Consider the following 72,089-nt stretch of genomic DNA (forward strand, 5'->3'; position numbering starts at 1 on the left):
TATTATTATTTGCATATTTAACTTTCTTTAATATGGGTGGAAAATATATTATTATGTGCATTTGGAACCTAATTGCTTGACCTTCAAACCAAGATTCCTATGTTATTTTTTCATATACTTTTTTGTACTGAATTAAGATTGTGGATGCAAGGTCCACCACTTGTTCAAGCTAGATCTAAGAAAGTATATATACTGAGTCTTCAAACTAGTAAACCAAGGGGAGAGAGAAGCAGGGTCCATCACTTGTCCAAGCTCATCTCTAGACAACATAGAGAGATGTTATGTCTACTAATTGTCCAATATAGTCATGGAGAAATGATAGAAGGTTGATCCACTTGTCCAACCTATCATCTCTAGTAAAATGGGAGGTTTGGCCTTAAGATTCACCATGTAACCAACATATACTTCATTGTATTATGAAGAGTAGAAAAGAAAAGCTCCACCACTTGTCTAAGGTAGTTCCAAAATCAACATGGAGAGAAGAAAGCTTCACCATTTGTCCAAGATAGGTTCCATTAAAACATGGAAAACCTCATATATGTTGTACATGGAAGCTTTTTTCCAAGGTCCACCACTTGTCCAAGCTAGGATCCATTAAAACATGGATAGAAACAAGGCTCCACAACTCGTCCAACCTTTATAGCTGCGAAGTGTACCGGTTGTCTAAACTAGGCATGGGAAAATAATAGAAGGTCCACCACTTATCCAATATATTATCTCTAATAGCATGGGAGGTTTGGTCTCAAGATTTAGGAATTGGCTGACCTGTATTTCATTGTATTATGATGAATTTGGTTTTAAAGTCAACTACTTATCCAAGCTATAAGTTTATATCTTGAATGGTATTCCTTCCCATCACTTAGAAAACCAATGATATGTTGTACATGGAGGGTTTGTTACAAGGTCCACCACTTGTCCAAGCTAGTTTCATTGAAACATGGATGAAGACAAGCTCCACCATTTGTTAAAGCTAGACTCCATTGAAATCTAGAAAATCCATTCTATGTTGTACATGGGGTTTTTGTTTTAAGGTCCAACACTTGTCCAAGCTAAGATCCATTGAAACATGGAGTAGAGAAACACTCCACCACTTGTCCAAGCTAGGCAACATTGATAGTAGTTGGTTTATTTTGAAGATCCACCACGTGTCTAAGCTAACTCTATTGAAACATAGAGAGAAGCAAAGGTCCACCAACTGTTCAAGCTAGGCTCCATTGAAACATGGACAGAAGCAAGCTCCACCATTTCTCCAAGATAGACTCCATTGAAACATGGAGAGAATCAAAGGTCCACCATTTCTCCAAGCCAAGATCTAGTTGTCCAACCTATAAGGTTATATCTTAAATGGTAATCTTTCTAATCACTTGGAATACCCATGATATGTTTTACATGGGGGTTTTGTTCCAAGATCACCACTTGTCCAAGCTAACTCTATTGAAACATAGAGAGAAGCAAAGGTCCACCACTTGTCCAAGCTAGTCTCCATTGAAACAAGGAGAGAAGCAAGCTCCATCATTTCTCCAAGATAGGCTAGCATGGATAAGTGCACCTTGAAACCAACCTTCCTATGAGGCAATAGAGCATATGCTACATATTTTATGTATGCCCCATGCCTCAAATTAAGAAGTTATAGATTAGAAGTGGACCTTGCTTAAATGTCACATGCAATAAATTAAGGAAAAATAGCCAAGTGGATTGTATTCCTCAATGGATCCTTGCTTTCACAAGTTGTGAACCTTGAGTCACTTTTACATTAACTTGGACAAGTGGTGGACCTAGAAACCAAGCTCTCCATGTTGAGATAAGTTGTAGGTAGGACATTAGAACATAGACAACGATAATGGATGCAATATACTCCTCTCCTAATAATCCAATTGATTGAAACCATGATATTTTAGTTGTTTTCATTGTGTATTGTATGTGCATAAAGTGGAATGAGACCTTAAGAAAACTCAAATTTTTGACAAAATCTCTATATTTTATACATGATATATTGAAAGTTGTCCAACCTGGGAATTGGGATTTTCCCACTTTACCTAATATGGTCTTGAAACCATTGGATTCCTTAATGGAGTAAATTCAAAAGAATTATGATCTCTAAGCCAGTGACCGAGTTGCAGCATCCATCAAAAGGAAGGCCGCAAGGAACAAGCAGGCTTAAAAAATTCAAGCAAGAGTTGAGGCTCTGAGAAACGACAACAAAGTTTTAGGACGCCAACAGAGGCTTAATTGGGAATCACGCAAGCATTTTTCGAGGACACAGATGTCGAACTCATTAGAATTTGTGCCACCCCTTACGGTACCCAAATTGAGCTAAATAGCCCCTATGGGGGAATGACTATACAATGCCTTATTAGATACGGAGCTAAACACAATTTGTTATCCTATGGAGTTTGGTGTCATTAGGGGAAAATCCGACCCGATCCCAAGAGTAAGATGCAGTCAAGGGCATTAATAAAAAGAAAACTGCTTATTCTATGGAGTCTTCATACCCTGTGGTCTATGACAATGGAGCATAGTTGCAGAGGTTCTTTAGTCATGCCCGCGGAGCTATGGAAGGCAACGTAAACCTAGGTCGCACGTGGATGTTGGCAACAAATGCACTTATTGAATTGGGATACTGGTAGTGTCACGACGCGACCACCGACTCTTACCCCTATCATTCAAGCAAAGTCACCTACGTTGCAAACTCTAGCAAAGTTGAAGGATAGCCAACATTCACAAGCCAAGGTGGTTAACTCGTCTTTGCCAGCTACCCATGAACCTAGCACTTCAACACTTGTAGTTGCAGCAAGCAGTAATATTGTAAGTACTCAACCTGCACGACCTAAGAGTACATATCAATGGGTCCCCAAGGCCTTACTTCCAACTACCTCAACCCTCCCATCCATTCCAAGAAAAAATTTCCCCGAAAAACCAAGAGCGCGCTCTAGGAGATTCAAGACCAAATCACGATGGATTCCAAAACGACTATTAGAAGCCCAAGGCTACTATGATGGAAATGAGCAAATTTGGGTACCTAAACGTAAAATGTGTCCTTCCCTATCAACAACAAACCCATATGAGTCAAACAGTGTAACGCGAAAGCCAATGGCAGACCGTGGGAAGGGAAAGATCACAGAATGCTACACACCTAGTCCAGAGCTAGTTTGGGCTCCAAGGCAAAACCAATTTATTCCACCTAGCTCAGGAAGGGGGGAGTTCCCTGAAGCTTCTAGCTCCTCATGTAATTCATCCATAGAGGTAAAAGCTTCTACACAGCCTCCATCTATAGTAGTGGACCTCCATGAAGCTACAAAAGAATCCACACCTCCCAGTGTTTAAGAATCACCTGATGAACCACTTCAAGTTCGATCCCGGGAGAGTACCTTACCACCCTTGCAACTTGACGAGGCACCTAGGGTAATAGAAAACTACTGGCAAAAATCCTCACCTATTACCAACTGGAACAATTGGTTTCAAAGGGTGACGAGCTCATTTCAAACGGTATGATCTACCTAAGGAAGGGGGGAGTGTTTGCTGACAATCATCACTCACTCACTTCCTCTCAACCTTTCCCCCTGATCCCTTAATCTTCAATCTTAGGGAATGTATATATAAAGCCTTATACTCACAAAAACAAGATAAAAAAGTAAAAGAGCAAGAGCCATAACACAAAATCATAAAAACAAATTATGCACAAGAACACGGCCCTTGTAATATTTGCACTCTAACCATCATCTATTTGCGTGTACAGATATGGCTAGTACGCTAGAATCATCCACTCCTGCCTTGGGTGAGAGGTACCCTCGTTACTTTTCACAAATATTTCACATGGTCTTTCCAGTGCTGGCATGTGAATGGGATTTGATAGGTACGCTAGCATGTGAGAGGAATTTTGAGGAGTTAGAATGACTGATACGTCTCTTGACCACATCTGATCCATACTTAGTAGAGAGCGTTTCTCCCATTGCACAAGCCTATCCTTTTGACCAAGATGACTATAGGCGTCTAGTGACCTTCTTAGTAAACATGGGCACCTATGATGAAGAAGAAAATTTACAGGACTACACGGATGGCACATATGGTCTCATGGATGATGACTTTGTTTATCTCGACGACGAGGATAGGGGTTTAGCCTTAGGGTTTCCCCCCAACCTCTACAATATCCTATTCCCTTGACTCTCTAGGGGGAGTGAAAATAATTAGGTTAGGGTTCCTTATGTTTTTTGTTGTGTTCAATAAGTGTTGGTACCTTTTCCCACTAATGTGCCTCCTGGAGGTATTCCTTTTGTTTCCTAGTGTGTACAGGAGCGTGTTGCTATTGATAGGATTTGGACCTTCATGGAATCTTTATCTCGACTCACTCTTCAAATCAAGCGCGACCATTGACACAAACACGTGTTTCTTGTCCATTAGCATTGCCCCTTATCTTTTTTGCATCTATGATTGTCTGCTTTAATTGTGATTGGTAGCACACACATCAAGGCATACAAAATAAGCACACACATCAAAATTGAATCATTGTGAAAAGAATTTGGGGGGTCAAAGAAAAAGTAATCAGTCAGGCGATGATTTCATGAGAAATTCCTTTAATTATGGTAGCTTAACTACAAGGTCTTCTAGATATAGCCTCTAGTCAGCCCTCGAACATGAATACTTGGCTCTCGCGATTAAACAACTTAATTGACCATAGAAAATTAAGAAGCTTACCCATGGTATTAATATTCGATCTCTAGTGCCTTTCGACCGTCAAATTAGCGACCCCAGACTTGTTTAATTTTTTACCTTTACATCTGTTTATGCATTTGATTACATTGCAATTTGATGTTCATTGCTGACAAATTGTTTGAAATTCTTTTACCAATCAATTTGTCTACCTAAAACTGCATATGCTTTTTAATCACTTATGAGAATGCAGTTATTGTGCCAATGTTGTTTGATTTTGCAGTGACTGAAGAAGGCTAAGGACATTCATCTCAAATGCTCTTCCACCTCGACGAACGAGCTTCAACTCAATAGCTTCCGAGGACGGAATCTACATCAGGAAGGGGGGCATGTTAACCCTCACGGCTCACGGACACCCCATCACCTACGACAGACGTGTATTATGTATTTGGTAGAGTCAGGTACCGGGCTTGTCGGACCAATAGGAAAAGGGTAAGAGTGATCGCCTATGAGAGGCGCACTCTAACTGGGACATTCAAGGGATTAGTTGGCTAAGCATGGGCGCCCAAGTGTGAATGGGGTGAGCTCATATAAAAGCCAACTAAACCTAAAATTCAGGTATTCTCTCATTTGTGCAATAGAAGAGTGCTCTTGCTCCATCTCCATCTCCGTCTTCTTCTTCTTCACCTCCTTGTGTGTGTGTGTATGTGAGAGAGAGAGAGAGAGAGAGAGGGAGAGTGTGTGTGCGATCGAGCATTACAAAGGCACGACGGCGGCGAAGCGGTTGAGCGCAACACGACTGCAGCTTCTTCTTCATCACGGTGAGGAATCCACCACGAAGGCGAGCGTAGAGCGGTGAGTGACACACCCTTTGCTCTCTTGAGCTTGCTAGTTTAGGCTTGTTGTGTGCTTGGATCCATTTGTGTCTCGCACACGGTGTATCGGCAAGTCCCTTGCTTCGACAGTGCGGCAAGGAGCGCACACTATCACCATAGCCTCTCCCCAAAACTCTTGAGGTAAATTTGCCATAAATAGCATGGAACTGACCCTCTCTTGAATAGTCATATTCATGCACTCAACAACTCCATTTTGAACAGGTGTGTATGACATAGTAAACTACCTTCTAATGCCTCGCTTGCTACAAAAGTCCTTAAAGTCAATGGAGACATACTCTCCCCCGTCTTGCCTGACTAGTCCTCGATCATAGCAAGGAACTTCTAGAAGACACCAAAGACATCATCTTTCCTCTTCAATAGGTAGACCCACACCTTTTGAGTAGAGTCATCTATGAATGTTAGGAAATATGATGCCCCCCCTAGAGACTTATGCGGCATAGACCCACATAGATTGCTATGAACCAACTCTAGAGTATTTTCTAACTTCCTATCCAATGGCAAATTGGTAAGCCTAGTTTGTTTCTCAAATATGCAATCCTCACATAAACTAAATTTAAAATAGTTTAACACATGGATATAGTCAAAATACTATAATTGTTCCATTCCCTTCCGTCTCATATGACCAAGCCGGCTATGCCACAACTCAATAGAAGGTAGCTCGGCTACATAGAATTCTTTTTCACTGAAGATACATACAAGGAATACAATGAGCCATACTTTTGACCTTTTAGCATGAGTTACCTTTCTGATAATCTAGGAATCATTGCCAAACATTGTAGTGCATCCAAGATCATAAAGCTGTCATGTTGAAACCAAGCTCTTAGTTAGCTTTGGCACATGTCTAACACCTCACATCATGAATTCAATACCATTACGTATACACAAATTTGCATCTCCAATGCCACATATCTCAAGCTAATGAGAATCACCCAGCTTAACTAAACCATGTGTAGAAGCATAACTGGAGAACCATTCCTTGTGAGGAGTAACATGAAAACTGGCACCTGAGTCAATAACTGGAGAACCATTCCTTGTGATGAGTAACATGAAAAATCACACCTGAATCAATAATCCAATTTTGCGCATAGCATTTAGCAAGAGCTAACAACGCCTCTAGACTCAAATCAGAAGTGAAGACTAGTACATCACAACTTCGGCACATCAAGAACAACATCAACATGTGGAGACTCGACGACATTGAGCTCCTCGATCTTCACACTTCTCTTAGGAGGTGCAAAAATTACAACAATGGCTTTGCCCTTATCTTTTTGCAACAAAAAAAAAAAACATTTTTCATGTGTCCTTTCTTGTGACAATGGTAGCATTCAATGTTCCTTGTGTCACGTCCACAACTCTTTCTACCACCATTCTTGCGATCCTGAGAACGTGGCTGCAACTATGAACTCTTTGTCTTTGATTGTTCTTCTGGCTACTTCCACTTGCCATATACACATCACCATGCCCACTAGTGTCAAGAGACTGACATTGAATCTCTTCCATGAGTAAAGTGCTAGTAACATCATTAAAAACAAGCTTTCCCTAAGGAGCGGAGTTACTAATGGTAGTGTTAAATGGATCCCATGATGTGGCAATGAACATAATAAGAAAATGGATTTCATTTCATCAGTGAATTTTAGCGCCTTTGATGTAAGCTGCATAAACAAGCTATTGAACGCATTTAAGTGCAAACACTGCTACCTTCTTTCATATTCAAACCTTGTCCATAATTGTAAAGAAAATGGACTCACCAAAGTGCATGTGAATGGTCGCTATAGCATGAGCATCAAGCTCCTCCCATTGATCATTAGCGCAAACACCCTCTTTATGCTCTTTGAATGGCATTGCAAGGCCCTTATTGACCAAAGACATCAAGCATGTGCTTGCATCAAATTTTTTGGGTAAAATACTCTTTTTTCTCAGAAGTTCTAGCCATGATTGACAAGAGTAAATGCAAGAGAGAGAGTCTAGGAATGTATGGAAAACATTTTGTGAAAATTTTGGTGGGGTCTCCTTTGCACAGAGATCAAATCTCAACTACAAACTTAGTAAAATCACTGTAAGGCCAATGCAAAAGAGTGCTATAGGCAAACTAGAGGAATCACAAGAAAAATTGGGTAGTCTCCTCTGTACAAAGATGAAAATCTCAAGCAAAAGTCAAGACAAAATCAACACATAAAATATCAAGAGTGCTCTTTGGGCATATACTACTCAAAGAAGTGTCAAACGACTACCAACTTGGCATCAAAGCACCTATACCAGTCTATACATATCCTATGGTGAGGCCACAAAATGGGGATCTTTAGCAACCTAACCCACCTTACATCGGGTAACCCGGCCCCAAGGTCAGCTTCAAAAAACCTCATGCAACGACCTTCACAAAAGGTTATGCAGACACAACTAGCCACAGTCTCAGAAAGGGCTCTTCCGAACCGAGTCTTAGAAACGGTTGGGAATGCCAAAATAAGACAAAATCGGCTCCACAATGACGTACCATGGTAGTATCCGCAACATAATGTACATCCAAAACATGAAATTGTCATTGAAAAATTGCACGACACTGCTCAAACATGCGCTAATGAGTATGCAAGAAAAAGCACAGAACTAGCTCCCTGCGGGGAGTAAAACGCTCTCTACAGAGCACAAGCCCTCTCAAGTGCTAGTCACACATAAATCATATGCATTCAAAACTCCCACTACAACTATAATGGCTGCCATTGCCAAAGATGCTCGTAGATCTGCTGTGCTGAGAGAACTTGTGACTATCCCAGTGCATGTGAAATTCTGTCTGCTGACAGATGTCTCTAAGAAGCTGTCATTGAGAAATCGTTAATAGCTACGTATAAGCAATACCACATGGAACATACGTCAATGCCAAGAACGCATATGGCAATCCAAAATTTCTCTTAGAAATGCATAAAACTGCTGCTAATGGCAATTCATAACATGTCTCCCTATGTCACTCTCTATAATGCTAGAGAGCATGTGAAAACCTGCCGATGCTGGGTGTAGCCCCTCTATGGAAGAGGCACCTCACCCATGCACAACATCGATGTTAGAGGAGACTTGTGTTGATGCCAGCTTCCATCGCCGGAAGAAAGTGTCTTGTGTGCTCAAATGAGCCGAAATCGGTGAAGCCAAAAAATGGACTCTGTGCGTGTGTGTGTGTATGTATCCGATACCGAGAGGAGAAGTCATGGAATGCCGAGGAGAACTTGTCGATGCCAAGAGTGTGTGTGTCCTCTAGGCCTTTAATGTTGAAGTTGAGATGACGCTATCCCTCTCTATTTCTCTCTCTCTCTATACCCTCTCTCCTCTCTTACTCAACTTGAATGCACAATCTACCATGAGAATACGGCTTTTGTGTTTTTTGTTTTAGACACAGCTGCACTCCAAACCAACTGATGAGTTCCTCTATAAAGTTGTAGAGCTCAAAGAGATCTCCATTTCGATAATTTTTTGTTTTTGAATCCGAGTCCTGTAGCTCAAGTTATGAGCAAAACAGTAACCTGTTGTCAATCTGGCCCCTAAAGTGAGCAACCTGCTTCTCTATCTCTTTGAGCCCATAGAAAGCTTAATCTCTCACTTCTTTGTGGCTTGTGGAGTTCAGCCCCTTGCCACCTTGATGGATGAGCCGACTCTAATACCACTTGAAGAGTGCGGAGTGCGAGGGAGAAGAAGAGTAGACACAACATGTTGGTGGAGCTCTCAATGAGGATTGGAATGCTTCTTTACTCCTTATTGTTCTATATGACCAAAAGAATAGATAAGGTTAGTACAGTCAATGTGATGTGTGTCCGGCTAATTGGCCTGAACCCTAACATTCGTAGCCTAGAAGATTAATCTCTTTGGAAGAGCACAAAGAAAAAGATGAAGCAGAAGATAGCAACAACCTTTTACTCTCTTACGACTACGATTGTGACGACATTCTCTAGCTTTTGTTTTTGCCTTTACCTCTAAGTTTTTTTTTGGAGATAGCTTGGATTAGCTTGGTCTTGGTATTTAAACATGTGTACGAGGGTGATGTGTAGTGTCTCTTGGATTAGAGATGTTTGGTCTCTTGGATTGGAGATGTTCTGTCATAATTGTCATATTTCATAGTCTAAACCCTTAGGGGAGGGTTGTTAGGTTTATGGACTTTAACCTATGCTTGTGTGTAACACCTCTTCTCTATTGGATGCTTAGGTGGCATAGAATCATGTAAAAGACACATAAAAGGTGTAGGTACCCATGAGGGGCATTTCTAGAGGGTGTGGACTCACCTAAACTTAGTTAATAGGTCCCTAACTAGCTTAAAAGAGCACTCACGAGCTGACAAGTGGATCTGGGTTGATTTAAAGCTCCATATCATGCCACATGAGATGCCTACACTAACTATATACAATGAGACTCTTTGTACTCACTTTGTAGCAATTTAATCAATCAAGTTTGTGTCCACACAACTCTACTCCATTCTCTAGTGTGTGATTGAGTGTTGATTATTATGCCCATGTATGAATGGTTCTCTAATTTATCCTCCCTAAACTCTACTTTGTTTTTTTCTTTTGGTAAGAGGCTAAGCGAAACACTTGGATTTTTTAGAGGCCAATTACAAGCAAACCCTTTTCAATTTTAAGCATATTTACTCTTGCGGGGGTTTTACAACCACACCCCAACCCCTTTTTCACCTCAATTAAATAACGAGTTGGAAACCTCCAATGAGTATGTATATTGATTTAGGCCCATCAAAGACGTTTTAAACACACCCTTGATAAAATCATCGGGGATTTTTCTTTTTTTGTTTCAAGATAAGGTGAACTTCTTCGTAAGACTGTTTTGACATTCTTCCAAAATCATTGAACAAGGTCACCATCTCTAACATCCCAATCAACATGAGGACTAATTGATACTTTACCTTTCGTGAGAGATCAACAACCCACAATTATTGAACAATGTAGGTTGTCCACTTCAATTTGCTACTAGTAGTAGTTTGGAATGACTTCACCCTTATCATTTTACTTGGTTGTCTTATTTTTGTTAAATTCTCACAAAAAATTGTGCTATCCATTTTGACATTTCTAGCATGTTTATTGTATTATTTCTTTTCCTTACTTTTTCAAGAACGTCCAGACATACTGGCAGATAAATAAAGAAATCATGTTTCTTTATCGATGCTGCCCGAATATCCCCCTTCCACGTCTTCTCACCCTCCCGCATTTTCTGCTTGATGCCGCCCTCCCTTGCCTTGCTCATCCGCGGCGCCTTGCGTCCATCCCCCCTCTACCTCCCCTTGCACCCATCCTCTCTCTACCCCATGCCTGCAAGAAACCTGTCTGCAGCGCACATGCCATAGCAAACACAACCTGCATTACCTGATTGCATCTTGGAGCCCCTCTCTCCCTTCGTTCAACGAGAGAGAGAGAGAGAGAGAGAGAGAGAGAGAGAGAGAGAGAGAGAGAGCCTACACTACCCCACCCCACCCTACCCTCCACGCTCCACCTACTGGTATCCCTGCAAGTAGCTTGAGCAAGAGGACTAACGAGCAGACTATATATAGAAGGGGGAGAGGTCGGCAAGCCACCGCCCACTGCCTGAGAGAGAGAGAGCAAGCGGGAGCTCGAGAGAGAGAGCCACGTGCCAAAATGCTCCCGCTCTTTGCTAGCCGCCATTTGCTACCCCCTACCGTTGTCCTTAATCCCCTTTCAATTTCACCAAAGCATCGCCTGCACATTCGCCTTCCGCACCACTTTTTCTAAAATCGTCCACCCATACTAGATTCACATATGAAGGCAGAATTCTGGGTCCAGGCTGTCAACCATGTATTTTCATATAAAACCCATGATTTGAAAACCCAACCTATTGCCCTTGAGCTTGGGTACGCCTCCGTGTGAGCATATTCTAATTAGGTTAGGACTACAAATTTGAGGAAAAAATTAAGGAAGCGGGTCCAAAGGGTTGACGACCATGGACGCTCTCTCATCACCTCCACCCACACCTCCATTCCTGGATTCCGGCGACAATGAACAGTACGAGCGGGATCAGCAGCAGCTACAGCACCATCTCAAGCGAGTCGATTCGTCTCTGAATGCTCTCTCTCTGGGCTTCCTGGCCGCAGCCCTTCTTGTTTCCGCCTTTCTAGTTGTCGCCCTCCTCGAGAGGTTTCTTCATCGCCGCCTGCAACCTGCAACTTCTTTTCCTGCAGCTGCTCTTGACACCCCCTCCGCCATCGAAGTATCGCAGCCTCTTCCTTTTACTCAGAACACGAACGCTCTTCTTACTGTACGTTCTCAATTCATGTGCATACTGCTAGCAACGGTGCATCCCTCTTTTTCCGAAAGAGATCGAGTTGCCTTTTTGTTAAAAATTCTTGGGTTTTGCCCTCTTTTTCCGAAAGAGATCACGCACACACACAGACACACACTTTTGATTCCTGCTATGATCTTGCGGGAACTATGAAGGCCGTCACTGAACAAAAAAAAATAGCTGGTTGTAGGTTCTTCAACATCTCCCTCTAGGCAGGAGTACACGTGCTAGCGCCAAGTTTCTTCTTGAGGATATGGAACTCCCCTGATTTGAGGGGTTAAGTGAAGTAATCTGTAATTTTTTGATGGGTGAAGGAGTAAACAAGAGTCACCCATCCTTCGAGAACCTCCTCCCTGATGAAATGATAGTGGATAGAATATGCATGAAGAGCCGGAGTGGATTGCCTTTTGCTTGACCCTCTTCCAAGTGAGTATCATTAACCAGTTACAGACCTTGTGTCTTTCCTAATAAGCCTCTGGATATGCAAATAGGTTATAAACATAGATATTTGAGAAGACTACTTTGGGCAAGTGATGAAAGATTATATCGATGGATGGACCGCGAATGCTGAAAAAACTTTAACATTGAACTTTAAAACAGGTGAAGGTAGAGAGAGAAGATGGAGCAGGATGTTCTTGCCCAGGAGAATGGGTGGCTGTGATTTGCTGTTGTTAGGGTGCAGGTTTTCAGCCCGATGTATAAAGCTTGATCTTTGTGAACCCAAATGTCTGACCTTCAAATCTTTTTGTCTAGCGGATGGAGAGAGGAGAGAGACAATGGCATGAGAGAGACGAGAGACAGATGGACAGAAGGCTGGTGAGCCCATAAAACTTCAGTTGGAAAACTCTACGGATGATACAAGACAAAGGACAGTCAGCCCCCTAGGCCACATTTATAGTGAGCCAGGGTAAGGTCGGGCAAATATTTTTGTCAAATACCATGACCAAAACCCAAATCTTAAAAATGAAAAGTGACCAAAATAGACTTGAAATAGTCAAAGTGCAGGTGCAAACCCTTAGTGTGCTTGAGATTCCTATCCTATAGGTGTACATCTACCACCCTGTCAGTTGACTTGCTGGTTACAGTGGTATCTAAGTATGGGTTTATTCTTCTTCTACCGAGAGTCCAAACAATATTTAACAGCCACCGACCATGGACATAGCACAAACGATTTGAGAAAGAATACGGATGAGGAGTCGGCACAAGAAGGGGATGGTGACAAGGACAACCTTGTAGAGGAGCCAAAGGCACAATCAGGTCCAACGGATGCTTAGGACAAAGCAAGGAAATAAGAAGTCGGATTTCTCGTGGAACACTTACTCACTTACTTATAGGGTCCACGGTATGCAAACACATGAAGGCTCAACCAACGAATACAGTTTTTTGGCAGTGGAAAGGATTGGTAAACCCCGAGTCAAAGACCAAGATGAACGTAAAAGCATTGAAGGCTTTCAACGACAAGAAGGGATTTAACTAAGCTAGCCAGAGGTAGTTACAAAAGGAGATTCATTCTCATGTGCAACAATAGATGATGCATAGTCAACACATAGAGTTACATCGTCTGTTTGGTGGTGGCTCCATTATCTCCCAATAGCAAATTAGGGAGTGAGGGCTATTTTGTGGCTGTGTACCCGATTGTATTTATGCCTTGAGGTAGATGTGCCGTTTGGGTGGTATGAGCCATGCATGTGTCCACCCGATAGGTTGGTATGAGGTAGGACCCTTGTCCCTAGGTTTCTGGGCCCAGAGTTTGTATACTGTAGTTTTTCTATCACGTGCACATTTAACCCTATGTGCATGTGGACAAGCTATAAGTTCTATTTCTAGGGTTTAGGAAAACCTAGGAAGTGTTATGGCACCCTTGTAAACGTGTACGCACGACATGCATGTCTAGGCGCTTTAGAGTAGTTGCATACCATCTAATTACACATGAGCATAGCCTATGTTGTTAGAGTTTTGGCATCTCAAGTGAACTGCCCAATGTGATCCCATTATTTCTTTTGGCTTTTAGGTATTTATTTTACTTATTTCTCAAAGTTTGGGTAGGGCAATTTATTGAGGTTGCTATATAAGCAACCCCTTGCCTCCATTGTATACACATTCAATTATTCATTGCCAAGGTTGATTGGTTCATCTCCTCGTCGTCCAGATCTTTAAGGTCTCTTGGGATAGTTTCCTACGACGTTAAAACTCTCTTCTTCTCTCTCTCTCTCTCTCTCTCTCTCTCTCTCTCTCTCTCTCTCTCTCTCTCTCTCTCTCTCTCTCTCTCTCTCTCTCTCGTGCTCACTCTCCTTGGTCTCTACGCTTTTGCATCGTCGACTTTGACATGGTATCAGAGCCTTGGTAGAGGCTGAGCTGCATAGCAAAGAAGAGCGGCTTGGAGAAGAAGATCCGAACCCCCTCGTCGCCGGCATTCCAAATCCCACCCTTGTTGCTTCCACAAACGTTGCCCAACTGTGCACTGCAGCGTTCTGAAACGCTCCCTGCTGAGAGCACTATTGGCCCCCCCAACCCGACTGCGTGCTCGCAAGAGAATCTCTCACCGCCGGCGCCCTTGACCGCGTCTCCCCCCTACGAACACCCAGCGTTTTGGAACGCTGTGGGCTGTAGGTGACGACACCTCATTTAACCCCCCTTCCCTTTTTTGGAGCCAACGTTTTAAAACGCTGTGGGTTGTGAGTCGGCCCCTTGCTTTGGTGACCCGGAGCCCAAGAGAGGGGCATTGGAGCAAACACTTTTGAAGCGGCTTGGGAGCTTTTCGAAGCTCAAAATTTTGGGCAAAGCTCTGTGGATCGGCGTGGGAGACAAAGAGGAGGACAGGATCAGCTTGGGACCGACTTGGTTCTATTTTCAGCTTGGTTTGTGCAACCACGCTTCCGATAAAGCAAAGGCATGTTTGAGTCGCAACATCCAGGAGTGTGAGAAGGTTTCTTGTCACAAACTGATGACATGGCATGTCCATATGTGTACCCAACTTATAGGGCACCTACCGACAAGGCCCTAGGGACACTCGGACAATCAAAGACTGGCACTGCAGGCTGTAGAAATTTTCGCAAAATGCGTTGAAGGTGCTGACGTGGCTGGCTGTACGGATCTCCGCAAAACGCATTGCTGTGGTAGGCTGTACGGATTTCCGCTTTGTGCGCTGGCTCCTTTTGGGGAGGCCTAATGCTTTTGAGTTAAAAGGCGTTTCATGTACTGCTTTTCACCAGTCCAAGGGGCTCTCTCTGGCTCACTTTGTGCTGACGAGCCGGTGAGTAGAGGTGACCCAAGGGTGACTATACTTAGCTCAATTATTAATACAAAAAGAAATACCGAAAGGGGCGCCAGTCTTTGGGGCCAATCTCTCTGGCCCCATAATGCTTTTCATATGTGGGACAACCTCCAATTTAGCCTATTGTTGAGGACCTCGTGAGGTTGAGGAAATAGAAGAAATACTCCAACTGGAGTAGATCATTCATCATTAGGAGCAGCCACTAAAGTCTGGAAAGATTGCACGGAAGTATTTGGCAAACTTTAAGAACTATTTTACTCTACACGCTCAATGGATGACCGAGCAGGAATGAGCATCTTATCTTGATATTTTGGAAGGATATCTGCAAGCACTACAATTGAGCACAACTGTAGTGCTTCTAAACAGTTGAGCACAACTGTTTAGAAGCTAGAGGGATGTTGCTAATTGGCCTTTTTTTAATTTTCTGAGTAATTTCTATTCAACGAAATTAGGATATTTAAATGTGTACACTTCAGCTGTTAAAGTTAGGAGCTGTAGATCTACTAGAATTGATAAAGCCATCAGGAACAGACAACTTTGATGTGTCATATGATGGGTGACATCAAGCATCGTGAAGGAGTTGTTCCATAAGTTTGGTGGAAGAGACTGAGGAAAATGGAATTACCCATGTGTCACATGATTGGGTGACAGGAGCATCGGATAGGAAATATTCCATTGATCTAGGAGGAAATGCGAACTGGGTAAAGGATTACGTGTAAAGACGCAGGCACAACAATAGTTGATGGCCACCAAGGGGAAGATTGGGGCTGATTTGTGCTCCCGATGTGAGGAATGAAGGGCTGAAAACTGGCTGCAAAAATGCAGCCGATCTGTCGCATAAAGCAGGAGTGAAAACGTAGATGATGATGGAGCCGATGATGGACAACGATGGGAGCACTCTATGGGGTGAGGGAATGGCCGAGAAGAGGCTCAATGGGCTGCCGAGGTTCAGGCTACAACAGGGAAGATGGCGTTCGCAGATCCACACGATCTCCAGAGGGGAAGAGGGCTGAAAATTGAATAGCTGGGCTGATGTGCTACTCCGGGCTGGTGGCTCGCGAATAGAAGCAAAAACGCCAGGCTGCTGTTTTGCAAAACTGTAGGCTGATCTTTTGGCGCTGGCTGATATATTGCAAAAGGTAGGACGATGAGCTTCTTTAATAGGGAATGTGAGGTGCTAGGTTGGGTGTGATAAAGTAGGGAAAATGTGTGCACATGGGAGTCTTCTGGCAATAACTCGACATTTTGTGATCCATGTAATGAACGGATTGGACCGATACGTTTCTCTAACCTAGACCTACATGCTCATCATGTCAGATGCCCATCGAAGTGTAATAAAATCTGCCAAAACGCTTGTAGTAACCATTTATGCAAGAGGGTTCCAAAACTGGAAAACCTAATCTAATGGGCTTGTTCGGACATGCAAGCCTTGCAAACAGTCTCACAAAATTGCCAGTACTAATCCTCCTAGGATTCTACACACTCCTATCTAGAGATAGGTAGAGAATTGGCTCTAGAAGTTGATGAAGCATGTCATGTGGCATACAGAGCCATGTGCACGTGACACTAGTACTATAGAGTGCTTATTTCTTATGTATTCACTTCGTAACACTTTGAAAATATATATGTAACAAACACTAAAGAGAGACTAGAGAGAATGAAGATGGGCAACCCTTCCAGAAGGAAAATTTATTTCTAAGCCCGATTATGGAAAGCTTGCCAAGACCATTGCGGAGGCAACCATTGCTACACGAACGACCAATGATCCAATTCCCGAGAAGATCATGTTCAATAAGTATGACGGTAAGATGGATGCTATGCAGCTATTGTCATTTACTCTTGGTTACATCAATTTACATCCTATTTTGCGGTTGTGAAAAAGTCTGAAAATAACAAGGTTCTCTTGGCTTCCATGCATCTCATGGGTGATGCCATCACCTGGAAGGATGAGTGGATGGAGAAGCAGGAGGCAGCCCACATGGCTGCCCATTCCGAGTCTCTCCTCGTTTCCCCTTTCGAGCTTAGTTGTCACGTGCACATCTAACTCTATGTGTACGTGGACAAGCTACTTCATGACATGGGTTCAGTTCAGTTAGATTAGGAAGTAATCTGGCACTTTTGTGAGTCTGTTCACAGACCGTGCATGTCCAGACACTTAGAGTAGATGCATATCCTCTGGTTGCACACAGAATGATCATCAGATTACAGTCAGAACTCATCAGTAGCATTTTTACAGCGCATAGACCTATTTTCCCTATTTTTGACAATTTTCACTTATTATTTTTAAGTGACTATTGTTGGGAACTAGGTAGGGCAAATTTACCAAGCATGTATATAAGAAACCTAGCGATAGCACTTTCTGGCAGAAGAGGCAGTAGGAACGCTCTGTTCAACAAGCAACTTCTCAGCAAGACCCCCATCAGCAAACCTAGCGTTTTTGCTACAGTAGAAGCCTAGCGTTTTCCCCTACAACAGTTTGGCGTTTTTGCACAGCAGGTCAGCCTCGGAGCAGCAAGACAACAGATCAGCCCTAGCGTTAGCAGATCTCCACCGCAAGACAGTTTTCAGCCCTAGCGTCTTTGCATCAACATAGCGTTTTGCAGATTCACCGCAACAGAACACCAAGAAGCATCAGCGTTTTCAGTTTTCAGCAGTCAGACATCGCAGAAGAAGTCCCAGACCTCGCAGATCTCACCTTCCCACCGCAAATCCTCGCCGCACGGTCAGATCCCGCATAGTTTGCAGATTCAGCCCGAAAAACGCAGATTTCAGCATCTGCGTTTTCAGCGCGTCGTTGTCGCATCGTCGCCATCGAGATCATCACCGACATAGAGTCAGAATTCAGCAGATAAAGATTTGCAGATTTCAGCCATTAGCATTTTCAGATTTCAGCCCGCTGTCTCGTCGTCGTCCTCATCGTCAGCAAGTCCAAAGCATTGTAGAGATTTGTGCAATCAATAGTAGACCGCTCTTGCCATAGAGTGGGGCCTTCGGAGGAGGGTTTTGACAACATTCTGGCGTCGTATTCTTCTCTCTCTATCTCTCAGTTTCAACACCTTCATTCACAGTGTTTACCACTTTGTTTGTGATCATTTGTACTCTCTCACTAAAGGAACAGAAGGCTCTCCCTTCCGTAAGTAAAAAGAACCCTTGAGCACAGTTCGGAGTACTCATCTTGAGCAAAGTTCAACATTCACTTCCGTTGCACCTTACATTGGTATCAGAGCTTTGGGAGTGTTCTGTATCACTAAGGAAAGAACCACAAGAATTTTTTTTGCTTGTTGCGGTCGCACGTAACCCAAGTCCTCTTAGGTGTATCGATTCCTAATCGTGTTTTTGAAGAGTGACAGGAAACCCAAGAAAGATGGGCTTGTCTAGTCTCCCCTTGTTTCTCTTTTCACTCATTGAGAGCGGACCGTGCCCTTAGCGGCCGGCCAATCGACGTGAGGTGGGAAAAAGAAACCTTGGTGTGAGCGCAAGGCCGTCATGGGGTGCGTCCGCGGAAAAGAGAGAGCCTCGGATGAAGAGAAGATCCTTCTCTAACACATATTGCAAGCTAAAGAAGACCCTCAAGAACCTCAAGACCTCAAGAACCTCAAGAACTCAAGACCCCAAGAACCACAAGAACCCAAGTTCCTCGTGAACTTAAGAACCCAAGACTTCAGTGTATGGTCATTACCCGAAGCGGAATGGATACTTCGCATGGAGGTGATGAGCATGGCAGTGACGAAGAAGAATTCTCCCCACCAAGAGGTTTTTCTGACCCTCCCCCTTCCCCATCTATGCCACGGATTGTACCAAATCCTATGGAGACTTTGGTCAAGTCGATGATGGACATGATGGCACAACAACAAGAAGCGAATCGCGTTGTGATGGCACAACCACAAGAAGCGAATCGCGTTGCCATGGAGCGTGAACGCCAAAACAGATAGGAAACCTTGGACCGCGAAGCGCGCTTTGTGGCTTGAGGAATGAAAAGAAAGAAAAGCACAAAGAAAGGAGGCGGCCGAAGAAAGACGAGCAGCCTCGGAGGCCGAGCGTGAGGCACAGAGAGAACTACGCATACAAGAGTTGGTCCGACAGGTTCTCACCTCAAAGTCCGAGCCGGCCAAAGATGTTGGTGGTTCATCGAGTGGCACAAGCCGAGATTCGGACTCCAACAACCCCGTCACAGAGAAGATCCAGTTCAGTAAGTATGATGGTAATCTACCAAGAAAAGATCTGATGAGATCTATTGCCTTTTGAAGTCCAAAAAACTCCTCAAATGCTTGGCTTGCTGTGTCAAAGGACTTATGGAGGTGACTACAGGAGCGCACCCGATGTGCTATGACGTAAGGGTGGTAGCGGCTTTTGATTGTAGGCAACAACTATTGGTGCGGGGTAGTGGGATATGGACTGAACAATAGTTACGACTCACCTGGTAGGGGTCCCTTTCTTAGTCCTGGGTATGGACTGAATAGTAGTCACCCTCCAAGGGTCACTTTTGAGTAGCAGAGGCTGTTGGAGGGCTGATTTGCAAAAATGCTAGGGTTCAGTTACAGATTGGGGCCGAAGGACATTAGATAGGGGTCGCGTTTGATGAGGGCAATGTGGCAATGCTGCAAATTTTACTTGGGATTGGTAGCTACAGGGGTCGCTTGGAATGAGGAGGAACAGATTTGCGACTGCCCTTGAAGAATCAACTATCCGACGAGAGTTTTTGTGACGAAGTGCCTTTGATCGTAGCTGTGAAAACAAAAACGTAGATTTGACATGATTTCTTGCAACAAAATTCCACAAAACACGATTCCCATGAAGAGGGTTGCAAGAAAAGGTGAGATTCTATGAAGACGGCTGCAAAAAATGTCCCTCAAAATTGATGGCTGATGCAAAAACGCAACAAACTGAAACAAGTTTTTGTGATGAAATGTCTCGTCGAGGCCTCTCAAAGTGTGTTGTAGGGTCTCCAAGCAATCCTTAGCCTTCTTGCTGTGATACCATGAAGGAACGAAGAGAGGAGAGTAGGTGCGATGTAGAATGTCGAGACCGTTGTAACAAACTTGGACACCCAAAGTCAAGATTCTACCTCGACATAGCAGAGATTCACTTTAATGTTGGGTCAAAGGCCTAAATAACCCCGTTTTGTATATTTTTATACTTTGTCCAGGTTCAATGTACACATTTTTTTAAAGTTACTTATAATAAAAGTGGGAAAACCCAAAACTCACTATTGAGTTTTCCCCAAAAACGTGAGCTCTCTGTCTCTCTCTCTCTCTCTCTCTCTCTCTCTCTCTCTCTCTCTCTCTCTGCTTCAATCCCTAGCGCTTCCTCTCTGCTACACTCCGCCTCCTGCTTCTTGTCCCAATCTTGCACTAGATCGCGACGCGCACCTACCGGTACCCTCTGCTTCGCGCTTTCAACTGTATCAGAGCCCTAGGGTTTCACAAGGACCTGCACATGTGGCTGGACAGCAAGCAAAAGGTGTTTTCTTGCGACAATCTCCACTTCTATCACGAACCCCCTTGCTTCCGGGGTCACCGAGGATACCTAGAGTGCCAAAGCAGCCCAAAACAGGCTGTTTTTAGGTCAAAAACAGGTTATTACAGCAAAGTACAGGTTCTCTCATGATGTATTAAGTTGTGGGAACACTTGTACTTGGTCCCTACTACCCTAAATCAACCAAATTTACTGAAAAACAGGTTCTAAAACAGGTTTTTACAGCAAATTACAGATTTACGCAGGTTTATGCAAATGTACATTTGATGTATTTGGATTGGGGAAAGTATTAAATGCTGTAATTCCTGAGCATTAAGCAAGTTTTGGATGCAAAATGTCCTTTTCGAGTCAATTTTTTTTTCCGAGAAAAAGATCCTTTTATTAGTTAATGAAAATTGCCCATAGGGCTACAACCAGCTCTGCAAGAGAGGGCGACAACAAGCATGATGGGGAGACTCTCCCAATGAAAAAACAACATATATACAATGAGGCTAAATCAAGAGATGGGAGGAGGGAAGAGCCACACAGGTGGACGGTAGTGCCATTTGAGCACACCTTGGACTATGGTGTAGAAAGGCCCAGGGCACCAGAGTCGAAGGAAAGCCTCGTGGCACTCCCGCATGCGGTCGGAGCTGCCTTGTAGTCCCTCAAGCTGTCCTCTGAGAGTATGGATGCTCTAGCCAAAAGTCACGAACAGTCTCTGCTGGTGGCACAAGGCGAGCCTCAAAGATGCGGAAACAGCGGGCCCGCCAGATGAACCAAAGTGTCAGGCCACTGATGAGCTCCCAACACTCCTCTCTCTCACTGCACCACTCCTGTGGAGTAAGCTCTGTAGCAGGCTGGAGTGTAGGTCGCCCTCCCTGCATCACTATCATCCTGCTGGTGGAAGATAGCTTAAACTGAAGTGTCGGGCCCGTGAGGGTGGACCAAGCCACTGTCCCCCAAGTGTACTGTCGAGCCGTGGAGAGAGCAGGCATCAGCCGAAGAACTCGTAGCCACACCTGCTGGGCCGATGGACAGTCCCAAAGACAGTGACGCTGACTCTCCACCAAATGGTCACAAGCTGCACATGCGGCCGAGAGACCACTATGCGCTAGCCAACTCCCTACTGCTGTAGCTTTGTGTGCGACCAGCCACTGAAACAAGGTGACTCGCCTCGGCTGTCTGGAGTCCCACAACCTCTCCCAAAAGGCTGCCAAGAACTCGACTGTGAGACCCTCCTCCTGCCAACGACGTGCTGCAGCGGGGCGGGCCTCTCTCTGTGCTGCTAATATATGACGTCCCAGTCGAACAGTGTACTGAAAGAACGGGACTCCTGGGTGGTGTGCAGAAGAGAAGGGTTCCCTCCATAGCCACTCACCAGAATCCCACTGTACTCGTGCCCGTGGACAACACTCCCAAGCCCACAGCCTCCAGTGTCCAGTCTCAAGAGCTGCTGGGTGTGGGTCTATGATGCAAGTTCTCCCACAGATGCCCACTACTCGGATCCTCTGAAAACAACACTCTGCTACCTGCGGGGCCTCTACTGCAACTCGCTGTAGTCGTCCCCCACCTTGAAGCTCGAAGAACAGGGCTGGGATAGTCTCTGAGCAGGCCCTGACTGAGATGAGAACCTCCAGTCGTGTGAAGGCTCCCATCCACCGGGGTCGAGAGGCGTGAGCCACTCAGCTGGAACTGACTCTGAGATGTCCTGACACATGCTCTGCACCCCTCTCATGCCCTGTAAGCTGGAGCCCCTGCACCTCCTCTAACAGACCTGTGAACTCTAGCCAGTCACCTAGAGAGCGCGCTGGACGTGCTGCCATGGGACCCCAGGAAACATGAGGCCGACTACCAACCAAGTGGCCTCTCTGAGTGCTAACCATGGGGTTCCAAACAAGGGGCTGCTGTAGGCGCTCCTCCGTGCACGTCAGCTGTCTTTGCTCCAGGCCACGCCGTAAGAGCTCCCAAGATCGAAGCAAACTCACAGCGGAGCGGTCCTCCAGTCTCCTGCTTAAACCAACTCTGCGCATCTTTGTAAAGATCCATCTGGTCGAAGGTTGCCAAGGGCCTCCTGACTGAGGCACCTTGGCACGAAGCCGCTGTAGCAAGAACTCCTTCCAGGGCTCCTCACCTGGAAGAAGTCCTCTGACGATGAACTTCCCAAGGAAGGCTGGGTCTATGATCCCCAATCCTCCCTGAGATGTAGCCTGACTGTGAGCCTGTCTGGACAAGGCTGACACCCCTCTGATCCAAGCATCTGAGAAGCCCATCCTGCGTAGAGTGCCTCTAGAAAGTCCCAGTCAACTCTGTCGTATGCCTTCTCAAAATCGAGAAGAAGAATCACGAGGTCCTCACTACGGAGCCGTGCCAGGGCAGAAGCCTCCCAAAAAGTTAAGATGTTGTCAAGGATACTGCGTTCCTTGACAAAACCTGTCTGGGTCCCATGTATAAGGCTCTCTAAAAGTGGCTGAATCCTCAAACTCAAAGCCTTGGCAAGAATTTTGTAGGTTGAGTTGAGGATGATGATGGGGCGCCACTGTCGAATCTCATCCAAGGAGCCACCCTCCTTGGGAATTAGGTAGATCAGGCCCTCACTCATGCTGTCAGGCATCACTCCTGTGTGCAAAATGTATTGAAAAGCACTACAGAGATCTGGGCCAAGCAGGTCCCAGTAGTCCAAGAAAAAGTTGGGAGTCAGTCCATCCTCACCTGGACAGCTACCACGGGGGAGGGCCCTAAGAGCCGTGTGCAGCTCTTCAAGCTAAGTGGCATCTCTAGCCTCTGACGCATCTCCTCAGTCACAAGACAAGGCATCTGTGTCCAAACCTGCTCCTTGCATGCATCCTGCCGCTCTGACTGGGGCTCTGCAGACAGCAACTCACGGTAGAAGTCAGTAGCAACTGCACGCATATCCTCGGGCTCACAAGCAATTGACTCGTCGGGCCTCCTCAACTGACTGACCTTGGCATGCGAGTGTCGAGGTCCCACTGTCTCAAAGAAAGCACCGATCACTCTGTCGCCCACCTGAGTCCACTGAGATGCCTGTCGGTGGAAAGCAAACTCATGTCGCCTCTCCTCTGTGCTAGCAAGCTCCTGTCGAGCCTGCTGTAACTGCTCCTCTAACCAAGGACTGTCTGGATGCTGCTCCTGCATCCTCTGCAATGAAGCAATGCCCCGTCTGAGACGCTGCTCCGCCTCTCTCGCTGCAGCCCGGCGAGCTAGAGACTCCTGAAGAAAAAAATGGCTAATCTGAGCTAGGCCTGAGGCCGCTCTGTCAGCAGGAGAATCCTGTAAAGAGAGCCTCTACCCTCTCTCTGAGTGTTGAGTCCAACAAGACCCTCTCTGGGATGCGAAGCATCGTGCTTCCACTCCTCTGCATGTCTGCCGCTGTGAGGATCATTGGTGCATGGTCCGAGAAGGAGGTCCCTGCCAGGATGCCCACTGACTCTCCCAAGTCACTGAAGTGGTCACTAGTGTAGAATCGATCTATCCGCGATAGATTCACTCCTCCCACTCTGCGGTCCAATCGAGAGAAGGCAAGACTGTCTGGGGGCCTCACAAAATCAGAGTGCTGCCATGTATCCGAGACCCTCAGAGTCATACAAAACCTCTCCCAAGCTGCCAACTCGACTCCATGCACAGTAGCATGGCTGCCACCAATCCTGTCAGAAGGGTCCTCCAACATGTTGAAGTCCCCTCCTATGTACCAATGATTTGCCTACGGCAAAGACTCAACAATCTGTGACCAGAGCACTCGCCACATTGGACGCATAGATGTTCAGGAAACCCACTAGGCCACCCTGAACCTACATAGTAATCCACTGAGCCCTGCCTGGCACAATAATCCCTCTGCCCACAATGGCCTGCTGCAATGAGTCCGCAATAGTCATACATACCCTACCCTGGATACCTCCAGGTCCAAAAGCAGCTACCAAAAAGTATTATATCGTCCACGCAAAAGCTGACCACATTGCCGAATGCGGCTCTCACACAGATGGTGCTCCTGAAGCATAAGGAGATCAATCTCTCCTCCCACAAGTTAACGCTGAAGCTCCTGACGCAATCGGCCCCGCTGACGCTAAAAGTGGGGCCCACCTAGTCCCTGCACATTCCATGAGACGATCCTCATGGGGAGCGAGAGAGAACAGATGCTGCCGCAGCAGCTAGACGGGCTATCTTCGAGGCTGGCTTGGATGGGGAGTAATCCGCATCTAAGCGTCCTCTAGATAGGCGTGACTGCAATGAGTGCCTAGCCCAAGCCCAAGCAGAGCGAGCCGTGCGTAAAGCAACCTCCTCTGTCCAGGAGTCCTCATGAATGTATACATAGCATGACAAACATTGTGTATCAGCAAAGAAGTAAACCACAATGTGCCTACATCCTGCTGAGTCTGTGGGTGTCACCGCAAACTTGGCCAATGGCCACAAAGTCTGTAGCATGTTTGTAACTCCTAGCTCTCCCATGTGGTGAGAGAACTCTAGGACTTGTGTATGCAACCATCCCAACACTGAGTCGAGAGTCCACTCTGTCTGGGCCCTGTCGCAAAGGGGGAAGGAGAAGCTGGGGTGGGGGTTGGAGCAGGGACCTCCTTCTGCTCAAGAGAACCAAAGCGGTTCCCCGTGGGAACCCACTGCTGCTGAGTAGGCGCCTGAGGGCCACTTTGAGTGCCAGGCTGACGCTGTGGCCTCTGTCGTCGTCTACCACGGGCCTGCTGCCATCCCTCCTCCGCTGGAGCCCCAGGCTCGGAGGGTGGCTCTGCATGTGTGCGCTGTGTCTCTGTCTGTGGCTGCGGGCCAGCCCTGGCAGGCTGGGACTGAGGCTGTGGTGTAGGTCGAGGCCTCCTCCGTGGACAGGCCTTCGCTAGATGGCCCATCTGTCGACAAATGAAGCACTGGTTTGGGAGGCCCGAATACTCCACACTCTGTCTTAACCAACCCCCACTCACCCGAGGGAAAAGACTCCTCGGCTGCTAGGAGATCTCTTGGCAGCGCCTTTGCCACGAGTCGCTTGGCGAGAGAGGGACAACCTTTCTTGCGACGCCCTCTTCTGGTGCAGACGTCTCCCTTTGCAGCAGTTCCTCGTGGTCTAACGAGCTTCGACATTCTTCGTCGTTGGGATTTCTTTGCCTACGACTTTACATGGTTTCTCGACAACCCCTCACCAGACCTTGAGGCAGCCTGTTTCAGAGTTGATGTATTGTTCCTTGCAGCTAGGGGATAGAGCCCTTGGACTCGGCGGCTGGCTTCTCTTTTCCCCTATGCGGCAGGGACCAGGCTGAGTGGACTATAGACTCAGTGTTGGAGTGGCTACAGACACAGGCCCTAGAGTTCTCTCATCACATGGGAGACCTAGGGGTTACAGACTTGCTTCAGACTCTGTGGCCACTGGCCAAGTTTGTTGTGACACCTCCAGACGCAGCAGGATGTAGACACATTGTGGTTCACTTTTTTGCTGACACGCAGAGCCCACCATGCTATGTACACATACATGAGAATTCCTGGATAGAGGAGGTTGCTTTACGCACGGCTCGGTCTACTTGGGCTTGGGCTAGACACTCTTTGGAGTCACGCCTATCTCGACGACGCTCGGATGCGGATTACTCCCTATCCAAGCCTGCCTCGAAGATATCACGGTTAGCTGCTGCGGCAGCACCAGTTTTCTCTCGCTCCCCATGAGGATCGTCTCATGGAACATACAGGGATTAGGTGGGCCTCAGTTTCAATGTCAGAGGGGCCGACTGCGTTAGGAGCTGCAACGATGCCTTGTTGGAGAGAGATTGATCTTCTTATGCTATAGGAGCATCATCTGCATGAGAGCCGCATTAGACATTGTGGTCAGCTTTTGCGTGGACGGTATGAGACTTTTTGGTCAGCTGCATTTGGACCTGGAGGCATCCAGGGCGGGGTATGTATGACTATTGCGGATTCTTTGCAGTGGGTCATTATGGACAGAGGGATTATTGTGCTAGGCAGGGCTCAGTGGATCACTATGCAGGTTCAGGGTTGTCTCATGGGCTTCCTGAACATCTATGCGCCCAATGTGGCGAATGCACGTGTAGAGTTTTGGTCTCAGATTGTTGAGTCTCTACCGCAGGTAGAGTAATGGTGCATAGGGGGTGACTTCAACATGTTGGAGGACCCCTCTGACAGGATTGGTGGCAGCCATATTATTGTGCATGGAGTTGAGCTGGCAGCTTGGGAGAGGTTTTGTATGACTTTGCGGGTTTCAGATGTGTGGCAGCATTCTAGCTTTGTGAGGCCCCCAGACAGCCTGGCCTTCTCTCATTCGGATCACAGAGTGGGAGGCGTGAGAGGGTCTTGTTGGACTCTGCGCTCAGAGAGTGAGTGGAGGCTCTTTGGACAGAGAGCTTAGACATGCAGGATTCTCCTGCTGACAGAGTGGCCTTAGGACTTGCTCAGCTTAGTCGATTCTTTCTTCAGGAGTCTTCAGCTCCCCTGGCTGCAACGAGAGAGGAGGAGCAGCGTCTTCGACGGGGCGTTGCTTCCTTGCAGAGGATGCAAGAGCAGCATCCAGACAGTCCTTGGTTGGAGGAGCAGTTACAGCAGGCTCGCCAGGAGCTCGGCAGCACAAAGGAGAGGCGCCATGAGTTTGCTTTCCATCGACAGGCATCTTAGTGGACCCAGGTGGGTGACAGAGTGACAGGCGCTTTCTTTGAGGCAGTGGGACCCCGGCATACGCATGCCAAGGTCAGTCAGTTGAGGAGGCCCGACGGGTCAGTTGCTACTGACTTCTACCGTGATCTACTGTCTTCAGAGCCTCAGTCAGAGTGTCAGGATGCATGCAGAGAGCAGGTGTGGGCACAGATGCCTTGCCTTGTAACTGAGGAGATGCGCCAGAGGCTTGAGCTTCCTCTTCAGCTAGAGGAGCTACACACAGCTCCTAGAGCACTCCCCCGTGGTAGCTGTCCAAGTGAGGATGTCATGACTCTCAGCTTTTTCTTGGAGTACTGGGACTTGCTTGGCACAAATCTCTGCAGTGCTTTTCAGTTCATCCTGCACACAGTGTCACAAAATGGTGACGTGGCAAACCCTAACACACACACACCCTCCCTTGGCATGGGACAGTCCTTGGCGGGAAAAAAAGATGACGTGGATGTAGGCTGTACGGATCCCACAGACTGTAGAGAGCATGACACATGGCAGCCCATACGGAATTCCACGTTTTACGGCGGCAGAGTTGGCGGCAACTTTTTGTTGCTTTTCTACGCATTGCAAGAGAGAGAGAGAGAGAGAGAGAGAGAGAGAGAGAGAGAGAGAGAGAGAGAGAGAGAGAGAGAGCCAGTTTTTGCTTTATTTTCTATTGGCTCAAGAGAGCTTGTGAGAGAAAGAGCCTTTGCTTTATTTTTAGGCTTTTGATTTTCAGCTTTTGGGGCTTTGCTTATGGCATCCATTGTACTCTTTAGATAAGCAGGCAGGGTCTCACAACTCAGAGCATCTGGACGCAGAGTTTGAGTGTGAGCACCTGCCCGCACTCTTGTACTTTGAACACAGATTAATACAAAAAGAAATACCGAAAGGAGCGCCAGTCTTTGGGGCCAATTTCTCTAGGCATGGAACTCCGTCGGGGGCCAATGTTGAATCAATTGTGAATTGTGAACTGTTTGAAGTGATTATTTGTGGTGTCGTGGTGGATTCTTGACTTAGAGTGTCCAAGTCTGTTATAGTGGTATCAGAGCACGGCCGATTTCTCTTTTACAGGAAATCCGATCCCCAAATTTTTTCCTGCGGCACCTATGGCTTCACGAAAAGATCAGTCCTCTGCATCCGGAGATGCGGGAAGGGATCACAACGAAGATTCACGCGAGGAGTATGGCCCGCCTCGGCCTACCCAGGCGGAGTGTTAAGAGATGGAGCGCCGACAATTGATCGGCAATGCAACAAAGATGATGCTTAATTTTGCCAAGGACCCGAAATTGGCTAAATATATGAGCAAGACTTCTTTTGAAGAAGTGCACAGGCAGTGGCAGAAAACCACAAAACCACCCCGAAAACCCGCTCTCAAGAAACGTCCTACTCCCAAGAAGTATACAGAGAAAGAATTAGAAGAGGTGGTTGATGCACGAATTGCTCAGCTTTTTGACGTGCAGAACAAAGCCAAAAAACACGACAAAAAGCAGAAGAAAGGCACTGACTTTCTGGGTTATTTGGGTCGTTAGTCGACATTTGAAAAGGCAAAGAAATAGAAGAAGCATGTTTGATTTGAAGGAGTACCCAGTTCTTCTTCTTCTTCTTCTTCTACTGATAGTTCTTCTAGCTCATCCGACTTGAGCGAAGAAGACAAAAAGGCAAAAAGCGAAGCATAAAGCAACGCTTCCGAAGGGGCAAGAAAAAGGCAAAGAAGTCTAAATCTCGCCCCGTGAGTGACAGTTCTACAGAGGACTCGTCTACAGACAGTTCGGACTCTGATGACAACAACTTTTATGCAAAGAAGAAGAATTTTACAAAGCCAACTAGTATGACTTTTTGGAAGACAAAAGCAAGAAAGTCCAAGAGTTTAAGGAAGGTGGACAGTCAATTAAATGTGACACATTTTCTGGATATAGAGATGCTTCGAAGGCTTTGTCTTTTGTACAGCAGTTTGACATCGCTTTCGCGGGAGGGCGCTACTCAGAGCGCTCTAAGATTCGGAGAGCTGCCTCTTACTTTAAGGGGAATGCTTGAACTTGGTGGTCCACACTTCTATTAAGCAAGACTGCGCGAGTTAAATGGCTGAAATTCAAGAGGCTTTTTATTTCTTCTTGGCTGACTCGAGAGTATGAACGCAATATACGAACTGCTTGGAACCATCTTCAGATGACCAAGAAGGATACAGTGGACGCTTATTGCAAGAGATTCTAGAGCTACCCGCCTCTTCATTCAAGAAGATCTCATTCAAGGAACAGATTGAGCGGTTTACCTTGGGTCTTCCTACAGAGATCCGAGATCACTGCTTGGACAAAAGTCAGCTTCTATTCAGGAGTTAATGAGTCATGCGAAACGGGGTTTTGCCATTCGGTTTGACCTACCTCACAGATGAGATCATGACGCAAAGAGCCGAACAGACTTCGACAAATGAAAGTAGAAAGAGGAAGAGCAACCCAGAAAAGAAAGATGCATGACCTAAGCTCACTCCTCGGGAGAGAGCTCGCTACATCAGGTAAGGGAAGTGCTTTGGATGCGGGGAAATTGGACATATCTCCGCGAAGTGCCCTAAAAAGGCACAGAAAGAACAGAACGACAAGGACGACGAAAGGCTTGAGAGTTCAAGAGCAGCTAAGGAACGTGGAAGAAAAGGCAAGATGAAAACAGGACTGGTTCCCGATTACGTGGGGACCGATCCGAGCACGGTGGACGAGAGTACAGAACTTTGCTGAGCTTGGGGCAAAGTGAAAGACCAAGAAGCCCTGATCTTCTTCGATGGAGGAGCCAAGGCCAACTTCATTTCACCGGAATCGGCGGCGCAGCTCAAGATCACTCCCGATTGGATGGAACCACTTGCGGAGGCAGTTCTAGCGGCACCCGGCAGGGACGTAGCCATTACACCTGTCATTGGCAAACTTTGGTTGCATTGTCAGGGGTATTTGGGGCATGAGGACTTTTACATACTGCCTTTGGAAGGTTGTGATGTCCTCTTGGGAATTCCTTGGTACCACAAGAACAACGCCGTGGTCGACTATCGGGCGAGGAAGCGACATTGACAATAGAGAAGGGTAGAACCATTGTACTTGATATTAAACTTAAGGGCGAGTCTGTCTCTATTGTATCGGCTTCGGCCATTTCAAAGTTAATGAAATCCACTCTGTTTGTTTACTTGATCTTTTTGAAAGAGTTAAGTGATGAAGATAGGACAAATATGTCTGAACTTGATAAAAAACACCAAGATTTTCTCCACTCTCATGCCGATTGCTTCTTAGAGGACCTGCCAGGCGAGTTACCACCTGCTCGTCCTGAAGATCATACTATTGATCTGAAACCTGGAAGCACACCACCGAACCGGCCACCTTACCGTGTGAGCCGAGCGCCCAGAACGAAGAGATTATGAACCAAGTGAAGACCTCTTGGAAAAGGGTCTTGTCCAGCCTAGTACTTCACCGTATTGCTCTCCAGTGTTGTTGGTTTTGAAGAAAGATGGATCTTGGAGACTGTGCATCGATTATAGAGCTCTAAACAAAATCACCATCAAGAACAGATTTCGGATTCCTAGGATCGATGATATACGATGATATACTCGACAGATTACAAGGATTGTCATGTTTTAGTAGGATTGATTTGAAGAGTGGATATTATCAGATCCGAATCGCGCCGAGAGACGTCTACAAGACAGCCCTTCGGATGACTTTTGGGTTATTTGAGTTTTTGGTGATGCCTTTTGGCCTAACCAATGCTCCTGCGACATTTAACCAGATGATGGACAGGATTTTTCGAGAGTACAGGCTATTTGTTGGCACTTTCTTTGACGATATCATTGTTTTCTCCAAGGATGAGGCAGAACATAGAGATCATCTGCTTCAAGTCTTTCAGGCATTACGAGATCACAAGTTAGTGATTAATGCGAAGAAAAGTGAATTTTTCCTACCAGAGATACACTTTTTGGGACACATTGTGTCAGCACAACAGGAGTGCAGATGGATCCGGCCAAGATAGAGACTATCCGTGATTGGCCCGATTTGAAGAATGTCCATGAAGTTAGAAGCTTCTTGGGATTGTGTTCGTACTACAGGCGGTTCATTCGAAAGTTTGCAGAGGTTGCTTCCCCTTTGCATATCTTGACACAAAAAGGAGTCCCCTTCTCGTAGTCTGGGTGCGGTCTTAATGCAAGAAGGCCATGTCATTGCTTACGAGAGCCGATTGTGATCGTAGTCTGGGTGCGGTCTTAATGCAAGAAGGCCATGTCATTGCTTATGAGAGACGATTGTTCTCAAGGCCAGAATTGACAGCACAGATTTATGAAAGAGAGCTTTTGGTGGTTATCCATGCTCTTACTCAGTGGCAGCATTACCTACTTGAAGCGGATTTTACTGTCTTTACAGACCATCAGAGTTTACGCTACTTCTTGTCACAGAAGCAGCTATCGGAAAAGCAAATACGGTGGGCGAACATCTTGTCACAGTCTCACTTCCAGATTGTCCATGTTCAGGGATAGAAGAATTTGATGGCAGATGCTTTGTCTCGGAAGCTGTTGGCTCTAGCTATTTCCGCGATACATCATAGGGGCTTCGAGGATATGGTCGATCAGTATGCCACGGATACAGATTTTGCAGACGTTTTCACACGGATATGGGACGGGGAGACAATAGCGGGATATTCCATTCGGGATGGCTACTTGATGAGGAAAACCATGTTGTGCGTTACACAACCGTTGGGGGAAAAGGTTATGACCGAATGCCACTGTCCGCCTTTTACGGGTCACCGCGGCATTGCTACCACCATGAAAGGGGTAGAGAGATACTTCTTTTGGCCGAGACTCAAGAAGGATGTGGACGAGTTTGTGCGCGGGTGCTTGGTATGCTAGAAGGTCAAGTTTGACAGGCATAAAGCACAGAGATTGTTACAGCCTTTGCCCATACCCACCTGCCCCTTGGAAAGTATTGCAATGGATTTCATTTTTTATCTCCCGAGAACACAGAGTGGTCACGATGGTATCTGGACTGTTATTGACAGATTTAGCAAGCAGGCTCATTTCATTACAGTAAAGAAACAGTCAAGCCGGATCACTTTGCGAGACTGTTTGTGGCCTAGATTTTCAGATTACATGGCATGCCTGAGACGATTGTCTCCGACAGGGACCCAGATTTACGAGTTTGTTTTGGAAGGCAATTTGGGAGAGCATTGGCACGTGGTTGCAGTTCTCGTCATCTTTCCACCCGCAGACTGACAGGCAATCTGAGATTGCTAATTCAATGGTTTTAGATTTATTGAAGTCTTACATCTCGGATCAGAAGACTCAATGGGAAAAGTATCTACCTTTGGTGGAATTTGTCTACAATAACATGATACACTCTTTTACGAGGAAGGGACCATTTGAGACTGTTGAAGGTGCTGCGAAGGTTCCACCCTTCCTAAGCATGAAAGATAAGATTTTTGAAGCTGATAAGTGCATGCACGACTTGGACACGGCTTTTGCCAAGGTCCGCGAGGCTTTGCAGAAATCTCAGGAAAGACAGAAAAAGGCAGCGGATCGCCATCGTCGCGATTTGAAATTGAAGGAGGATGATTGGGTGCTCTTACGTTCTGAGAAGGCACGCCTGAGAAAGAAGAAGGGAAAGGAGAGGCTTTTTCCAAAGCTTAGTATGCGATACTACGGACGTTTCCAGATCTCTGAAAAGATCAATGATGTCTCCTTCTGACTGAAACTACCTGACACTTGGAGGATTCACAATGCATTTCATGTGAGTCTCTTGAAACCTTTTAAAGGTGATGTGCCCGAAGATGGGGAGCCTGATGAGCAACCCGAAGCGGAAGAAAACGAGGAGATCCTTCTTCCCGAACAGATTTTGGCACATAAGGACACAAAGAACAAGCGTAAAGTATGAAGGCGGTTCTTGGTTAAATTCAAGAACTATCCTGCATTGGATGCGAAGTGGATGGAGGAGGAGGACCTAGCAGATACTCCTCAGATTGTGAACCTTTACCTTGAAGCTTTTGGTTTAGCATAGTCTACTCCAAATGGAACCCAGAATTCAGCTTGGCCGGAGATTTGGTGCAATGGGTTGCACAAGAGGAGAGTTACTCCGCTCCTTTGTCAATAGATGCCTTGAGAATACTAGAGTCACTGATGTCTCTTTGAGCTTCAGGGATATTGAGAGCTGATAGTATTCTGCTGTATGACTTTATGAAATGGAATTCCTGAATATGAAACTGATTTATTCTTGACTTGTTTTTAAGTGCAGGAACTGATAGACGAAATGACTGCAGTATTTTGGTATGAATGATCTCGAATAGACATGGTTGCAATAGGGGTTAGTCAATCGGGCATCTATGAGCTCCTGAGTGGATCTAGATGCGACTGCTAACTACATTGCCGATAAATCCTGGTCTAAGATCTGAATGAATGTTGAATGTGATTTGTCATGTGAAGTCCTATGATGTCTAGTGATGTCCAGTGATGTCGTCTGATGTGACTGTCGATTGGTGCATATGCTAGATGTGTGTTCCTAGTGCGTCGGTACTAACAGTCAGTGTCTGCTAAGACAGTTTATGGCTTCTGTCTGTTTTGCAGGCGTAATCGAGGGCGATTACAATGCTTTCAAGAGGGGGGTATGCCACAAAATGGTGACGTGGCAAACCCTAACACACACACACCCTCCCTTGGCATGGGACAGTCCCTGGTGGGCAGAAAAGATGACGTGGCTGCTGCAGGCTGTACGAATCCCACAAACTGCGGAGAGCATGACACGTGGCAGTCCGTACGGAATTCCGCGTTTTATGACGCTTTTTGCGGCAGAGCTGGCGGCAAGTTTTTATTGCTTTTCTACGCAATTGCAAAAGAGAGAGAGAGAGAGAGAGAGAGAGAGAGAGAGAGAGAGAGAGAGAGAGAGCTTTTGCTTTATTTTCTATTGGCTCAAGAGAGCTTGTGAGAGAAAGAGCCTTTGCTTTATTTTTAGGCTTTTGATTTTCAGCTTTTGGGGCTCTGCTTTTGGCATCCCTTGTACTCTTTAAATAAGCAGGCAGGGTCTCACAACTCAGAGAATCTGGACGCAGAGTCCGAGTGTGAGCGCCTGCCCGCACTCTTGTACTTTGAACACAGATTAATACAAAAAGAAAGACCGAAAGGGGTGCCAGTCTTTGGTGCCAATTTCTCTAGGCACAGAACTCCGCCGGCGGGCCAGTGTCGAATCAATTGTGAACTGTGAACTGCTTGAAGTGATTATTTGTGGTGTCGTGGTGGATTCTTGACTTGGAGTGTCCAAGTCTGTTACACACAGGAGAGATGCCTGACAGCATGAGTGAGGGCCTGATTTACCTCATTCCCAAGGAGGGTGGCTCCTTGGATGAGATTCGACAGTGGCGCTCCATCACCATCCTCAACTCAGCCTACAAAATTCTTGCCAAGGCTCTAAATTTGAGGATTCAGCCACTTCTAGAGAGCATTATACATGGGACACAGACATGTTTTGTCAAAGAGCATAGTATCCTTGACAACATCTTTACTTTTTGGGAGGCTTCTACCCTCACGCGGCTCTGTGGTGAGGACCTGGTGATTCTTCTTCTCGATTTTGAGAAGGCCTACGACAGAGTTGATTGGGACTTTTTGGAGGGCACTCTACGTGGGACGGGCTTCTCAGATGCTTGGATCAGAGGGGTGTTAGCTTTGTACAGACGGGCACACAGTCAGGTACTTTTGTCAGGAGGTAGAGGGGATCGTTTCATGCTCACACGTTCGGTCGCCCTCTTTCCCCCTTCCTCTTTCTGTTCTATGCTGAGGCAATGAGCAGGTTTTTGGTTTCACAGCAGGTTGGTTTACGTGGTTTAGTGCTCCCTATTTGGGGAGATGAGCTATTGGATGCTGAGTTTGCAGACGACTCAGCCTTGTACTTGGATGGCTGGGAGGCCAACCTTCATAGGTGTGAGCAGGCTCTTGAGACTTTTTGTTGTGCATAAGGCGCATTGATCAACTAGAGAAAGACAGTGGCTTTCTCGGTTGGTAGTGCTCCTATGCCTGATTAGATGCTAGGTGAGGGTTTCAGGTGGATTCCCCCAGGGACTACAATTCGGTACTTGGGCTGTCAGGTTGGTTTGGACTTGTCTCTCGAGCAGCAGATTGCTCCCCTCCTCCTGTCTATCAGGAGGAAGTTGTTACATTGGAGCTCCGCACGACTTTCTCTGGCAGACAGAGTTATAGTGGCCAACCAGGTGTTGTTGGCTACTATGTGGTACATCACTTCTTGTTGGATCTTTTCGAGTTCTTGTATCAGCCAGGTAAAGAGGCTAATCTGGAACTTCCTTGGTCCAGGTGTGACACTCAGATAGCCCGGGCCAAAGTGGCATGGCAGGTCATCATTCTTCCTTGTTCTCAGGGAGGATTGGGGATCATAGACCCAGCACAGTAGAGCAGAGCCCTTCTTGGGAAGTTTATCGTCAGAGGACTTTTTCCAAGAGAGGAGCCCTGGAAGAAGTTCTTGCTTTAGCGGCTTAGTGCTAGGGTGCCTCAGGCTGGAGGCCTCTGGCGACCCTCGACTAGATGGATTTTCACAGAGATGCGCAGAGTTGGCTTGAGCAGGAGATTGGAGGACCGCTTCGCTGTGAGTCTGCTCCGATCTTGGGAGCAACTGCGGAGAGGCCTGGAGTAGCGTCAACGTACTTGCACGGAGGAGCGCCTGATACAGCCTCTTGTTTGGAACCCCATGGTTAGCACTCAGAGAGGCCACTTGGTTGATAGTCAGCCTCATGTTTCCTGGGGTCCCATGGCAGAGGGTCCAACACGCACTTTAGGTGACTGGCTACATTTTTCAGGCTTGTAGAGGAGCTTCAGGGCATTCAGCTCTACAGGGCATGAGAGGGGTGCAGAGCATGTGTCAGGACATCTCAAAGGCAGTACCAGCTGAGTGGCTCACACCTCTCGAGTCAGCAGCGCCCAGATGGATGGGGGCCTTCACGCGACTGGAGGTTCTCATCTTAGTTAGGGCTTGCTCAGAGACTATACCCTCCTTGTTTTTCGAGCTACAGGGTGAGGGATGCTTACATCGAGTTACAGTAGAGGCCCCACAGGTGGCAGAGTGCTGTTTTCAGAGGATCCGAGTGGTGGGCATCTGTGGGACTACTTGTGTCATAGATCCCGACCCAGTAACTATTGAGACTGGCCACTGGAGACTGTGGGCTTGGGAGAGCTGTCCACTGGCACGAGTACAGTGGGATCCTAGACAGTGGCTCTGGAGGGACCTTTCTCCTCAACAGACCATCTAGGTGTCCCTTTCTTTCAGTACACTCTTCGACTGGGACATCACATACTGGCAACGCAGAGAGAGGCGCGTCCTGCTACAGCACCTCATTGGCAGGAGGAGGGTCTCACAACTGAGTTCTTAGCAGCTTTTTGGGAGAGGTGGGACTCGAGGCAGTCGAGGCGAGTCACTTTGTTCCAGTGGTTGGTTGCACACCGAGCTACAGCAATTGGGAGCTGGCGTGTACATAGTGGTCTCTCGGCCGCATGTGCAGCTTGTGACCCTCTTGTGGAGAGTCAGCATCGCTGTCTTTGGGACTGTCCTTTGGCACAGCAGGTGTGGCTTCGTGTTCTTTGGCTGATGCCAGCTCTTTCTACAGCTCGGCAGTAGACTTGGGGGGGCAGCAGCTTGGTCCACTCTCACGGGCCCGGCACTTCAGTTTGAGCTATCCTCCACCAGCAGGATGATAGTGATGCAGGGGGGTCGACCTACACTCCAGCCTGCTACAGAGCTTACTCCACAGGAGTGGTGCAGTGAGAGAGAGGAGTGCTGGGAGCTCATCAGCGGTCTGACACTCTGGTTCATTCGGCGGGCCCTCTGCTTCCGCATCTTCGAGGCTCGCCCTGTACCACCAACAGAGACTGTTCGGGATCTTTGGCTAGAGTAATCCATACTCTCAGAGGACAGTTCGAGAGACTCCAGGGCAGCTCCAATCGCATGCGGGAGCGCAGAGAGGCTTTCCTTTGACTCTGGCCTTTTTTCACCACGGTCCAGGGTGTGCTCAGATGGCACTACCGTCCACCTATGTGGCTTTTCCCTCCTCCCATCTCTTGATTTAGCCTCATTAAACATATGTTGTTTTTTTCATTGGGAGAGTCTCCCCATCATGATTGTTGTAGCCCTCTTTTGTAGAGGTGGTTGTAGCCCTATGGGCAGTTTCATTAACTAATAGAAGGATCTTTTTCTCATTAAAAAAAAAGATCCACCTCAAAAAAAAATATGCTACATCAGCTAAAAAGCTAATAAACAGGCAAACTCGGCAAAAATGTGTATGCAAGGCCATTGTGGCCATGCAACCAAGAATGCCACCTTCTAGTGATGACATATCTCCAACAATGCTAAATATCTTACTCGAATAGAATTCAAGAAATTTTGCTGTTTATGAGCTCCTTTGATGTGTGTGTGTGTGTGTGTGTTTTTTTTTTTGCTTTTGTGCATTCCTTTAATGCTTTTTTGCTGTGGTAGTTATTCATGAAATTAAAACTGGAAAAGGTTTTTTTTGGCTACATCAGGCTTCATGTCTAACATAGTTCATTTACAGGACAAGTTATGTTTATCAGGGGTATCGGTTCTTATGCCAGGACAAGATATTCCTACTTTTATTGCCAGGCCAGCTCCTTTTATCCCACATCAAGCAATCGACGGCATTGAGAGAGCAGATTCCACTGGAACATGACATATCACCACAAGAGTGCTAGTAGACTCCAGGATCGACAATAATATGACCTTGTTCAGCTTTGTGTTTGTTTGCTTTACAAAGCTTGGAAGGGAACAATACTGAAGGTCTTTTCTTCATCAAGCAAGGTTTGAGATAAGGATTGATATTGATAGCAACACATCAAAGATGATATTCTACAATTCATGTTGTGGGTGTGCTGTCACAAGCTGTTCTACGACAGTAAAGCTCCATTTGTATAACAGTTTTGTAATTAGTACCATCATGGTTGTATAGTTTTGGTCCAAAATTGGGCTTTGTTATGACCTTATGCAAGTATGACTTGTACTCTTGACTGTGAAGGTGGTGGGGTCATGGGTACTTGCCATCAATGCGCATGATTTTTATTTTTGCTTTTGTTCAAAAATATTAATTGCTTTTTTGGGAAATGGCCAGTTGAGCCCTTTTCAACCTCTTTATAGGGTAAAGGGGCCAATAAAAAACCAGGGCCCAATAATGAGACACACTTTGGGTACGCCAAAAGACCAAATTTGAACCATTTTCAAACCTTTAAAAAGTTACTTTTATAGCATGGGTTAAAAAAAGTAGCGGGGTTAGATTTGTCTCGTTATGGGAGCTTGTCCTGTCCATTATAAGTTCGCCATGCATGATTGCAGCTGGCCCACGACCTCCTTTGCACACGATCTCCTTATGAATGTAGCTGGCAATATCCCTTCTTCCATCACCTCATGGAGCCTTCTCATTATCACCCACCACCTGCACATAAATGACCATTTTCAGCAAATGAAATTTCCTAGGAACACAGAACTACAAAGTGCGAGCAATATTATAGCCAAACGTTTTATGTTTACAATCACAATATTGTGATGATCAAAAGGTCCCATGCCTAGAATCACTGAACCAGTATGCTTGCCAAAAGCTCTCATGTTTAGAATCACCCAAGTAGTTTGCTGATCAATAGTTCCCATGCTCAGAATCCCACTTCAACTTGAGCTACTAATATGATTTAACACTTTTTAAGCCTTCTACACAGAGAGCTTGTTATTACTACTACACAGTGAGCCTCTTGTTATTCATGCAAGTTTCAAGTTCAAAGCCACGCAGTATTGGTAAGCAGCATTCTTCCAAAGTCACACACAAGACAATGCAAACCAGATCGATATGACCAAGTGATCCATGCGAATGCAAATCTTGTTTGATCAACAGACATCCACAGCTTGAAGGTCTCTTGTGCACTTCACTCTTGCTACATAAGAATGGTGGTAGGGTTTGTTGTTGTGGAAAAGTGCATGTTCTATCCATATTTATGTGCAAAGTTCCTCACAAGAGAGAAAATTTTCTGTGAAGGGGTATTCTCGGCTTTTGGAAAATATACGAGACTAACAACATCTTACAGATCAATAAAGTAAGTTCATATCATCTGTTTTTAATTCAGTCATGATTTCGTATGATACTTATGAGTTAATTTTTATCACAAACTCTTTTATGAGAATTAATATTAAACTTTTCCTCGTCTGACATCCAGTCATAATCAGAAATGGCAAAGAGAAAACTAGCGACTGCAACCACACCACCAAATTCAAAGGCAGTCATCTGCATGAATCCAATCTCATACAAAATTCCAGCATCACATCTCCACTAAGCAGATGTAAGAAGAGAGTGAGATTCACATCTGCGAGGGGGAGCAGTGTCAACATTCAAGCTCCAACAAGGGTAAATTGCCAAAAATCGAGGAGAGGTCATGGTGACATTTTAACTCCAACAAAGAAACATGGAAGCAGCCAAAACATACCTCTCTCCTCTACAAGCAAAAATCTCAATAGGCAAATTTCAACCTCAAGCAAAAAGCAACCTCTCCTCAAGCAAGCAAAGCCAAACTTTCCCAAAAGAGCATCATCAACTATCTACACAGCAGGCATTTTAGACAGGTTACGTCACTTGCCCCTTGAAGGGGAAGAACCATTAGAGACTCCTCAAAAGAACAAAAAACGAACAGTTCTGACATGGACAGAGCAAGATATGGCAAAAGCATTGCAAGCACGCGAGGAAGGACTTCCTTTACAAAAATGTGCCTTGCAATTTGGAATAAGCAGACCTGCCATTACTAATCGGAGGAAGGAAGGACTCAGAAGAAGAAGAAAGGTCCACCCACACAGTTAAGTTTAGAGGAAGAAGATGCTCTCTTGCAATGGATTTTAAAAAAATGTGAATCAGGTAATGGCGTTTCTATCCTTGATGTTAAATTAAAGGTTGCATAAATATGTCAAACAAGGCATACAATATTCTCCAATGGTATCCCGGGGAAAAGTTGGTGGGAAGGATTTCGAATGAGACATCCTAACCTGGTTTCAGAGTATCCGAAGGATTGGACCAGTCCGGAGCTAGCAGGTTTAGGCCAGAAAATGTCAAGACTCTTCACATAAATCTTCAAAAGCTGTATGGACAGCATAGCTACCCACTTGATAATATATGGAATGCAGATGAAACAGGTTTTCAAGGGTCCCGGGACAAAGGCATGAAAGTACTTGCAAAAAAAGGAGCAAAAGCGGTCTATGGTGTCACATGCGATTCTCGCGAGTGACCGTGTTGTGTTGTGTTAATGCCGCCGGCCAAGCCATTCCCTCTTATTACATCTTCAAAGGAAGCCGCATCACTAGCAATTACATACAACATTGCGAAGCAGGGCAGCAATGGCCATGCAAAAAAAGGCTTGGATGACGGGAACTTTTCCAAGCATGGTTGGAGCATTTTGATACTTTTATAACTCAAACAATGGGAAAGACCAACAAACATCTTCTCATACTTGATGGGCATGGGAGTCACGTTTCTCTAGACGTGGTAGCAAAGGCTCATGAAGCTAGTATAGACATAATCACCTTACCAGCTCATACTTCACATAAGCTTCAACCTCTAGATGTTAGTGTTTTTAAGTCCCGAAGGTGCAATTTCGGAAGGAAAGAGATATTTGGCAACAAAAAGCTTCTTCTAGGCAAGCAACAAAAGTAGAACTCGCTTCTATAGTGGCCAAGGCAATACAATACTCCTTCACAAAATCTAACATCAAGGCTGGATTTCGTGCAACTGGCATATGGCCTTTGGATTCATCAGCAGTTCACTTCGAAGGAATGCCTAACAATCATATCAGAGACCCTGTTTTGCAGCAATAGAGATGGAGAATGTATCCTCATACAGCAGTGAGATCCCATCTCAAGTGCCAAGCACACCATTGCATGTAGACATGGAAGACGAAGCAGTTCTTGCATTGAGTAATAGGGCTGCTCAATTTAATGAAGAAACTTCGAGGGAAAATGGAGTAAATGAAGAGATAGAGCAAGCAATGACATTCACACAACAAATGGAAGAGGAAGATCTCTTTCAACTTTCAAGGTATGCAAAATAACATCTTGTATACCAGTAATGATGATCATGCATTCACTGTCGATGTGATGGCAAGGGAAATTAATGTAGACCTTCCTTTGCACTATAATATTGCAAACACACCAAGGGCATGTGGTCAATCAAGGCAACAGTTCACAGATGAGAATGAAAATCCCATTCTTCCCAATCAGCCAGAAAAGGAAAAACAAATCGTTGACATTTTGTGAATACCATCAACAGAGGTTTGTGTAAGACAAGTTAATCGCGAGGCCTTTGTCGACTACACCAACAGTCTAATTCTTACATCCACTCAGTATATAGAGAGTATGAGAGCTAAAACAACGAAGAAGGAAGAGATTTCCAAGGCAAAGCGGCTAGAGAAGGAGAAGAAAAGAGCACAAACTATAGTAGAAAAAGAGATATTAAAGCAAAGGCTAGCAAAGCAATCGCGGAAAACTTGGGAGGTTGAGCAAAAAGCCTTTGAAGCCAGATTGCACTCAGTTTTATGGGAGGGTGGAACTACACAAGGCCTTTACTTAAGGTCATTGCATGTATATCACACCTATCATGCTCTGGCACGTAGGCAAAGATTGGACAAATTGCACCAACAACGACAAAGTCTGTAATCCCTTTGAGGCAGCATAATACTTTTTTGATGTTAGAAGTTTCTTGTTGCTCACTAGCCATGAAGAACACTCTATGTATGTATCACGATTATGCTTTCCTTTATGCTGTAACGGGTGCATTATCTTACTTTGGTCATTCATATCTAATTCAACTCATCCTTAATTTTGTGTATTGATACTCAACTTACATCATGGATTACATGGAAACATTGCAAGTTTTAACACCCGCCACCTCTCTATGTTCAAAGATTCGCTTCACCTTTCACAATGATTCACCTTAAATTTCGTTGAGCAATTTAAGTTACAATCATTCCGCAATGTTCAGCGGGCTCTCCCACCTTGCATTTCAATATGCTTCCTTCACAACATACACTTAACATGTGGTTCCATTTCCACACAGGGAGAGTATTCCACTGATCACTCAGCACATTGCATGTGCAAAACTTTCTATGTAACTAATGTCAACCCAATTTATGCTAAAAACAATAGGATACAGACATACCAAATCTGACAACAAAACCAACATTTATGAGCGAGGACAAGGTCCTCACCTTGTTTGTACCAGGCCTTATCCAAGATGTGGCTCCAGGTCGCAGCGTTTCCGGCGCTCACAAGGACGAGAAGCAGGGACGGACGAGGGGGGTGGGGTGAGAGTGAGAAGGGTGGGACCATCTTTAGGTGTGCCTGCAGTGAGCATTGCCCTGGGAGGAGGATGCGGGATGCCGTCGAGCTGGAAGGGGACTCGGGCGATGATGCCTGGCAATAGTAGAGGAGGCGAGCAGCATAGTGAATGCATGGCGACAGTAGGCTAGAGGCGAGCGGCCTTGCACGACATGCACGTCATAACTTGAGCCCGGTGTGGCCTACTCAATAGGAGTGTGAGGTAGTTGGAGTTAGAGAAAATGATCCACGTGTTGCCACAAGAGTGGCTCTATAATCAAGCATCATGGGGTCATGATTCATAACTCCTATGCGTTGCAAAGATTACCTACCACACCAAGATTGAACCGACCACGGACAACTGGCACGGAACCGGAGGCCTCCTTTCCACTCCCATTTTCCATACAAAGAAATGTTTGTTTTTCATAATCAACTCACCTCCTTTAACTGGCGCTTCTGTCCAATACTCTAAACACCAAAAAAAATCTCAATTTAGACCCTTAGACCACACTGCCGCCTTAAGTGGTCTTAACTTGGCCCCTTTACCTTGGAGACAATAGATCAAAGATCTCCGTTTTCAGTATGTGTGCCTGATTTTGAAAAATTCACGAAAATCAAGAATCAAACGGAGGTGCGGTTATTTTTAGCCAGTGGAGGCATGTACCTACGGTCGATATTCGTGCGAGTCTCCAGAAGCATACGTCTCTTCGTCTCTCTCTCTCTCTCTCTCTCTCTCTCTCACACACACACACACACACACACACACACACACACACAGCTTCTGTAGAGGTGGTGCGCAATTGGAGGCTCATCGAGATGGGGCCGGGTGAAATACATGCCACTCGTCGTTTGGTGACTGCCCTCGTTTGGGGGTACAAAGGAGGGGGCGAAGGAGACTGAGGCTCTGCCGTTTGCAGACGAGGAGGAGCACAAGGGCGAACTGAGCAGAGCGATGAGGAGGCAAGGGGCAGCATGCAATTTTTTATGTAGCTGATGAAGTAGGCAAGGAGAGTAGGTCTGCCTGCACGAGTTTTTGAAACGCAGCGCGAGAGCAAGGGAGGAGGCAGCTGCTACAGGCGGAGGCGATTCTCTCTCTCTCTCTCTCTCTCTCTCTCTCTCTGTGCGATCGGATGTTGATGCCCGTATCAGGGCAAGAAGCCAGGAGGGGTGATGGAGGGGAGGCGTGCAGAGAGATTTTGTAGAGGAGGGGATGACCTGGACACGAGCAGATGCTTCCGACCCAGCGTGTGAGAAGGACTTGTGCTCGTGAGGTTTGCAGAGAGGAGAGCGGAGGGATGGCCAACAGGTGTGTGAGCAGATGGCGGGGAGGAGATACGTTTTTTTTTGTGGGGGGGTTGGGGGGGGGGGGGGGGGGAGCAGTATGTCTGAATATGGCAGGAATATCCGGAGGGGATCTAGAAACTTGTCGAATTTCCTTTTATGAGAGCCGGCTAGCCTGGCGAGGCGATGGTTGAGGAGGTAGATGCGCGCAAGGAGGGCGACAGGCAGGGGACGCTCAGAGTTTGACGGTCTCTCGAAGCTTGTTCAAGGTGGTGGCTTGGCAGTGCAAGGCAGTGGGCAGCTCTCGGAGGCTTTTAAGCCCAGAGTAAGTACGTCTTCACCGCAGAATCTCTTGAGATTTCAAGGAAAACAAAAGGCTAAACTAAATGAAGAGGAAAGAGGGATGGGGACGACGATCCCGCCTCAGCTTGGATGCCACCTGCCAGACACCCTTCTCCCTTGCATAGAGCGAGAGAGCAAGAGAGAGACCTCTCTTCACCTCTTTGCAAAGAAAAAGAACGAGAGAAGGGGAGAGAGAGAGAGAGAGATCTTAATATAGCATTAAGATAAGCTTAAAATAGCTTTGAAAAGGTGCACCAAGATTGGACAGGTTCCACGCTCTTACCATTGCTTGCTTGCCAACAAAGAAAGGAGGCAAATCACTTCAATGATACAACCACCTAGAGTTTCATGGAAGGAATGGTCACGTCTTGTAGCACCAAACAAGAGTTAGAGGTGAGAGAAGGTGGGCTTGATGAGGTCGACCTCACCCTCTTTAAGGGCCTCTGTGTATCATCACCATCCTCCACCTTGACGTCTTGCAACTCTATAGTTCAATGGCGCTTTGAAGATGGCAATGATTAAAGAGCCACCCTCATTTTCTTTGTTCTCATGAACAATAAAACAAACCATGGGGTCTTAATTGGTCTTGACTACTAGAAGGATCTAGGTGGGGGTCAATAACGAGCAAAAGTTGTCAAAACATTGTGGCACTAGGCGGAAGAAAACGCTACTCAGTTCTTAAGGGCCTTCCACATTGCGTGTCAAAACACTATAGCGCAATGACCACCCCACCTCCAACATTTCAACCACCGCACCTCTAACATTTCAAGATGCTTCTTTGCAATCACCTCCCCCACCTACTACATTCCAAAATGCTTCGTAAAAAAATTGGCAATTGGAGGAGTCCTTAGAAAGCACTCTAAAACACTGCTCAATGATGCTACCAATGGAGCTTGCCCCTATCGATTGCATTCCAAAATGCTATGGGAAAACTCATCGATGGAACCATTTTCTCCTAGACTTTCAAAATGCCACAAAAAGGACTGCCAATCCTCTAAGAGTTCTCGAGAGCTCCTCTTCTTTTCCTCTTCACCGCATGTAGCTCCTACCATGATCAACGAATGATTTGCTTTGATACCATGTCAAAGGTGACAATGTGGAAGCGTCAAGTTAGGGAGAGAGAGAGAGAGAGAGAGAGAGTTAGTTTCTTATAGCCAACCAACATAGCAATGAATTAGACGATTGTAAAATGGGGGTGGAGGTGTGCTTATATACTGCATGGAGTCCTTACATAACCCCTAAGAAATTTCTCTACCCAAAATCATGTAAAATAAATAAAATAAATAAAATAAATACCTAAAATACATAACAAATCATGGGACCACATTGGGGATTCACTTTAGATGCATAAACTTTAATAGCTACGTAGAGATAGAAACATGTAGAAGACATTAAAGAAGGAAGCTAAAGAATTAGATGATTTGAGAAAAAAGAATGGAATATGATCGGCTCAAAAGAGCCACACACAGTGAGGCTCTACAATCTTGGACTTCCTTTGTGGACATAGACCAACTAACCTTTAATAAGGCTTGCAAAGACCTAGAGGAATCAAGGTAGCCATGGCAATTTGTAAGAGCATCATTTGAACCTTTGACTGTGGCGATGATTCTTTATTACAGAAGTGATAGCAGAAGTAGATACAATAGGGACTGACTCTCCTTTAAGCTTTACATCCAAGATGTGAGCTTTGCCCCTATGCTGTATAGTGATCTTTTTGTTGTAGGCATCCAAGACTCCATGCACTCAGAACATCCACAGAATCCCCAACAAGGCGTCACATCCTTCCAACGGCATGATGTAGAACTCTTTTGTGTCCACATATGACTAGATATGCAGACGTAGCTTTCCAATGATGGGAGTAACACACTCTGAGTGGCCAGGACATGCCAACCCTGCCTTTGCTGTGTACCCCATCTCTTCAGCTCTGATGCCCAACTTCATAGCTAACTCTGGTGAGATAAAGTTGGCTTTGGCACCTGGATCAAAGAGAATGAGTGCCGTCTGAACCCTAACTTTACCCCATGCCCTGCATAACTCACTGGCATTTGTGTTGGGCCTGTCACCCACCATGTCTGGCACTAAAATTGCCGTGGGTTTAGGCTTCTTGCCTTTATGGTCTTCTTTATCCTCTAAGTCAGCTGGGCTTTTTCTTTGTGGACAATTGGTAGCAAAGTGACCAGGCTGCTCGCATACAAAGCATTTGTTCTCAACCATTAGGACCTTCTTTTCCTCGAGCGACTTGCACACAAAAGGCTTTCTTTTCTGTTTCTTTGCCTGCGCTCCAGAAGTCCCGAATGAATCCTTGTCTTTGGTGGCCTTTTCTGACCCCTGTGACGCATCAGGAGCCGTTTTCACAAAGGGCTTCTTCGCTGAATTTTTCTTTTGCTGTCATTGCTCGGAAACCCACTGTCCTCTCCTTTCAACAAGGAAAAACCAGTGTTCGCAACTTCCATAAGCTGAGTGAGGGTAGCCACTCTGTTCTTTGTACAGTAATCGTGAATCCCTTTAGGCAGCCCACAATAGTACTTCTCTATCTGCTCTGTCAATGGCACTGAGAGTAACGCTTTACAAAACCTTCTTAACACTAAAGGTTTGACTTCCTTAAACTTCCAAATAAAGAGGCCCTCCTAGACCCCATTCTCTTCCTAATGCTAAAGAGTGGTTCTTACAAGCTATAAGAGACGTGCTTAGGCTGTATTCATCAATACCAAAATTTGCAATGCAATTGGTTATATCAGGTTTTTAAGGTTGCTTATTTTCCTAATTCATAATGCACCCAATGTGAGCAAGCACGGTCTGACTTTTGAGCCAAACATTCTATCTGTGGAAGAACGCATAATGCAGCGATTCTTTTCAAGAGACCAATTCTTCCCAAGCCAATACTTTCCTATAGTCAAAGAAATGGCTCACACAAGATTCTTCCAATATTTTGGTAATGCATTCTTGGTCACAAATCCTTAAGGTATGATCAAGAAGCTTGGGGATTTTTATTGTCATTTGTTTATGTTCACAAAACCCCACATTAGGCAGTCATACCATTTTTTAACCGCAACTGGTCGAACTAGTATGACCCCCAACTCTTTAAGGCCTATTATGATAAGCAACTCATTTTGAGGGTTCCAAAGTTGGGAGATCTAGTCACATCAACAACTTGAGAGCATTGTGAACACCAAGGAGCTCCATAGCTTTCATATCCTCCCAAGAGCTTTATTCTAGGTGTATCTCTTGACTCCCACATGCTCTCTTATGATGGTGATTGAGCTTTATGCAATAAAACCAATTAGTTCCCCTTCTTTTCATTATGCAATGTGTTTTTGAAGTAGCTAATCAATGATTCTTGCTAATCTTTTGTGCTTACTCAATGTGTGGTGTCATTTGAAGCTCCATTTTGCTAATTTGTTTGTGCATACTAGTTGGTGTAGCATAGAGAGGGGCATAGTACGTTACATTACATCATATGAATGAATATTATGTTATGTTCTAAGCAATAGATATTAAGCAAAGGATGGAGTCTAAGAGGGCTTCTTAAGTTGCCATGAGATTATGAAGGTGATTCAACTTTTGAAAAATAGTGGGTGTGTAAGAGACATGTGTAAAGAGTCGTCAAAGGATGCACTTTTTCTCCCAAAAAAGAAGGTGAACAATTTTACAATTTTCGGCCTTCCATATCTTCCACATGCAATCTTTGAGTTGAGTGGAGGTTACAAATCTAGAATTTACATGCGAAGCTCCTTCCATAAATATGTTACATGATATAGTTTTTCCTTTCAAATTTCAAATTTCAATATGGAGGGAAATTTTGAATCCAAACTAGCTAGCCATTTTTGCCTATTTGAATTCAAATGTTTCCTTTGATTACTTTGATAATACTAAAGGTTTGACTCGCAAGAGCTCCTAAACCCATTCTCTTCCTAATGAGTGGATTAGTTGAGCATGCAACGCACGCTAACTTTGTCATTTTTTGGATTAATATTTTAGTTGGTTAGTGGCAAACACTATACTATGGTGGTTGCACACTTCTGACCCTTTGGGATCGCAGCCTCTTCCTAAACACATTTATGGAGGATAAAATCAAAATTTCGTGATAATAGCATATTGAATTTTTTCCAAAGCCCTCTACTACTTTTCCTTAAATATACATGGAAAGGATGTGGTCGGGGTCAAAACCAAACGATAACGGTGTGTTGAAGCTTGTTTAAATGCTATAGCACTTGCTTGTGATCCTTTGGTCAACGTTACGTTAAGCATATGTGATGATCGGATAAGGCTAGAATCAGGGGATAACATCATACCAAAGTTTGTTGAAGCCATATTAACTTGGTTTTGAACCTCAAAGCGGACTATAAGCTTGGATTTGACCCTCAAAATTTCAGCCTTGCTTAAATTATAGATGAAGAGGATGGGTTTAGAGACATGTAGTAATGGCATTTTGAATTGCCAAAGCCTTACATCACCTAGTTCTGGTCCTCTAGGTTTGCAATCTTGCCTTAAAAAGAGCTCAAAATTGAGGCACCTACTTGTATCTTTAAAAATAAACATAAATAATTGGAGCCACACGGTTTGATTCTCTTAAAAAATAAGGTTCAAGGTGTTGCAACAGTAGGCTTTGATATGAAAAGAAAAGGTTACGTACAATCACTGGCTTTGTGTGTGCTAATGTTGAGTCTATGTATCGACAAATGAAATTTTGAAGTATAAACTCATTAGGAAGATGCTTACATACCTTTTGATTGTCACTATGCTAACTGAAGTTTTGCCTACTAAAGTCTTTGTAATAGTAACTCAAAGATGGGGATCAAGGTGACAATTGTGCAGGCAGTTCCTAAAAAATGTGCAGTCAAAATGGATAGAGAAGGTATAAAAGAGAAAATAAATGAGTTAAATAGGATGTGTCCAAAAAGTTCCCACCTAAAAGAATAAATGTTGAAGAGTTGTCCCATCTCCAACATGCACACTAGTGTTTAGGGAAAACAGTTTTTTTTTTTTGCAAAACTCACAATTGTGAGTAGATTATATAGACAATGCGAAACAATTCCAAGTTCTTGCAATGCTCAAACCGAGCCATGACAGCTTCCATGGGTCCTCATTACATCAACTAAAAGGGGATCCACCCCATGGCGAGAAATCAACCCACTCTTTCATCAGAGTCAGTCATAATGGCACTAACAACCTTGCTCCACTCATTAGAGACAATCTGTTTCCCGAAGGCAATGATTGCCTCCCTACTTTCTTGAACTATCTTCGTGAACTTAGCTATTTCCAATGTGGTCTCGAATATTCGACCGTTCCTTGCCTTCCAAACGTTTCAGAAATAGTAGTATCTGAAGGCTAAATAAGGGAGCAAAAGGAATTTATAACCTTAATTTGGCTTGAAAAGAGGAGGAGCACATACTCCCACCTTTGCATCTTGCTCTTCACCTTCTCCATCACCCACATGAAAATTTGGTTTTGAGTTACCTCAACTCCCAATGGGGCTTCCAAGTGCCTAAATATGCTCCTTTTTGTTACAATCTTCATTGTCCACATTGAAGGGTGGAATAAGTCGTTCTTAGATAGAGAGATCAACCTTGACTTTTCAATGTTGCACTTTGACCCCGATGCTAGAGAATATGTTCCTTTCTGATGACCTGCAAACATGCTTTGAGAAAGATCAGTGAGTTATCCACAAAGAGCTTAGCCAGGAGTTGGTCTTTGTTAGGTAGAAATAATCCTTGAAACTCCCCTTTGGCTGCACTGCTTTCAAGTAATGTAACCAAAGAGTGGGATCCAATCGCAAACATTAGAGGGGCAAGAGGGAAACCCTCCTTAATAGATCTTTTTACCTTAAAGGCCCCTACAATCCTTGTCAGCACACAAAGTGCTGACAAGCCGACACATCCGGGGCCCAAAGCCTAGAGACTTCATGAAATCTTCAATGAACGACCATGTAATTTTGTCATAGGCCTTATCTAAATCCAATTGCAGCAGAACACTCTCTTGCTTAGTGACAAATGCATATTCAATATTGACCATTGTTGCCAAAATGTTGGCATATATTGACCTTCCCTTTATGAATCCATGTTGGTGAGGAGTGAGGACTTTGTCCAAACGAGGGGAGAGTCAGAGGGCTATAGACTTGGCAGTGATTTTATAGGCAACTGACATCATCGTTATGGAGCGCCAATGCTTCAGATGGGAGTAACATACCTATTTAGGAATGGGCTTGATGAGTCCTCTTTTAATGCTTAAGTCTAGCACCCCATCTAGCAAGGCTTGATTGGCCATTCGCATGATCGGGTACCTCAGATCATCCCAAAATTCTTTGAAGAATTCAACAACTAATCCATCCCATCCAGGGGGTCGTTCTTTGCTCAGGGCTTGCAACCCTAGCGAGAATTCGTCCTCAGTGAGCTGCTTCTCCAACCGGTTGGCTTCAGAGAGGGAGATCGTTCTTTTGACACTCCCTAGTAAAGTCGATCTGGCACCTTCCACCTCCTGGGAGCGATCGTCGAGCTGGCCTATGATCTGGCGAAATTGGTTGAACATAAGCTGAGACATTTCATCCAGATCCTTAACCTCCTTTCCATCTCCATCGGTGAGTGAGTGAACCAGACCCCTATTTCTTTTGACTAGCCATTACATAATTCTTTTCAATGGATTTTTGAAGAAGTAAATAAATAAATTTGAGCTTTTTTACACATTTTCCACACTATTTTTTCTAGTTGGTACATTCAGACCCTCACATGCAGTAGTGACATGCAGTCACTACTCTCTAAGTTCCTTGTCTAGTAATAAAGAATAAGATTTATTTAGTGCTATCAGTGTAAAATGATCCCTTGTGTGTGTGTGTGTGTGTGTGTGTGTGTGTGTGTGTGTGTGTGTGTGTGTGTGTGTGTGTGAGAGAGAGAGAGAGAGAGAGAGAGAGAGAGAGAGAGAGAGAGAGAGAGAGAGAGAGAGAGAGAGAGAGAGACAAATGACTATTTTATATAGGCTAATTTGCTCTATAAAGGCACGTTGCCAAAGCTATACCAGGCATGATAGAAGCCATCTAGATCGATAGTCAAACACTGTTCATTTTGCATTAGGAAAATGGTCGATCAAAATCAAGAGAGATCACTTTAAGAATGATAACAAAATTCGATCATAACTATTTTCCATTTAAGGATCGTATTAACAAGGACGATAAATTACAAAATTTGATCATAATCATTCACCAGTTGAGTGTCATATTAAAAAAGATAGTACATTAAATTTTTTCATAGTTGTGAAAAAAAATCTTACAAAAATATTAGCTTAAAATTGAAGGCTTTTCTCTAGATAAGGTTGGCCTACCAAGTCTTGCTAGCCTATCATCAAAGGCTACCTTTTGTGTGTGTGTGTATAGGCTCAATCCTACTCTTATGGAGAACCACACTAGCCACTCATTGTACTACTCATGTTCAGCATCTAAGCCAATGTATGTTGTATTCTTTTTTGTTTTTACTCCATGAAGTCATTCTAACATGGTATCATAGTCTTGTACAAACATTAAGCACCAATTAGTATTATTATTATCCACCTAGCTTGGTCATTAGTATCTATCTTCTATTTAGGAATTATGTTTTTGGATTCTATGTAATTAAAAAAATTCTCTCTAAGATTTAGGCTTTCCATTTTACCATTATCATGGAGATCTTCCTTGATGTGGGCTAGCATATCTTCTTATTAAGATCAATTATAAGGCCAATTTCCTCCCCCTACAAAAGCATTTTCTCTATCTTGTTGCTTTTGTCAATTGGTAGGCTCTTAGGTATTATTTCATGCTTGAATCCAATCTCATCAAAGAGGGGTTGAATTGAGCACTATTGAGCTACCGACTGAATCAATAGTAGGTAAATAATGTATGATCACACCTTGATCATCATCTTCCACAAATCTTCAACCTACTACACACCACACCCATCATAAGCTACCAATGACTCATTTCTCTCTTGCTTCGGGTGCTACAAGCAACACTACATCAAGTCACTCTGCAAAATTTGGCTCTTTCATGTTGTTTACAACCAGTTCACCTCCAAAAGACCACACACACACACACACACAAACACACACATACACACACACAAGACCACACACACACACACACACACACACACACACACACACACACACACACACACACACACACACACACACACACACACACACACACACACACACACACATGCTACATCAACACTACCAATTTCCAATTGTGCATGCTGAGCTGTTTATCCTATAAATGAACATCATCAAAACCATCTCAGACTAGATGGAGGAAATATGATGGAGATTGTGATGGACATTGAGAATTAAGAAACATAATGTGGATCATGCCAGAATGAAGTACTTGGTATTGTTCGACTCTTTTCTCACCTTCTTGGATCAGAAGGTATTTGGTGCACTGGATGGGACTTGTCGGTGGGTCCAACAGGAGGCTGTGCATGTATCTTTATTGTTTATGGTGGATTCAACATACTATCATCTTTAAACTTCTACTAATTTTTTAGGATCAGGTCCTAGTGAAGCATAAGGATAAACTTGAAGGATAAGTGGATCTATCTCTCCATTCATGTATTGCATATAGGGCACATTGGCAACCACAATGGAGGATGATGAGAGAAGAGGGAGCTGGGTTGATTAGGGGTGAAGGGGGTAATGGGGCATGGTTTAGCTTTGCCATCACAAAGAAGGCCTTATACAAATTTACACTTCAAATCCCATCCTCCTCTTGCTAAAAGAATTTTGCAGTACACACTTCATTGATTGCATAACAATAGTACACATAAAACAATACAAAGAGCACACACTTCATTGTTTGCATAACAATATTACACATAAAGAAATATAAAGAGTACCTTGTCTGTCATATTGAGTTATCTCCTTAGAGGTTTCTCTTACCAACAAGTCAGCTCCAATGCCCTATGTCCACATAAACAAATTGCACTTTCAACATGTCACAAAAAAACCTAAAATTTCAAGGCTCATGGGTCATGTGCATGGAGCTTTGTGAATTTGCTTTAAAGTATGTATCCTTTGTGCATTGCACATTGTGCCTCCATTCTTCGCTCCTCCCCTTCTTTTTCTCTTCATTTGTGCACTGCACTTTTTTGCCTTGATTTATACAACGTGCACTCTCTCCTTTGAAATTTCCTTGTTATATACTCTCTGATGATGTCCCTAGCACTGAGAGCCTACCACTTCAGCCAATTTGATTGGATGAGAATATTATTTTCCAAAAATAAGTTTTTTTTTAATCGCCTATAAAGACCATATTAGGTAAAGTGGGAAAATCCCAATTCCCAAGTTGGACAACTTTCAATATATCATGTACAAAATATAGAGATTTTGTCAAAAAATTGAGTTTTCTTAAGGTCTCATTCCACTTTATGCACATACAATACACAATGAAAACAACTAAAGTACCATGGTTTCAATCAATTGGATTATTAGGAGACGAGTATATTGCATCCATTATCGTTGTCTATGTCCTACTGTCCTACCTACAACTTATCTCAACATGGAGATCTTGGTTTCTAGGTCCACCACTTGTCCAAGTTAATGTAAAAGTGACTCAAGGTTCACAACTTGTGAAAGCAAGGATCCATTGAGGAATACAATCCACTTGGCTATTTTTCCTTAATTTATTGCATGTGACATTCAAGCAAGGTCCACTTCTAATCTATAACTTCTTAATTTGAGGCATGGGGCATACATAAAATATGTAGCATATGATCTATTGCTTCATAGGAAGGTTGGTTTCAAGGTGCACTTATCCATGCTAGCCTATCTTGGAGAAATGATGGAGCTTGCTTCTCTCCTTGTTTCAATGGAGACTAGCTTGGACAAGTGGTGGACCTTTGCTTCTCTCTATGTTTCAATAGAGTTAGCTTGGACAAGTGGTGATCTTGGAACAAAACCCCCATGTAAAACATATCATGGGTATTCCAAGTGATTAGAAAGATTACCATTTAAGATATAACCTTATAGGTTGGACAAATGGAGCTTGGCTTGGAGAAATGGTGGACCTTTGATTCTCTCCATGTTTCAATGGAGCCTATCTTGGATAAATGGTGGAGCTTGCTTCTGTCCATGTTTCGATGGAGCCTAGCTTGAACAGTTGGTGGACCTTTGCTTCTCTCTATGTTTCAATAGAGTTAGCTTAGACACGTGGTGGATCTTCAAACTAAGCCAACTACTATCAATGTTTCCTAGCTTAGACAAGTGGTGGAGTGTTTCTCTACTCCATGTTTCAATGGATCTTAGCTTGGACAAGTGTTGGACCTTAAAACAAAAACCCCATGTACAACATAGAATGGATTTTCTAGATTTCAATGGAGTCTAGATTTAACAAATGGTGGAGCTTGTCTTCATCCATGTTTCAATGAAACTAGCTTGGACAAGTGGTGGACCTTGTAACAAACCCCCCCATGTACAACATATCATTGGTTTTCTAAGTGATGGGAAGGAATACCATTCAAAATATAAACTTATAGCTTGAATAAGTAGTTGACTTTAAAACCAAATTCATCATAATACAATGAAATACAGGTTAGCCAATTCCTAAATCTTGAGACCAAACCTCCCATGCTATTAGAGATAATATATTGGATAAGTGGTGGACCTTCTATTATTTTCCCATGCCTAGTTTAGACTACCGGTACACTTTGCAGCTATAAAGGTTGGACGAGTTGTGGAGCCTTGTTTCTATCCATGTTTTAATGGATCCTAGCTTGGACAAGTGGTGGACATTGGAAAAAAGCTTCCATGTACAACATATATGAGGTTTTCCATGTTTTAATGGAACCTATCTTGGACAAATGGTGAATCTTGCTTCTCTCCATGTTGATTTTGGAACTACCTTAGACAAGTGGTGGAGCTTTGCTTTTCTACTCTTCATAATACAATGAAGTATACGTTGGTTACATGGTGAATCTTAAGGCCAAACCTCCCATTTTACTAGAGATGATAGGTTGGACAAGTGGATCAACCTTCTATCATTTCTCCATGACTATATTGGACAATTAGTAGATCTAACATCTCTCTATGTTGTCTAGAGATAAGCTTGGACAAGTGATGGACCCTGCTTCTCTCTTCCCTTGGTTTACTAGTTTGAAGACTCAGTATATATACTTTCATAGATCTAGCTTGAACAAGTGGTGGACCTTGTATCCACAATCTTAATTCATTACAAAAAAGTATATGAAAAAATAACATAGGAATCTTGGTTTGAAGGTCAAGCAATTAGGTTCCAAATGCACATAATAATATATTTTCCACCCATAATAAAAGAAAGTTAAATATGTTATTACCAAATTGACAAAGGCAACGTCCAAGAATTCTAGCTTTGCATCTTGTCAGATCTAAATCTTCATCAAGGCGACATGCATGTATACATCAACTTTCAAGCCATTCAAGAATACATGCACTTAGATTCCATAGTTTTGTTTTCAAAGTCTTTTAGGTTCTAAAACTCTTTCACGTAAAGTATGTAATGACAAAATTCTTGAAGAAAACATTTGTGCCCAAGAAAAAGATCCCTCTCACATATTTAAAGTCCATGAATTCTCTGATCCATACTTACAAGTTTTATTTTGACATCAAACATCAATTCTCTCATAGTTACAAATAAATGCAACCTCTATATGAATTGACAAAAAATGAATTTCTTTTACTATATGACCCAACATAGGCCCCAATCAAATAAAAAATGAGTCTCCAAAAATTTGGGTGCACTCTAGCAATACATCAGAGTCCCCTTACAATAGGATGCACTCCAATAGTACATTGAAGTCCCCTTAGAGTAGGGTGCACTCCATTCAAGTGTTCATAAAATTGACACACCTTTGTTTTTTTATAAAAAAGACTATATCAAATTATACAAATGTTGAAAGATACACACTAGAATAAAAAAAGCATCTTATGGCCATATTTATTCAATTCTTTCGTGTTGATAAGTACACACCAAGGACATAATTTGTCTCAGAATCACTATACTGATTTACAATTGTGTTGTATGTATAGACTCTCTTATCTCTTGCATACAACCATCCTACCAACCATGGAATTATGGTTCTCTGCAAGAAGTTTTGAAGTTGCTCGGAAGTTTGCCTCCACATCTTTGGAAATATAAGATATGTCCCTGGCATGTTCCACATCACCCTATATGGAGTGTCATAAAAAATTAAGGTATTGTTTGCATCCAAATCCTCAAATATCTTCCAAATATCACTCAGATTTTTGTGATAAACCCTTGTAAATCCTAACATGATATTTGGATTTTGGCAATTTTTGTTACTCATAAACACCTTGAACTTGGTATACTGCTTAGGAAAACACTTTTGTGTGATGCGTTGCACCCTTGTTAAGTTATAGCAACTCCATATCCATAGGTCAAAGTATTCAGCACAAAAATCCAAAAAACTTTGTGCGTCTGGTCGCACCACATGATAAACTTCATCTTTGTCCTCCACAAGTCGCATGTGTTGAGCCCAAGATGGCATAGAATCTCCATGTTTCATTTCAATTGTCTTGAGAAGTAACCCCTCTAGATCCAAGATAAGCACTCTTTTGATGTCCTTGAAAGAAAGTGGTAGGTGATAAGGAGGTGATTCATTCCTTGGACAAGGTCTTGGAGGAGGTTGGATGGGTAATTCAATAGTTTTCTTCAATTTATGCCAGCATATAGCCAATCCATTTTTCTGTAATGGTTCTGAAATTAAAGAACAAGAACACTTAATGCAAACACAACAATAGACATGAGTTTTACATTGTCTACCCTAAGGTTTTATTAGATACCAAAATCCATCTATGATCTACTCATTAATAGAAAGAAAGTCAAATTAAAATCCTGACTCTTTTTTATGTTACACTCTCTCTTAGTCTCAATACCATGGAGGTCAACTAGACTTAAGTCAACTAATAACTACTACTTGTTGTTAAAGGTATGCTTGAAGTGCATAAGGCTTTACCAATGCTCTAGTGTAGAATGGGTATTTAGGTCTCAAGGTCTACCACTTATCCAAGCAAAGATCCATTTAGATATAGAAACCCAATTTTTCTTAATATAATGATATAGAGTGGACAAGTGGTGAATCCTGAGACCAAACCACTCATGCTACTAGGGATAATAGGTTGGACAAGTGGTGGACCTTGAATGTAAACCCCCCATGTACAAAGTATCAGGGGTTTTGGGTATTTCAATCGACTCTAGCATCTTCGAGACATGGTGGAGCTTACTTCTCTCCATGTTTCAATGGAGTCTATCTTGGATAAATGGTGGAGCATCATTCTCTCCATGTTTCAATGGAGCCTAGCTTGGACAAGTGGTGGACGTTTGTTTCTCTCTATGTTTGAACAGATTTAGCTTGGACAAGTGGTGGACCTTGGAACAAAATCCCCATGTAAAACATATCATGGACATTACAAGTGGTGAGAAAAAATACCATTCAATATATAACCTTATAGGTTGGACAAGTGGTGGACCTTAACACCCAATTATTATTAATATAATGACATAGAGTGGACAAGTGGTGAATCTTGCGACCAAACCTACTAGGAAAAGTAGGTTGGACAAGTGGTGGACCTTGAATGCAAACCCCCCATGTACAAAATATCACTCATGCTACTAGGAATAATTTGGTATTAAGGTCCATGTTTCAATGGAGCCTAGCTTGGAAAAGTGGTGGATCTTTGTTTCTCTCTATGTTTCAATAGAATTAGCTTGGACAAGTGGTGAACCTTGGAACAAAACCCCCATGTAAAGCATGTCATGGGCATTACAAGTGGTGAGAAAAAATACCATTCAAGGTATAATAGGCTGGACAAGTGGTGGACCTTAGCACCCAATTCCTCTTATTATAATGACATAGAGTGGAAAAGTGGTGAATTGTGAGACCAAACCTACTAGGGATAATAGGGTGGACAAATGGTTGACCTTGAATGTAAATCGCCCATGTACAAAATATCATGGGTTTTGCATATTTCAATGGAGCCTAGCATATAGGAGACATGGTGGAACTTACTTATGTCCATGTTTTAATGGAGCCTATCTAGGAGAAATGGTGGAGGTTCCTTCTCTCCATGTTTCAATGGAGCCTATCTTGGACAAGTCGTGGACCTTTGTTTCTCTCTATGTTTAAATATGGTTAGCTTGGACAAGTGGTGGATCTTGGAATGAAACTCCCATGTAAAACATATCATGGGCATTTCAAGTGGCGAGAAAGGATACCATTTAAGATATAACCTTATAGGTTGGACAAGTGGTGGACCTTAACACAATATAATGACATAGAGTGTACAAGTGGTGAATCTTAAACCAAACCACTCATGCTACTAGGGATAATAGGTTAAACAAGTGGTGGGCCTTGAAATAAAACCCCCTAGAGTGTTTCAATGGAGCCTAGCTTGGAAACATGGTAAAGCTTGCTTCTCTCCATGTTTCAATGCAGCCTATCTTGGATAAATGGTGGAGCATCATTCTCTCCATGTTTCAATGGAGCCTAGCTTGGACAAGTGGTGGACCTTTATTTCTCTCTATGTTTGAATAGAGTTATCTTGGAAAAGTGGTGGACTTGGAACAAAACCCCCATGTAAAACATATCATGGGCATTACAAGTGGTGAGAAAAAATACCATTTAATATATAACCTTATAGGTTGGACAAGTGGTGGACCTTAACACCCAATTATTCTTAATATAATGACATAGAGTGGATAAGTGGTGAACTTGGGACCAAACCTACTAGGGAAATAGGTTCGACAAGTGGTGGACCTTGAATGTAAACCCCCCATGTACAAAATATCACTCATGCTACTAGAAATAATTTGGTATTAAGGTCCATGTTTCAATGCAGCCTAGCTTGGAAAAGTGGTGGACCTTTGTTTCTCTCTATGTTTCAATAGATTTAGCTTGGACAAGTGGTGGACCTTGGAACAAAACCCCCATGTAAATCATGTCATGGGCATTACAAGTGGTGAGAAAAAATACCATTCAAGCTATAACATTATAGGTTGGACAAGTGGTGGACCTTAACACCCAATTCCTCTTAATATAATGACATAGAGTGGACAAGTGGTGAATCATGAGACCAAACCTACTAGGGATAATAGGTTGGACAAGTGGTGAACCTTGAATGTAAACCCCCCATGTACAAAATATTATGGGTATTGGGTATTTCAATGGAGCCTAGCAACTTGGAGACATGGTGGAGCTTATTTCTCTCCATGTTTCAATGGAGCCTATCTAGGAGAAACAGTGGAGGTTCCTTCTCTCCATGTTTCAATGAGCCTAGCTTGGACAAGTGGTGGACCTTTCTTTCTCTATATGTTTTAATAGAGTTAGCTTGGACAAGTGGTGGACCTTGGAATGAAACCCCCATGTAAAACATATCATGGGCATTTCAAGTGTGAGAAAGGATACCATTTAAAATATAACCTTATAGGTTGGACAAGTGGTGGACCTTAACACATAGTTCTTCTTAATATAATGACATAGAGTGTACAAGTGGTGAATCTTGAGACCAAACCACTCGTGCTACTAGGGATAATAGGTTGGACAAGTGGTGGACCTTGAATGTAAACCCCTCATGTACAAAATTATGGGTTTAGGGTATTTCAATGGAGCCTAGCTTGGAGACATGGTGGAGATTGCTTCTCTCAATTGTTCAATGGAACCTATCTTGGAGAAATGGTGGATCATCCTTCTCTCCATGTTTCAATGGAGCCTACCTTGGACAAGTGGTGGACCTTTGCTTCTCTCTATGTTTCAATAGAGTTAGCTTGGACAAGTGGTGGGTCTTGGAACAAAACCCCTTTGTAAAACATAGCATGGACATTACAAGTGATAAGGAAAAATATCATTCAAGATATAACCTTACAGGTTGGAAAAGTGGTGATGGACCTTGACAAGTGGTGAAGGATACCATTTAAGATATACCCTTATAGGTTGGACAAGTGGTGGACCTTAACACCCAGTTATTCTTAATATAATGACATAGAGTGGATAAGTGGTGAATCTTAAGACCAAACCACTCATGCTACTAGGTATAATACGTTAGAGAAGTGGTAGACCTTGAATGTAAACACCCCATGTACAAAATATCATGGTTTTAGGGTGTTTCAATGGAGCCTAGAATCTTGGAGACATGGTAGATCTTGATTCTTTCCATGTTTGAATGGCACCTATCTTGGAAAAATGATGGAGGTTACTTCTCTCCATGCTTCAATGGAGCCTAGCTTTGACAAGTGGTGAACCTTTGCTTCTCTCTATGTTTGAATAGAGTTAGCTTGGACAAGTGGTGGACCTTGGAATGAAACCCCCATGTAAAACATATCATGGGAATTTCAAGTGGTGAGAAAGGATACCATTTAAGATATAACCTTATAGGTTGGACAAGTGGTGGACCTTAATACATAGTTCTTCCCAATATAATGACATAGAGTGTACAAGTGGTGTATCTTGAGACCAAACCACTCGTGCTACTAGGGATAATAGGTTAGACAAGTGGTGGGCCTTGAAATAAAACCCCCCATGTACAAAATAAAATGGGTTTAGGGCATTTAAATGGATCCTAGCTTGGAGACATGGTGGAGCTTTCTTCTCTCCATGTTTCAATGAAGCCTATCTTGGAGAAATGGTGGAGCATCCTTCTCTCCATGTTTCAATATAGCTTAGCTTGGACAAGTGGTCTTTGGTTCTCTCTATGTTTCAATAGAGTTAGCTTGGACAAGTGGTGGACATTGAAACAAAACTCCCATGTAAAACATATCATGGGTAGTTCAAGTTGTGAGAAAAAAAACCATTTAAAATATAACCTTATAGGTTGGACAAGTGGTGGACCTTAACACCCAATCCTTTTTAATACAATGACATAGAGTGGACAAGTGGTGAATCTTGAGACCAAAGATATCAAGCTACTAGGGATACTAGGTTGGACAAGTGGTGGATCTTGAATGTACATCCCCTATGTACAAAATATCATGGGTTTAGGGTGTTTCAATGGAGTCTAGCATATTGGAGACATGGTGGAGCTTGCTTCGCTCCATGTTTCAAGTGGTGGACCTTCAATTATTTTCCCATACTTAGTTTAGACAACCCATACACTTTGCAACTATAAAGGTTGGACGAGTGGTGGAGCTTTGTTTATTTCCATGTTTTAATGGATCCTAGCTTGGACAAGTGGTGGACCTTGGAAAAAAGTCCCCCTGTACAACATAGCTGAGTTTTTTCATGTTTTAATGGAAGAGAGATTTGACAAATGGTGGAGCTTGCTTATCTCCATGTGGATTTTAGAACTAGCTTGGACAAGTGGTGGAGCTTTGCTTTTCTACTCTTCATAATACAATGATGTATAGGTTGGTTACATGGTGAATCTTAAGGCCAAACCTCCCATCTTACTAGAGATGATAGGTTGGACAAGTGTTCAACCTTCTATCATTTCTCCATGCCTATAATTAGACAATTAGTAGAACTAGCATCTTTCTATGTTGTCTAGAGCTGAGCTTGGACAAGTAGTGGACCTTGCTACTCTCTTCCCTTGGTTTATTAGTTTGAAGACTCATTATATATACTTGCTTAGATCTATATAATTACTCATTAGTTAGGTTACAAGTAGGTATGTAATTTGTTAGCCCAAGGGACTTTGAATATTGAATAGTAAGAAAGTCAAGTGCTGGTTTGAAGATCTTTTGCTTATCTAAACTAGACTCTAACTCAATAATAAGTCTCTTAAGTTCCACGAATTGTCCTATCTAGGCTCCAAAAGAGTCTTAATTGGTTTGTGCTAGATTCTAACTTCCTTGATGGGGTAGAATCCTAGAAAAATGAGGCACTATAAGTTTTACCTTAGCTCAAATGGATTTTCACTTAAACTAGACTGCAATTTGGCACTCTAGTATCTTTGTCTTGATGGAGTTTAACACTAGATACATAGTAGTGATATTTAAGCTTCATGTCTCTTCACTTGATCGAGATATGAGACCATACTTTCAAGGTCACCACTTGTCTTACCTAAAGACCAATGTGAGACATGGGAGCAAGAAATCCATCCGATATTGTTTTAAGGACTATTACATAGACAATCAATAACTTAAGTAAAGCAAAAAGACTTGGATCTTTCACAATTAATAACTTAAGTAAAGCCAAAAAGACTTGGATCTTTGACAGTTTTTTTCAAACTAAAAAAGCACAATCTCATGCTAACAAAACTATAAATCACAATTGAAAGTTTTGAACGAGAAAAAGATCAGCAATCTTATAAGAAGGATACTTTTCATTTCATTTGATGATTACAAACTAAAAGAAAGTCTCTCAAGAAATTGATAAACAAAAAATGTAGGTGACTGCTTCATTATTTTGAGCAAACATATCAAAATCTCTATTGATTGAGCTCCATCTAGTAGTATCCTTTGTAAGATCCTGCAGGAAGGAATAAAAAGAAAGATTTGTTAGATACCATGCACATGAGTGTTCAAGTATGTGTATCAAGAATATATGACATGTCACTAGTACCTTAGGGTTGCTTTCTATCCAGCCTTAGAAGATTGTTCTCAGCTTTCACCTTATTTATATAAGCCTTTGTTGTGGTTGCCTTCAAAACTCCTTTTGTGTTACAACCCAATTGCCTAGCTAAAGTGGTCAATTGTGACGCCTTCATGCTTTCAATGGGTGTACGCTCCTTTGCTAAGATCTCTTGTATTTGGGCTCTTCTCATTTCATTGCGGTGGCTTGTGTCACTTGCATTTTCAATGATAGTTTCATCCTTGTCACCTTTTGTAGGTGGTATTCTTCTTGTAAAGAACACCTTAGCTGACCAAACATCATTTTTTTGCTTCCAATACTCCATGATTTGTTTGTATTCACTATCATTTGTCACTATAGGTTGTCCATAACGATTAGAAGCAATTAAATCACGCACATCCCTTCTCTCATCAAGCTGAATCAAGTATGGAAGTAGCTCCTCCAAGAGCATATTGTCAACCATCTTCTCAGCATCAAATTGTGGTGGAAAAATGCAATTGTTTGCTGGTGAAATACATCCCTTGTAAGGAGAGTCATCAATAAGCACTGTTCTTTGTGGATCACATTCAAAACCCATGGCAATTTTGGCTAGAGGCTTGAACATTGCCTCAACGTTTGGATTGTCGGGTCTAAACAATTTTTGAGTTTGAGCGGTGTAGCAAACATCTTGCGACCAAATTGCAAAGAAAGGCAATGTATCCTCAGCTAAGTTGTTTAGTGCTGCAAGGATTTGATACACATTATTCCTAGTAGCTGTCGACCAAATTGCAACATTAAACCTCTGTAAAATAGTCTTCAAGAATTGGATGCAACCTGGCCTGAGTATAATATATCTTTTTGAATCCATTTGCACTGAGTTGTGGTGTGAGGATGGTTGAGGGGAACGTTTCAACAATAGACCATTTAAATCCAATATAATTGTAAGCATGGATTTCTCAACATCTACGCTACATGACGTAGTACCAATTGGCAATAGCTCGTGAGTGGACTTTTCAGTCTCTTTTGATGTATGTTGCATTTTTGAAGCATCGATTTCTTGGTTCTCATTATTGGAAGCTTGCTCAAGTTGCACAACACTAGACTCTAGTATAGAAATATCATCCATCTTGGGCACTTTAGAAACCATAGAATCTATGGATTCTATAGTTGTTGACTGAACCATAGGAGCATTATCCATCCCAGTTTGTGAATCTAAGAAAACACACACACAAATGGTATCTCAAAACCACTAGAATTTTATTCACCATATTTATATGTAGAACTCCTAGTAAGAAATTTATTTAAGGTAAAGTCGTTGTTAGAATCCTTGCAACCATTTTCAGCATTCGTACACCAAACACCACTTGTCTAAAATACAATCTACTAACTCAACATTTTCCATCCTACACTTTATTAAAGATGAGTACTTAAAGTGAAAACTAAAAGCCACCCTTGTTGAGGAAACATGGATACAAGGTCCACCAAATGTCCAACCTAGACTACAAGCAAACAATTAGAGATTTGGCTTAGATTTGGATTCAAAGGCCACCACTTATTCAAGTAAGATAACTCCACTTGTTTAAGACAGTAATGTTTGAAGCCCCACCACTTGTCCAACCTAGACATTGATTAAATTTTGGTAAGATTTATCACAAATCTAGAGTAGAATCAAGATTCTATGGCCAAGGTAGTCAAATAAGTTAGACAACACACAAAGCATAAGAGCACTTTAGATTCTCGTTGAGCATAAACTAAACAATAATCAAATGTTATATTCACTTGAGATTTCATCCATGAAAAATGAAAATGATGCATGTACTTGAGATTTCCATCCATGTACAATACTTTACAATGTCAAGTAAAGTTATAGTCAGCAAACAACTCTTCTCCTGCTTCAACTTGACAAATAGTCTCAATGCATACATGGCCATATTCTTCTGACTTGATGTGTGAAGAGGTGCATTTATGCCAAGGTGGAAAATTTGGATCAAATGTATAGCGTACGTTGGGACAGACATTTGTACTGTGAGAACTATTTATATAGCCCGACACGTTTCCTTCTTCTACACAACCAATAATGTATGATTGATCTTCCTCTTCTTCTATGTTTGGATCCTCTAGAAGAGAATATTTATAAGCTCTTGGAAAAATTTTGCATATCTTTTTCCAGTCTTGAAATCTATACTTATGCCCTCCATAGTTTAGAATAGTCAAACCACTTTCCAGGGTAGTATGCACAAATAGCCCATAACCAGCTCCTTCAATACATGAAAGTCGCACTTCAAAATCCACACCGTTAATATGGAAAATTACATCTTTGGGAATAGGAAAAGTTGGTGTCCCAAAAGGATCTTCATGCCAATCATAGTGTGAAATACATCTAGTTTTTATATCACTTAACTCCTTTGTGTCTGCAAAAAGAAGAAAATATTATGCATAAAATAATGACAATATCAAAGAAAGATATCATTATTTTATAGTCCAATAGGTCATTGTATGGAAGACTTAGAGTGCCTCTTACATGGTGCCTCCAAGGTTTCCAAAAAATAAAATCATTGGAAAAAAAAGGCCACTGTGTCTCCAATCTATTGCCCATTTGAAGCATAGAGAGAACCAAGGTCCACCACTTGTCCAAGCTAGACATGGAGCATTGACACAAGATCCAACACTTATCCAAGAACCCTATAGTATATGTGGTAACATGGGATGCATTGATGCAACAAAAGTAGTCTAGCCTCCTCATCCATCTCTTTTTTCTTGTAGCCTAGAGGGATTAGTTTCAAGGTCTATCACTAGTCAAAAACTACACATAGAACATTGATACAAGGTTCCACCACATGTGAAACCTATCATCTCTAGTATCATGGATGGTTTGATATCAAGGTTCACTGCGTGTCCTACCTATACTCTATTGTAGCATAGAGATTCTGGTTTGGTGGTACTACACTTGTCCAAACTTGGCTTGTTGTTGATAGGTAATCAAGGGTCCTCCACTTGTCCAAGTTAGGCATATAAAACAATTGCAAGGTCCACCATGTGTACAACATATGATTGATTATAGCATGCATGGTCTTATTTCATGGGCAACCATCTTCTCTCCAACATGTGTCCAACCTCGGCTCCATTGAAGCATGGAGAGAAGCAAGGTCCACCACTTATCAAAGCTATTATTTTCTCCCAGTGCTTTCAAAACCCATAATACGTTGTACATGGGGGGGGGGGGGATTCTTGTTTCAAGGTCCACCACTTGGCTAAGATTGGATCCATTGAAACATAAAGAGAAGCAAGCTCTACCATTTTCCAAGCTAGGTGCCATTGAAACATGAAAACCCCATAATATGTTGTATACGAGGGGTTTTTTCGGTCTACCACTTGTCTAAGCTATGGTCCATTGGAACATGGAGAGAATCAAAGCTCCACCACTTTTCTAAGCTAGGATCCATTGAAACATGGAGAGAAGCAAGCTCCATTGTTTGTCTAAGCTAGGCTCCATTGGAACATGGAGAAAACAAGCTCCACCACTTGCCTATTATTGCATAGAGATTCTGGTTTGAAGGTCCACCACTTGTCCAACCTTGCCTTCATGTATGGAGATAATAAAGAGTGCAATGCTTCTCTAAGCTAGGGACATAAAAGAGTTTCAAGGTCCACTACATATACGATCTATGATGGGTTGTAGCATGGGAGGTTTCATTTTAAGGTTGACCACTTCTCCAGCTCCGCTTGTCCAACCTCAGATCCATTGAAGAATGGAGAATAAAGGTGTACCAACTCTCCAAAATAGGCAAGAAAATCTCTATAAAACCCATGAATTGTTAATATATGCTATGCTGTGGAGTTTTGTTTGAAGGTCCACTCCTTATCCAAGCTACAATCCATTGAAGCATGGAAATAAGTAAGATATATCTATAGTCCAAGATAGGATCCATTGAAACATAGAGAGAATCAAGGTCCACCACTTGTCCAAGCTATGCATGGGTAATTGATATAAGGACCACTACGTTTTCACCTATACTATGCTCTATCATGGATGGTTTCATATACCACCAATTTTCCAACCTATTTAGTAGGTTGTATTATGGGGGTTTGGTTTCAAGGTACTTCACTTGTCTAAGGTGGGTTCCATTGAACCATGGAGAGAAACAATGTCTACCACTTGTCCGAAATATGCTCCTTTAAAACATAAAAGCAAGGTCCACCACTTGTCCAAGCTAATGTTTCTCTCCATTGAAGCATGGAGAGAAACAAGGTCTACCACCTGTCCAAAATATGCTCCATTGAAACATAAAAGCAAGGTCCACCACTTGTCCAAGCTAATATAACAAATGGGTGTTGGTTACAAGGTGTACCACACTTGTCTAAACTAGTCTCCATGCAAGGTCCACCACATGTCCAAGCTATATGATCTTGGTTTGAAGGTCTACCACACCTCTTGAAATTAGGATCCATGTAAGGTCCACCTTTTGTCAAGCTATGCCTTTAGTGAGTACTAAAACTAAGTAAATTGCAGTACTTAAATACCTTTCCAAGCTCATTAAGATTTTGGTCTCTAAGGCCACCACCACATGTCTAATCTATGCTCTAATTGATTACTTATGCTAGTTCTCAAAGTCCAAACATAAGCTCCCTTCTAGCAAGGTTAGTTTAAATTTAGGCTCCAACACCTGTCTAAGCTAGGTTCAATTTATGAAGCATCACCATTTAACCATGCTACGATCTAATGTATCATATCAAGGGGGTATTGATAAAAGGTCCAAAACTTATTGAGTTCAAGCTCTTAAGTAATTAAGTCTTTGTGAGTATTAAATGTTATAGTTTTAGTCTAAAGATCCACCATTCAAAAACTCAAGTAATTTATTATTTACATTCAAACCTTGAATGCTTGAGATAAAAAATACAAACTCAATCAATACTATATAAAGCAAAATCTAACATTAAGAGTATCAAATCAGTAACAAGAAACACTAACATGCACAAGAAACTCAAAACATACGTGTCTCCATTTCCAAAAAGTCCTCCATTGACAGAGGATGTTGTTGTTGTTGTTCTTCTTCTCTTTGTGGAGAGCACTCCTCTGTAACAGGCACAATGTCATCTGATTGCGAAGTGGATTGTTGAAGTCCAGCCCATTTTTCTATATCTTCATGAGACTTAGCAAAGTCTAGCAGCATGGTCTCCACGTTTTTTGCCTCCTCCACACTATCAATTAAGCATATAACTTCTTTTTTCTGTTGTATTCCTTCTTGTGCAACCAAGGAGCCATCACCAAAAACATCAACAAGCTTGCGGTCTTCAAAACAATATGTACGAATGTAGTGCTTGACCAAAGCTCTTTTTTTGGCCTCCAAATATTGCAAATCTGACATATCGTTATCTGCTACTTGAAGAAGAGAACAATCAATTGGCATGGGATGTTCCTCTGATCTTCTTCTCAGGTCTTCAAATGCATTGCCTTGTCCCAAGAAGGCAATAACTGTTAGGAATTGAATTGCTCCTTTGCAAGGAGCTGATGGAAAGTGATGCAATGCACCACAACAATGGTAGCTCAGATTATCTCCCATGGCGTGAAAGGCACATTGCAATTTTGTGAAGTTAGTGAAATCCACAAATGCAAGAAAGACAAATCCAGGATCTGTTGACCCTCCAGCAATAGCCAAGATCCCATCCAAAGCATTGTTAAATGTCTCCTCACTCCACTTCAAATTGCCTCCAACGTTTTTTGTCATATCTAAAACACATAAGCCAATAGGCACTTTATTATTGAAGTGGCGCATCAAGTAGAGATTGCCTTCCATTTGTAGGCTCACCACATAGATTGACCATGGCAAATCTCTAGGCTCAGTTTTCTCCTTTTGAAGGTGAATTGCCCATTGCATGTATTTTATTGCTCCATCTGGAAAAGCCATTTTCTTTGTTCCACGCGTCAAACTAGATTTGATCCATTCCTCGCATAGCATTAAAATTGTTTTATAAACAACATCATTGATGTTATACATTTTGACCACCTCCTCCCAGTCTTTACATGGTGAAGACTCATTCAAATTGTTGAAGCCTTCAAGAAGTGCATCTTGAATCAATTTGTCTTGCTTCAACTGCTTGATTCGATCATACATGTCAGTTGCATCACCATCCTTTGCACTCTTTGACAGTAAAATCTTCTCATCTCTAATCTCTTCTTGAATAGTCTTTACCTCTGATTCCTCAAGGCCACAAAGGTATCTAAATACAGTTGTTGGGGGTTTCTTATTCTCCTCTTCTAGATTTTCAATGATTTCTATCCAGCAATCATAAACTAAATCAGAGTACGTGACCATGTGTGCCTGTTTAGCAATCCAACTTGCTGCTGCACTCATTCTTGCCAATCGAAGAAAAGCCTAAAAAGAAATAGAGAAATAATTAAACTATTGAGCAAGATTTGTTAATTAAACACTATCAAAAAGACAAAGAAAATAACTTACATCCCATCCGGCACGAGATGCATGTCCCTCTGCAATTCCACTTGCTGCCTTTGGTGGTCGTCCTGAGAAGATCCATTGACTCCGTAAATGTCTCAATATTTGGCTGTAAGGTTGCTTGACATACAATGCCTGAGCCTCCTCATTTGCAATGGCAGATATAGCAGTTGCAACAAATGGAGGAGCATTCACAACAATGCGAGCCTTTCTAAATTTATACACGCTAATCAGTCTTTCAAATATCTCTTTGTTGTTTTGTTCATTGTGAAGCAAAACTTTTGCAGCATAGATTGAATGCTGCCCATCAAGAATCCAATAATGATAATCTTTAATTTTTTGCTCCTCTACCTCTTCTACTGCCAAAGGAGTCCCCTTCTTTGATTTTGCATTTCGAACAGGCATCAAATATGCACATGCTGCAGGCTTGGTCGTACTCCGTGAAAATCCAAATAACACACTTTCAGCGTGTTTTTTATCCATAATACGTGCATTATAGTGATCAGGAGCAAGCCAACAATTTTGAATAGGGATATCAAATTCCCTATATTGGAAAGGAAAATAATTTATGTACTTATTCATTCCACCTGTATCTTTTTCTTGTCCTTTCATGGCCTCAGCTTCTAAAACATCTGGATCCACAATTCTCATCTTTGACATTGAACCCTCTGTTGATGAGGATGCCAAAGATGCCTTGTCTACATCCAAAATGGAACTAGTTCGCTTAGCTTGCTACTTTTTGCACTTTTGCTTGCTTCTTTGTGGATGGTGGTCGTGAAGCTTTCACCTTTTTTCGTTGTAGTGTGGCAATGATGGAGCTTTGAAGTTGATCTGCTGTGATGTTTGGATTTGATTCTGCAAACTTCCATCCTCGAGAAAACATTGTCTCTTCTTTGTTTCTAGACATGCGCTCCAATGCATATGCTCCTGGAGATAGTTGAAATTCTAGATTCATTGGAACTAGAATGTCAATGCATTCCACCTCCGGATGACTATCAACTACAGAGACAGATGCTTCCACAACTTGTCCAACATCTTCAAACAAGCTGTCATTCTCCTTTTTGGCAATAAATAGATGCACCTTATGAAATTGTGCACCCTCTATACCATGTATGTCCAAATACCATTTCCTAACATCATTGCAAGTATAGTCAACTGAGACAGCAACCCTTGCAACCTGTTTTTTTGGAGCCATCTTTCCTGAAACAAAAAAAACCAAATGTTATTTTAGCATATACTTTTTTGTAATGAATTAAGTTTGTGTGAATACAAGGTCCACCACTTGTTCAAGTTAGATCTAAGCAAGTATACATAGTAATCTTTTAAGCTAGTAAACTAAGGGAAGGGAGAAGTAAGGTCCACCACTTGTCCAAGCTCAGCTCTAGACAACATGGAGAGATTCGAGGTCTACTAATTGTCTAATATAGGCTAACTATATTGAAACATAGAGAGAAGAAAAGGTCCACCACTTGTCCAATCTAGGGTCCATTGAAACATGGAGAGAAGGATGCTCCACCATTTGTCCAAAATAGGCTCCATTGAAACATGAAGAGAAGCAATATGCACCATGTCTTTGAGATGCTAGGCTCCATTGAAATACCTTAAACCCACGATATTTTGTATATGTGGGGTTTAAATTCAAGGTCCACCACTTGTCCAACCTATTCTCCCTAGTAGCATGAGTGGTTTGGTCTCAAGATTCACCACTTTTCCACTCTATGTCATTATATTAAGAAGATCTGGGTGTTAAGGTCCACCACTTGTCCAACCTATAAGGCTATATCTAAAATGGTATTATTTACCACCACTTGGAATGCACATGATAGGTTTTACATAGGGGTCTGGTTCCAAGGTCCACCACTTGTCCAAGCTAACTCTATTGAAACATAGAGAGAATCAAAGGTCCACCACTTGTCCAAGCTAGGCTCCATTGAAACATGGAGAGAAGGATGCTCCACCATTTGTCCAAGCCAGGTTCGATTGAAACATGAAGAGAAGCAAGCTGCACCATGTCTCCAAAATGCTAGGCTCCATTGAAATATCTTAAACCCATGATATTTCGTACATGGGGGGTTTACATTCAAGGTCCACCACTTGTCCAACCTATTATCACTAGTAGCATGAGTGGTTTGGTCTCAAGATTCACCACTTTTCCACTCTATGTCATTATATTAAGAAGATCTGGGTGTTAAGGTCCACCACTTGTCCAACCTATAAGGCTATATCTTAAAGGGTATTCTTTCTGACCACTTGGAATGACCATGATAGGTTTTACATGGGGGTTTGGTTCCAAGGTCCACCACTTGTCCAAGATAACTCTATTGAAACATAGAGAGAAGCAAAGGTCCACCACTTGTCCAAGCTAGGGTCCATTGAAACATGGAGAGAAGGATGCTCCACCATTTGTCCAAGATAGGCTCCATTGAAACATGAAGAGAAGCAAGCTGCACCATGTCTCCAAGATGCTAAGATCCATTGAAATACCTTACACCCACGATATTTTGTACATGGGGAGTTTACATTCAAGGTCCACCACTTGTCCAACCTATTATCTCTAGTAGCATGAGTGGTTTGGTCTCAAGATTCACCACTTTTCCACTCTATGTCATTACGTTAAGAAGATCTGTGTGTTAAGGTCGACCACTTGTCCAACCTATAAGGGTATATCTTAAAGGGTATTATTTCTCACCACTTGAAATGTCCATGATATGTTTTACATGGGGGTTTGGTTCCAAGGTCCACCACTTGTCCAAGCTAACTCTATTGAAACATAGAGAGAAACAAAGGTCCACCACTTGTCCAAGCTAGACCCATTGAAACATGGAGAGAAGGATGCTCTATCATTTGTCGAAGCTAACTCTATTGAAACATGGGGGGTTTACATTCAAGGTCCACCACTTGTCCAACCTATTAACGCTAGTAGCATGAGTGGTTTGGTCTCAAGATTCACCACTTTTTCACTCTATGCCATT

At 43.2% G+C, this 72,089-nt stretch overlaps 2 protein-coding genes and 1 pseudogene across 2 annotated transcripts; 2 read left to right on the top strand and 1 right to left on the bottom strand.

Moving 5' to 3' along the window:
- Positions 1-11,442: 11,442 nt before the first annotated feature.
- Positions 11,443-38,312, top strand: LOC147461411 (uncharacterized). Its single transcript, XM_086508975.1, has 2 exons — positions 11,443-11,798; positions 37,750-38,312. Exons 1-2 carry the CDS (start codon positions 11,484-11,486, stop codon positions 37,882-37,884), a joined length of 450 nt encoding a protein of 149 aa, XP_086365101.1. The 5' UTR covers positions 11,443-11,483; the 3' UTR covers positions 37,885-38,312.
- Positions 38,313-38,396: 84 nt separating this feature from the next.
- LOC147461412 (uncharacterized) lies at positions 38,397-45,159 on the bottom strand. Its single transcript, XM_086508976.1, has 4 exons — positions 42,881-45,159; positions 42,728-42,751; positions 42,440-42,644; positions 38,397-38,640 (listed from the first exon to the last, which is right to left on the bottom strand). The coding sequence occupies exons 1-4, from the start codon at positions 42,950-42,952 to the stop codon at positions 38,630-38,632; spliced, it is 312 nt and encodes a 103-aa protein (XP_086365102.1). The 5' UTR covers positions 42,953-45,159; the 3' UTR covers positions 38,397-38,629.
- LOC147461413 (uncharacterized) lies at positions 39,403-42,433 on the top strand (annotated as a pseudogene).
- Positions 45,160-72,089: the final 26,930 nt, after the last annotated feature.

Source organism: Adiantum capillus-veneris, chromosome 3, assembly GCF_014529385.1.
Source record: "Adiantum capillus-veneris isolate H3 chromosome 3, ASM1452938v2, whole genome shotgun sequence".
Taxonomy (NCBI): Eukaryota; Viridiplantae; Streptophyta; class Polypodiopsida; order Polypodiales; family Pteridaceae; genus Adiantum; species Adiantum capillus-veneris.

Excerpts from the sequence above, each read along its gene's own strand:
- LOC147461411 (XM_086508975.1), top strand. The coding sequence starts at position 11,484 with ATGGACGCTCTCTCATCACCTCCACCCACACCTCCATTCCTGGATTCC. Across the intron at positions 11,799-37,749 it reads ACACGAACGCTCTTCTTACT|GACAAGTTATGTTTATCAGG; the intron begins GTACGTTCTCAA and ends GTTCATTTACAG.
- LOC147461412 (XM_086508976.1), bottom strand. The coding sequence starts at position 42,952 with ATGGAAAATGGGAGTGGAAAGGAGGCCTCCGGTTCCGTGCCAGTTGTC. Across the intron at positions 42,752-42,880 it reads GTCGGTTCAATCTTGGTGTG|GCCACACCGGGCTCAAGTTA; the intron begins GTAGGTAATCTT and ends CCTATTGAGTAG. Across the intron at positions 42,645-42,727 it reads CACCGGGCTCAAGTTATGAC|GCATCATCGCCCGAGTCCCC; the intron begins GTGCATGTCGTG and ends TACTATTGCCAG.